The sequence below is a fragment of the Nicotiana tabacum genome, chromosome 15, assembly GCF_000715075.1.
Source record: "Nicotiana tabacum cultivar K326 chromosome 15, ASM71507v2, whole genome shotgun sequence".
NCBI classification, from domain to species: Eukaryota; Viridiplantae; Streptophyta; class Magnoliopsida; order Solanales; family Solanaceae; genus Nicotiana; species Nicotiana tabacum.
In genome coordinates, this window is record NC_134094.1 from 91112227 (window position 1) to 91184315 (window position 72089).

At 37.2% G+C, this 72089-nt stretch overlaps 2 protein-coding genes and 1 pseudogene across 2 annotated transcripts; 1 reads left to right on the forward strand and 2 right to left on the reverse strand.

Annotated features, from left to right (window-relative positions):
- Nucleotides 1–11366: 11366 nt before the first annotated feature.
- On the forward strand, nucleotides 11367–15832 carry LOC107785067 (eukaryotic initiation factor 4A-11). The gene is given in 5 exon segments (NM_001325394.1): nucleotides 11367–11385; nucleotides 12968–13037; nucleotides 13199–13305; nucleotides 13395–13825; nucleotides 14891–15832. Coding segments are annotated over 4 exon segments (1242 nt in total). The 5' UTR covers nucleotides 11367–11385; nucleotides 12968–12969; the 3' UTR covers nucleotides 15527–15832.
- Nucleotides 15833–18475: 2643 nt separating this feature from the next.
- LOC107785066 (NDR1/HIN1-like protein 6) lies at nucleotides 18476–19517 on the reverse strand. Its single transcript, XM_016606291.2, has one exon. The coding sequence runs from the start codon at nucleotides 19426–19428 to the stop codon at nucleotides 18613–18615; it is 816 nt and encodes a 271-aa protein (XP_016461777.1). The 5' UTR covers nucleotides 19429–19517; the 3' UTR covers nucleotides 18476–18612.
- Nucleotides 19518–21672: 2155 nt separating this feature from the next.
- LOC107829949 (calcineurin B-like protein 10) lies at nucleotides 21673–30077 on the reverse strand (annotated as a pseudogene).
- Between the last annotated feature and the right edge of the window lie 42012 nt (nucleotides 30078–72089).

Below are 72089 nucleotides of genomic sequence, written 5' to 3' on the forward strand. Positions count from 1 at the left end.
AGAAAAAATAAGGAAAGATATTAAATACTAGAACTGCCTTTTTCAGCAGCTTCATTCTTGCCGATTTGAATTGAATCAAATATGCTATATGTATAAATATTTTACTGCCATATTTATTAATCATTAATTAATGCTAATCGTTTGTATTATATTTTTAATAGTTTGATATTAATGAAAGTAGCCCTTTAATGATTGCCTTTAAATAAAAAGGTTGATTTATTCAAATTACTCTTTTTGGGCCAATGTTTATTGATTCTAGTTTAAAGCACATTCATCTGCTCCCTCTCTTTAATACTATTGTTATTATAATTATTTTACTTTTTTAGATTTATTATTATTATTTTTTTTTACTTTGGTTATTTTTACTATTTCGCTGTCAAACCCTTGTATTTTTTCGATCGGTTTTGAAATTATTTTTCTTGAGCCGAGAGTCTATTGAAATAAATCGCTTTATCTCTCACAAGGTAGGGGTAAAGTCTGTGTACACCTCACCTTCCCCAAATCCCACTTGTGATAACATTCGTTTGTCCTGTTTTAAAAAAGTTTAGCAAACATAGCAGCACATACCCTATACAACCGGAAGAATGAGGATTGCCCATGAAATTGTGTGAACCTTAGAGATAACTTCGGATTAAAGTTGGATCACAAAATTTTCAGTTTCTTTTGCAACTTTAGATTGTGGTATGAAGTTTCCAAATTTGTGTAAATTCAACTTTACAATTAATTTTCACACATTTGAGAGTGATGTTAATACCAAAAGCAGACTTAAGTGCATGATAGGAAAAAAGACTAGAATTGAAATATACACGTAAAATGCTACTCTAAGTAGAGACATATTCGAAAGAAATTGTGAAGTAAAATCATAATATTCCACGATTCTGCAGTACCGAATAAGAGCCAAAAGATACCAATAGAATATCCAAATCATCACTGTAAAGGAGAGCAGAAAATTGTAAAGGGAAAAAAAAAAGAATAAGGAGGAATAAGAAGAAAGAAGGGACATGAGGAGGAGGAATATACATAGCTAAGGCAATCTAACAAATAGGTAGACTTGAACCTTATTCCTACGTGATTTGATTAATTCGAGCACAGAGCACTCATGACGGATGTCTAGGACACAGACCAAAACTAGGCCCATTAAGGCCCAACGGTGAGACTATCCCAAAATGATCTTCAAAGTGGAAAAAGAAATATTAAAGTCTGATTGTCTATTTCTGCTTTTTCTTTTTGTTATAAAACAATAAAAGAAGAAGAAGAGTATTGCAGAGAAAAGTAGAGAGAAGATTCTTATTGATCAGGGATGAATTACAATGGAATAAAATCCCTTATTTTATAAGGAAAAAGTGACTTAGCCACCAAATAATAAACTCTAAAATCTCTCTAAAATATAGACATTCACCTTAAATACAATTCTATTTATAATACTCTCTCTTGAATGTCTATTCAACATATAATGTGCCTCGTTAAAACCTTAACTAAAATAAAACCCAGTGGAAAAACATTTTAGAGAAGGAAAAAGAGTACACATGTTTAGAAATACGCCTTTTGGTTGCCTCGTTAAAACTTTGCAAGGAAAATTTAGTGGGACCAAATCTTATAAGGGCAAAAGAGTACAACGCGTATTAACTCCCTCTGATGAGATAATTAATTCACATCTTTGAGTCTTCACATTCCAATATTGTGCACCATCTTCAAAAGATTGTTGGTAGAGATTTGATAAACAAATCAGACATATTAACTTGAATGAATATGTTGCACTTTGAAATCATTATTCCTGATAGAGATGTATTGTCTTCATATGATCTTGTTGGAATCGTCATCTTAATTCCATCACATAGGGGCAAAAACTATTGTTATCATATTATCATGCGTATTAGTTATAGCAAGATATATATGTGCACAAATTACACTTAGAATGCGGTACTTCAGGACCAAGAATTATATATGTTTTAAGCGATTTAAATACTTCAGAGATTGTCATATAAGCTAAGTCATACAAGCCATACAAATCGACTTTAGATGCATATCAAGTTTTCATGCCATGATAGATATAAGATAGATAAAAGCGATTGAAGGGTCATATCTAAAACTATATGTCTTTTTATATGAAATCAATTCTATTCGAATTGTGTATCTTCCATTTGGCCAATATTTCTGTATTCGACAGATTTAAGATCCTTATCTATACTCAGCGCTATGATAGATGTCTTCGACGAATATTTTATATCGGTTCCAATATTTTTCATAAAGACATAACATAGAGATCTCTTCATTCATATTTTCAGATACGTGAACCTCTCCTGAGATTTTATGAAGTGTTATGTCATGTGATCTTCTAGATCACTTGCCTCCTTATTGTGATCGTTTTGATCATTTGCTCATCTTCTTTATCAAGAAGTTTATTTGAAACTGATTTATGTATACGCTTTAGGCGTACCATAGATTTTGTCCTTCTAGGACTTAATCTAATATGAGCATTTACAGTGAGAATATAATTACTTTCTTTGGGTGAGCAAATGCATCTGACATATTTTGCAATATATTGCAGATGAATTATCTTTTTATGAACTTCAAGTTCATATTATCTTATTCGAGTATTGAGATGTACAAATGATAATTCATTCCACGTAAATTTTTCTCAATTATTTATTCTGTCTCCCCCTCGTGTTAGAAAAAACTAACTTACTTCCTCAACTTTGAAAATCTACATTTGTGCGTTATGGTGTTAATCAAAATATACACCGCACATCAATAATAATAAGATGGAATTATTTGGTTCCTGGCCCTGAACCACATGTGAGGGGAGAATGTAATATACTTTCGTATATAATGTATATCAAACTGATATAGATAACTTTGTTCTCACAAGAAATAGTTTAGCTATTAAGTGGAGGCACTCAATAGATCATTTTGCAAAACTAACAGTGGTGTAAACCAGCTTATCAAGATGAACTGTCTTGAATAGAAAATCTGAAAATTATGCTCTAAATTAAATTATTGAGCAAGTTACCACGCAAAATACCAGGTTGCGAGTTAATAATAATCGTACATGTAATCATCCCATAGATGCATCTTATATGATACACACGGCAGGTGAATGAGCCCATATTCACCTTTGAAATTTCCAGCATTCATACGATTCAATCCCAATTTTAGTTGGTCTATTAATTAATGAGAACAAACAACATAAGAGAATTCATACAGAACTTTCTAGTTCTTTAATATTTACCCATGTAAATTCTCTTTTATTTTTGCACATCATACTTAAATTAACATGGCTAAACCAATTATGCTAACTAAATAAATTATCAATATTGATAAACTTCAGGTTTACACCATGACATGTGCAATTATCAATAAACTCCAAGTTTATTATGATATGAGTTTTTATATCAATAAACTTTTACTTTATTGTGGTATTTTTTTATTATGTAGTACAAACTGGAGAATAAAGCGGGTAGCTTTTCACATACATATTACCCCGCTACAAGTTGTAGTAATAGAAGATATTAAATCTTTCATTTATTTATAGTTTCAATATAACCAACCGCTTTCGCGAATATTTTAAAAACTCAATAAGTTTCTTTGAGACTTACTACGACACAATACTTTATTAATAATCGATTTTATTTCTCCAAAATAATATAATTGGTTTTCTAAGAGCTCTCAATTAATTTTAGTTCTTTTCACGTAGGGTAGAACTTCTTACGTCTAAATTTTGCATCTTTTCATTGCGCTTTCTCTCGTTAGTGTCTCGAATTTCAAATTCCTTGGTTAAAAAATGTGCCACCTTTAATTTCAGATATTCTTTTATTAAATTTCAACCATATGTCCAAAGTCCAAACGCATAAGAGTGGGATGCAGATCATTGGTATACAGGTATTTACGTACTGACTACTTGCAAGTGGTATGTATTTTAAAATCAATCATGATATTTTTACATGCTTGCTCCCTTTTTAAAAATTATTCTCATAAATGATAGTAGGTTTTGTTTATTCCAAAAAGGTTACATTTATTTTAAAACTATTTTAGCACTTTCATGTTGATAACTCCATTAACTAAGGATTCCTCTACATTAATACACTTTTTACTATATTTCCTTTTCCCTCACTCTTCCATAATTTTTTTTTTCTCTTCCATAAATAACACTTACCCAAATATATCAAAGATTCTGAAAGAAGAACATCTCAAAAATAATTCCCTCTCCACAATGAGAAATTTAGTTTTTTTTTTTTTTTGTGTTGAGTTTTTAACTTTTTTCTGTATAATTACATTTTAACTCAAAATATACCTTTAATATATTTCAAGTATATTATATTGTGATAATTTACAATGTAATATTCCATCAATATGTCATATATATTTATATCTATATATATATATATATATATATATATATATATATATATATATATATATATATATATATATATATATAGAGAGAGAGAGAGAGAGAGAGAGAGAGAGAGAGAGAGAGAGAGAGAGAGAGAGAGAGAGAGAGAGAGAGAGAGAGAGAGAGAGAGAGAGAGAGAGCTTACATAAAATTTAATCTAAAATATTAACATGCCACTAATAACTATATAGAAGAAGAAAAAATATGTCACATATACTGTTTATATACAGATAATTTATACAAATATGCACGTTATATTAGTGCAAAATATAAATGGTATATTAATAATATCTATTTAAATATAAATAAGTGTATAAATAACATATGCATATATACATGATTTTTCCTTAAAAAATACATGATTTATAATATACCACAAACATACATTATATTGTTTTCACGAAATATATGTATTTTATTTCTATAGAATATACAGATATATAATTTTGCTAGGATTAAGTTGAATAAAAAGGTCCATGTATAAAAAGAAAAAATATCTGTTATGGAATGGATCGATGATATATATTTAAATATAAAGAACTGTATAAACAACATATGCATATATACATAAATTTTCCTAAAAATACATGATTTATAATATATATATATATGCCACAAACATACATTATATTTTTTTCATAAAATATATGTATTTTATTTCATCAGAATATAAAGGTATATAATTTCACTACATTACATTGTATAAAAAGGTCCATGTATGGAAAGAAAAAATTCTATTATGGAATGGATTGGTTTCCAACGAAAACATAAAACATGTTATGGAATGGAGAGAAAAAATAAGGAAAGATATTAAATACTAGGACTGCCTTTTTCAGCAGCTTCATTCTTGCCGATTTGAATTGAATAAAATATGCTATATGTATAAATATTTTACTGCCATATTTGTTAATCATTAATTAATGCTAATCGTTTGTATTATGTTTTTAATAGTTTGCTATTAATGAAAGTAGCCCTTTAATGATTGCCTTTAAATAGAAAGGTTGATTTATTCAAATTACTCTTTTTGGGCCAATGTTTATTGATTCTAGTTTAAAGCACATTCATCTGCTCCCTCTCTTTAATACTATTGTTATTATAATTATTTTACTTTTTTAGATTTATTATTATTATTTTTTTTTACTTTGGTTATTTTTACTATTTCGCTGTCAAACCCTTGTATTTTTTCGATCGGTTTTGAAATTATTTTTCTTGAGCCGAGAGTCTATTGAAATAAATCTCTCTATCTCTCACAAGGTAGGGGTAAAGTCTGTGTACACCTCACTTTCCCCAAATTCCACTTGTGATAACATTCGTTTGTCCTGTATTAAAAAAGTTTAGCAAACATAGCAGCACATACCCTATACAACCGGAAGAATGAGGACTGCCCATGAAATTGTGTGAACCTTAGAGACAACTTCGGATTAAAGTTGGATCACAAAATTTTCAGTTTCTTTTGCAACTTTAGATTGTGGTATGAAGTTTCCAAATTTGTGTAAATTCAACTTTACAAATAATTTTCACCCATTTGAGAGCGATGTTAATACCAAAAGCAGACTTTAAGTGCATGATAGGAAAAAAAAACTAGAATTGAAATATACACGTAAAATGCTACTCTAAGTAGAGACGTATTCGAAAGAAATTGTGAAGTAAAATCATATTAGTCCACGATTCTACAGTACCGAATAAGAGCCAAAAGATACAGGAACAATAGAATATCCAAATAATCATTCCTGGACCAGAAGCTTATTCAATAATTAAAACGAGAGCAGAAAATTGTAAAGGAAAAAAAAAGAATAAGAAGGAATAGAGGCTAATTCAGGATTTAATGTTTATGGGTTCCTACAAAAATCTCGAGTAAATTTTCAATAGTAATTGGGTTCACATTCAAATATTTATAGATATTTAGTGAATTATTCGAACATAATTATACTATTTGAACAAAAACTATCGGATTCACGTGAATACGTAGGTCGCAAGATGGATCTGCCCGGGAAGAATAAGAAGAAAGAAGCAGGTGATCCATGAGGATTGAGGAGGAGCAAGAAGCAGGTGATCCATCTAGCATAAAAAAAAACAATTGGTGCCATTTACTAAACACCGTGCCCAAAAAGGGTGAAATTTATAAAATATATAAAAAGCGTTTGGTAGCACGATCGAGACAACCACGGGTTCTATGCTATTAGGAGTAGGGCTGTGTATTGATCGGATCGGATTTAGCATATTTTGGATTCGAATTTCGAATTTCGGATTCTATAAAATGCAATTCGAATTTGATCCGAATTATTATCGTATTGGATCGGATTTTAAAATTTGGATCGGATCGGATTTTCGGATCATATTATTATGCCTCAAAGTTGCAAACTCATATGTATATTTTCTTTGTAAAAGAGGCAATACATTAAGAAAAAATCATGTTTATGCAATTATGAGAGTACTATGATGCAAATATAGCTAATTTCAACAATTGTAAATGTAATAACTTGGAGGAAGATGTAAAGGAAGTACTGACTATCCGAAATTAAAGTTTAATATTTATAAATGCCCTAATAATGTCGGATTTTCGGATCGGATTACAATTATACCAATCCGAATCCGATCCGAATATCCGAAATTTTAATAAACACCATTCGAAATCCGATTCAAATATTCAAAATTCAAAATTGAGCGAATCGGTTCGGATTTCGGATATCCGATCCAAATAAACAGCCCTAATTAGGAGATGAAGCTAACAGAAATAAATCATTTATCATTATGATAGGTGTCAATTAAAAGCATAGTAATATACATAGCTTAGGCAATCTAACCAATCGGTAGACTTGAACCTTATTCCTACGTGATTTGATCAATTCGAGCACATAGCACTCGTGACGGATGTCTAGGACACAGACCAAAACTAGGCCCATTAGGGGCCAACGGTGACTCTATCCCAAAATGATCTTCAAAGTGGAAAAAGAAATATTAAAGTCTGATTGTCTATTTCTGCTTTTTTTTTTTTGTTATAAAACAGTAAAAGACGAAGAGTATTGCAGAAAAAAGTAGAGAGAGAATTCTTGTTGATCAGTGATGAATTACAATGGAATAGAACCCCTCTTTTTATAGGAAAAAAGTAATTTAGCCACCTAGTAATAAACCCTAAAATCTCTCTAAAATATAGACATTTACCTTAAATATAATTCTATTTATAACACTCATCTTGAATGTCTATTCAACATATAATGTTCCTCGTTAAAACCTTAACTAAAATAAAATTCAGTGGGAAAAAAATTCTAGAGAAGAAAAAAGAGTACACATGTTTAGAAATATGCCTTTTGGTTGCCTCGTTAAAAACCTTGCAAGGAAAATTCAGTGGGACCAAACCTTATAAGAGCAAAAGAGTACAACGCGGAATAACTCCCCCTGATGAGACAATTAATTCACATCTTTGAACCATCACATTCCATTCTTGTGCACCATTTTCAAAAGATTGTTGGTAGAGATTTGATAAGCAAATCAGACATATTAACTTGAATTAATATGTTGCACTTTAAAATCATCATTCATGATAGAGATTTATTGCCTTCATATGATCTTGTTGGAATTGTCATTTCAATATCATCACATAGGGGCAAAAACTATTGCTATCATATTATCATGAGTATAGTTATAGCAAGATATATATGTGCACAAATTACACTTAAAATGTGGTACTTCAGGACCAAGAATTATATATGCTTTAAACGATTTAAATCCTTCAGAGATTGTCATATAAGCTAAGTCATACAAGCCATACAAATCGACTTTAGATTCATGTCAAGTTTTCATGCCATGCTAGACATAAGATAGATAGAAGTGATTGCAGGGTCATATCTAAAACTATATGTCTTTTATATGAAACTAATTCTATTTGAATTGTGTATCTTCCATTTGGCCAATATTTCTGTATTCGACAGACTTAAGATCCTCATTTATACTCAGCGCTATGATAGATGTCGTTGACGACTATTTTATATTGGTTCCAATATTTTTTCATAAAGACATAACATAGAGATCTCTCCATTCATATTTTCAGATACGTGAACCTCTCCTGAGATTTTATGAAGTGTTATGTTATGTGATCTTCTAGATCACTTGCCTCCTTATTGTGATCGTTTTGATCATTTGCTCATCTTCTCTATCAAGAAGTTTATTTGAAACTGATTTATCTATAAGCTTTGGGCGTACCATAGATTTTGTCCTTCTAGGACTTAATCTAATAGGAGCATTTACAATGAGGATATAATTATTTTCTTTGGGTGAGCAAATGCATCTGACATATTTTGCAATATATTACAGATGAATTATCTTTTTATGAACTTCAAGTTCATATTATCTTATTCGAGTATTGAGATGTACAAATGATAATTCATTCCACGTAAATTTTTCTCAATTGTTTATTCTGTCTTCCCCTCATGTTAAAAAAAACTAACTTGCTTCCTCAACTTTGAAAATCCACCTTTGTGCGTTATGGTGTTATCAAAATATACATTGCACATCAATAATAATAAGATGAAATTATTTGGTTCCTGACCCTGAACCACATGTGAGGGGAGAATGTAATATACTTTCGTATATAATGTATATAAAACTGATATAGATAACTTTGTTCTCACAAGAAATAGTTTAGCTATTAAGTGAAGGCACTCAACAGATCATTTTGCTAAACTAACAGTGGTGTAAACCAGCTTATCAAGATGAACTGTCCTGAATAGAAAATCTGAAAATTATGCTCTAAATTAAATTATTGAGCAAGTTACCACGTAAAATACTAGGTTGCGGGTTAATAATAATCGTACATGTAATTATCCCATAGATGCATCTTATATGATACACATGGCAGGTGAATGAGCCCATATTCACCTTTGAAATTTCCAGCATTCATGGGATTCAATCTCAATTTTAGTTGGTCTATTAATTAATGAGAACAAACAACATAAGAGAATTCATACAGAACTTTCTAGTTCTTTAATATTTACCCATGTAAATTCTCTTTTATTTTTGCACATCATACTTAAATTAACATGGCTAAACCAATTATGCTAACTAAATAAATTATCAATATTGATAAACTTCAGTTTTACACCATGACATGTGCAATTATCAATAAACTCCAAGTTTATTATGATATGGGTTTTTAAATCAATAAACTTCTACTTTATTGTGGTATTTTTTTTATTTGTGTAATATAAACTGGAGAATAAAGTGGGTAGCTTTTCACATACATATTACCCCGCCACAAGTTGTAGTAATAGAAGATATTAAATCTTTTATTTATTTATAGTCTCAATATAACCAACCGTTTTCGCGAATACTTTAGAAACTCAATAAGTTTCTTTGAGACTTACTACAACACAATACCTTATTGATAATCGATTTTATTTCTCCAAAAGAGTATAGTTAGTTTTCTAAGAGCTCTCAATTAATTTTGTACTACCACATATTTATTAACATCTATATGGTGAATATCTCTTTCAAGGAGAAAGTTATATCATTACGGTCATGGTTAAAATCTTTATAGGCAAGATATGCTGCTTCTATTACTTTTGCCCTGTAATAATCACATTCCCTTAATATTTTGGCATAATCATAATAGGTACGTGATCAATGATTATTCATGCCATAATAATGAAATTAGTTTCTTATTTCATCTCAAACCTCCTTTTAGAGGTGAGTGTGATATATTCACTACCACTAGCACGTTCATATTCTTCCAAGAATGAATATATATTCATGAATCACATGTTATCACATTCATATCATGAATGGACCATAACCATCTATATGTGTTTTACAAAATCTCATGTCAAATCGATGACATATATTACATTCACAGAGTGAAGAATTATTTTAAGAATCCTTATTATTCTCATTACTACAATGATGACGATTATAATTTCGGCTATTTCTACATCCACAATCATTGATACCTTCACGGTAATAATTTTGTCTTCTTTCAGACTTATTACAATTGCTACCACATTCTCTTGAGGGAACGAGACTAAAGCAAATTCAATGGGACGAGTTTCCACTTCTTGTGAATTTGATAATGGCAAGACATAGAAAAATTTTACCACTTCTGGTGGTTATAATTTCTTACAAACTCATGGAACAATTGACAATCATTATGCTCAATATTATGTATATGTTAAGCACCATGCACATATCCCAAAGCCTCTACTCAATTGGTTGACGTATCGTGCTGATAACATGTTATAAAACAATAAAAAAAGAAGAATAGTATTGTAGAAAAAAATAGAAAGAGAATTCTTATTGATCATAGATGAATTACAATGGAATAGAACTCCTCTATTTATTTATAGGGGAAACGTAACTTAGCCACCAAATAATAAACTCTAAAATTTATATAAAATATAGACATTCACCTTAAATATAATTTTATTTATAACACTTTTCTTGTTTTCCTTTCTTTTTTCTTGATAAAGTATCTCTTTTTCTTTTTCTGTTCAATTTGTGGAATCCACGTCGGTGATTGTGAATACTAACCAAATTGGCAATGCAAAGTTGGAATATATCACCAGTGACTACAAGCCCAATTGAAGCGGTCCAAGACCCCCAAAATACACAACCTGTTTTTTCTTTAAATGTTTTTCCCCAAAACAGGTTAGATTATAAGTAAATTTAACTTTGATATTATACTATCATAATATTTACATATAATTTTGTACAAAAAATAATTTAATAATATTAAAGTAATAAATTACCTGGTGTAACAGGTAAAAGCAAAATATTTTACAAATTCGTGTATATAAGGTAAAAAACTTATTTGGAAAACATAAAAAAGACAAGAGTGACTTAAAACTCTTTTCTCTCTCACAGATAGTGTTTCCTGAACTCCGCGGCGTAGATCCGAGGAGTTTTTGGAAAAAAAGAAGCAGCAGTCTTTGAAAAACCCTAATCCTCAATAATCCCTCTCAAATCTTCAGATCTTCCTTTAACACACTTCATATCTTTATCAGGTAACTCTATTCTTCCTTTTTCTTGTTTGTTTGTTGATATTACATGTATTTCCTAGGGTTTCGTATCGCTAATTTTTGGTTTAATTAAAAGTTTGAGTTTTGATGATTCGTCGGTGTTGAGTAATGCTTTTCTGCAACTGGGTCTTGTTGTTTTTGACGTTTTTGCTCTTCTCTAATTTGGGTTTAATTTTGATTTGTGACTTAATTTATTGGAAAACGAGCGATCTATTGATTCTTCTTTTAATTTTGTGTTTGGGAGTAGTGTGCAAAATTATTGAGTATTGGAATGAAACAGGTCCAATAAAGCGAAATGGATATTGAGGATTCATAATTTTTTATGACAATTGAGGATTCATAATTTTTTATGACAATTGAGGATTCATAAAGCTGGCCCCAACTAGCTTGGGGTTGAGAATTCATATAACTAGTAGTCCGTTCCATTTTATGTGTACCTTTTTGCCTTTCAAACTATGTAAACTTTGACCAATACTCTGAAATGAATTTTTTCATCACATTGACTTGAGAAGAATCGCAACTTATTATAATTTTATTGATTTTGAGTATCTAAATTTTATCTTTAAGATATTGAGTTAATCTTATCTAATTTAGCTTCAAAGGTTAGTTAAATTTACTCTCCAAAAGCGAAAAAGTTCACATAAACAGGAATGGTGGAAGTAGTTGAGTGGCCTACAAAAGGGGTTAGCTTTGCAAATATTAGAAGTGGGGTAGTTTGGGAAGCACATGCAAGGAGAATATAATGTCTAGATGTGCCATGTGTTCTTTATATATATGCCTTGTAAAACTTAACATTCTTGCCGTTGTGCAAACCCACACCAGCCACTGAATGTAGGACGAATTGCTTTCCATCCGTTCTAGCCACTAGGCCTTAAAAGCGCCGAGTTTTCCTTCTTTTTTGAGCTCTCAGCTTGAGCTGATCTTATTCAACAGATTGTGATTTTCTTACTTGAGCTTTCTGTCAAAATTCCATTGATGGACTGGTGGACTCATTAGACTCTTCTATCTAAGCTTGAGACTATATCCTCTCGACGACTGATGTGTCATGTGTGTCTGACTTGGAATCCCTTCTGCACTTGTTGATACTTTATTGAACCAGCAGTGAGTACCCATTGTTTGTTTAGGGCCACCGCACCTCCTCCAACACTTCCTCATTCCCCTTCCTTTTTAGCTTGACCAAGTGTCATAGCTATATATATTGGTTCTGCTGTCTAGCTAGTTTCAAACAGTTATTTCTATCTGTATTCAGCTCTTTTTACTTTGACTCGTGTGCTTGCGTTTTAATAAATGAAGGAAGAACAGATAATATTATTGATACTCTGTGAATAAAATTTTATTTGTGATTTTGTTGAAGTGTTTTAGGTCTACAGCTACCTTACATATTATTTTATATGTCATGGGTTAAGCTTCGACCTTTCCTTTTTATCATCTATAAGATGTTCAATGAACGGCCATGTGACTGATAAGATTTTTTGTTCTTTAATTAAAAAGTAGTTTTGGGAATGGCATCAAAAAAATTGCTGATACCACTAATTGATTGATTTATTTGTTGTTTTATTTCCTGCAGTTATGGCAGGCTTGGCACCAGAGGGTTCTCAATTTGATGCTCGTCAGTATGACGCCAAAATGACAGAGCTGTAAGTTATCTCTTCTCTGTCCTATATTGTAGTCATCGTAATCTGGTTGCAGAAAACCTTCCTGCTCTTTTTCTTAATAGTTCTTTGATTATCTCTTTATACTTTTATTTTGCCATTGCTCATTGAGACTTCTGTGGTTGTTGTGATATGCCAAAAAAAAGGCTTGGTACTGAACAGCAAGAATTCTTCACATCATACGATGAGGTTTACGAAAGTTTTGATGCCATGGGTTTGCAAGAAAACCTTCTGAGGGGCATTTATGCCTATGGTAAATTCACATCTCCTGATAATTCTGGTGTTCTTTTCTCCCTTCCCAGCTTTAGCATGGCACTGAACATTGTTTTGAATTTCTTGAAGGTTTTGAGAAGCCATCTGCTATTCAGCAAAGGGGCATTGTTCCCTTTTGCAAGGGCCTTGACGTTATCCAGCAGGCACAATCTGGAACTGGAAAGACGGCAACTTTCTGCTCTGGAATTCTCCAGCAGCTTGATTATAGTTTAGTTGAATGTCAGGCTCTGGTTCTTGCACCAACCCGTGAGCTAGCTCAACAGATTGAGAAGGTTATGCGGGCACTTGGTGACTATCTGGGTGTGAAGGTTCATGCTTGTGTTGGGGGTACCAGTGTCCGTGAGGATCAGCGTATCCTTCAGAGCGGTGTTCATGTCGTGGTTGGTACTCCAGGCCGTGTCTTTGACATGCTGCGCAGGCAGTCTCTTCGCCCTGACAACATCAAGATGTTTGTTTTGGATGAAGCCGATGAAATGCTCTCTAGAGGTTTCAAGGATCAGGTTGCCCTTTTGCTTTAATTTTTGCTGTTTTATTTTTTTCTAGTTGTAGGATTTACCTTTTTACTTGTTACTCAGTGATGTTTCTGGGTTTGAAGGTTAACTAACAAATTAGAAGTCGATTATTGCCCGTTCTTCTTTACTATCAAAGTAGAATTCACCTTTTCTTTTTGTGATAAAGTAAAGTGGAATTCACTTCTTAACTGTGGTTACTTATTTGATAGTGAACTAATTAGTCTTCCATGATATTTTAGGTCTACCTTATTCCCTCTTTCCATCTTCAATTATCATAGTCTTGTGCCTGTGAACCAGAACATTTGAAGGTCTGCATTAGACATGAGAAACCTTCTCTGGCGATTTTTTATGAAGTTATCTTATATATGTGCTATTTATATTCTCCGTCATATGTAATCATGTGTAATCTTGATTCTTGTCAATTTGAAGGTCTGCATTAGACATGAGAAACCTTCTCTGGCGATTTTTTTATGAAGTTATCTTATATATGTGCTATTTATATTCTCCGTCATATGTAATCATGTGTAATCTTGATTCTTGTCAATTAATATATGAGTGCACATCTGATAACCTTTGGATCTCCGCGACACTCATTTTGTGGATATGTTTGGTCTTAGAGGTCCAACATTCATTCTGAGAACCTTTGGATCTCCACGACACTCATTTTGTGGATATGTTTGGTCTTAGAGGTCCAACATTCATTCTGATAACCTTTGGATCTCCACGACACTCATTTTGTGGATATGTTCGGTCTTAGAGGCCCAACATGCATTCTCATGGCCAAGTCTGCATTGATTTCAAGAGGTTGTGTAGGCCTCACTCTTTCTTTCATTAAGTTTGATTTGCTTGGAAGTATGTACTACTATACGTTATGGATCAGTTTATTGGTGAATCTTCTTCTCCTCCTCTCTTTGCAGCCTTGTTGTGCTCTAACTTCTTTTAAGAATTGCTGCCGGATTTTGCTGGTCTTTCCCTTCTTTGGTTTGATGATTTAGCTTGTCCTTTGACACACAAATAGTATCTTATGTGTAAGTTACTTTTTATTTTTTCCAGATTTATGATATATTCCAACTTTTGCCACCAAAAATCCAAGTGGGTGTTTTCTCTGCCACTATGCCACCAGAGGCCCTTGAGATTACTAGAAAGTTCATGAACAAGCCCGTTAGGATTCTTGTGAAGCGTGATGAGCTCACTCTTGAAGGTATTAAGCAATTTTATGTCAATGTTGACAAGGAAGAGTGGAAGCTTGAAACACTCTGTGATCTTTACGAGACCTTGGCCATCACCCAGAGTGTCATCTTTGTTAACACTAGGCGAAAGGTTGATTGGCTCACTGATAAAATGCGTGGCCGTGATCATACAGTATCTGCAACTCATGGAGACATGGATCAGAACACAAGAGATATCATTATGAGGGAGTTCCGATCTGGCTCATCTCGTGTGCTTATCACTACTGATCTCCTTGCTCGTGGTATTGATGTCCAGCAAGTCTCCCTTGTTATTAATTACGATCTGCCGACTCAACCAGAAAACTACCTGCATCGTATTGGTCGTAGTGGCCGATTTGGAAGGAAGGGTGTTTCTATCAACTTTGTCACCAAGGATGATGAAAGGATGCTTTTTGACATACAAAAGTTTTATAATGTCGTGATTGAGGAGCTGCCAGCTAATGTTGCTGATCTCCTTTGATGCGATTTTGGTTATGGTGCGGGGAATTTTTCCTTACATGAAGTAGTTTAATATATTTATTCTTAGGCTTAGTTTCACTTTGCGCTGGACTTGGAATTGGGAAATGCTGGATCCTTGATTTTGCCAAAGCACCAGCTGCTGTCCCAATTTAGTAGAACTTTGAGTCGACTATTGCAAATTTTGTTTGGTTTTGTCAGTTTGTATGTTTAAGCGTCTAATGACTTAAAATTTTGTTGCTGTCTGAATTGACTATATTGAGTTTAGCAGAGCTATTTTTCTCTGGAAGGGAAAGCTTTTTGCTGGTGATTTCTTGGCTCATTTTGATGCTATATTCGTACTCCAGTTTTTTTATGTAGTTTGCTTTTGATGTTAGTGTCCTCCCTATTCCCGCAGAACAATATTATATAAATGGTCACAGGAGATCATTTCCTGGATTTTTCGATTTCTTGAGACAACTTTAGAGTGCATTTTCTAAACCATTTCAAACAATCGGAATTACTAACAAGTTACAAAGTAGTAGTTGTAGTAAATTTGCACGTCACTGATAGCTATATGCTTGCCTCACGTCACCGACGATTCTACGTTAAACAGAGTTTTTTTTCTACAACTCAGCACTTCACACAGACACACTTAGATAACAGATTCCCATTTGGAAAAAGAAAGGAAAAAAAGAATATTCGGTAGCGCATCTTAAATCCCTGCATATCCCCACAAATATATTATCACATGACAAAGAGAAGCATATTACATCTTTTTTCACACTAATAAATCTTGAATCTTTTTTCATGTTGAAACAGAGAGAACATAGAAAACTGAAAAGGGTCTTCATAGATCTATGGTAGAAGAAACCAGGAAGTACATTACAACTGATGAGCTCAAGAACCACACAAACTAGGAGATTTGTAGATATCCATTCAGGGTTAAGTGTATGATGTAACAAATTGGGTAAAAAAACATCCTGGTGGTGAATTCCCACTGTTGAATCTTGCACGCCAAGATGTTACTGATGCCTTTATTGCATACCATCCAGCTACTGCTTGGCACTATCTTAACAAGTTCTCTAATGGATATTACCTTAAACATTACTCTGTTTCTGAGTTCTCGAAATTGAAGTTGGGTTTGTTTGAAAAGAAAGGCCATGGTGTTTTATGGCAATGTTGTTTGCTGTGAGTGTATATGGTTGTTTTGTTTGCACCATCATTCATAATTTCATATTGTTGTTGTCCAAGAAAAACGTACCTACTCGAATTCAGGAGCTTCTCGGGCTGCTTGTTTTTCGGATTTCGTATCCACTGTGTGGATTGCAGTTTCAAGTTGAACATCATTTGTTTCCAAGATTACCAACTTAGAAAAATCTCTCCCTTTGTGAAGGAACTCTGCAAAAAACATGGTTTACCTTGTGCACCATTCTTGACATTCGAGAACTGCAGCTTTGCAAGCGCGGGATTTAATACTCATGGTTGAGTGTTAGTTATGATATTGTTCATCTGTTCTAATCAATGATTAGTTTGATCTTAGTTTTGCTGGGGATCCATTGTAATGTCAAGAAAAGAAAATTCGTATTTATGTCGTTCTTTTTAAGGCTTTATTACTTGTATGTGATCCAGATGCTGGTGAGAACAAATTATTTAGTTGCTTGGTTTCAAGTTAATACATTTCACCTCTATATTAGCCCTGCACATTGCAGATTCTTTCATTGTTTTCTGCCCTAGCTGATGCATCGTTTTTGCACTTCGTCTCCTTTGTTTCTGGTTAGGTGGATGCATTTTTTGCCTAGGCAATGAATTAGCACAAGATACTCGTAAATTTATATCACAGTACACATGTTTTATTTTCATTTATAAAAAATCGAGAAATCCTGAGGGCTAGATGGTGCATGGTTCGAAATTCAATGGATAACATGTCTTTTTAACATTCTCTACTTAAATACTAGACTTTGACCTGTTCTAGGATTCAAACTCGTGACATGCACTAGTGCACCTAACATGTGTTGTGCTTTTATCTCTAGATCGAAGCCCAAAGGAAAATAATGTGTTTGATATGTTGTGACTATGTGAAATGCTTAATTTTTTCATAAAAGTGATAAGGACAACACTATCTTGTACAACACGCGATAGCAAAGTGCTCCCTGCTTCTACCAAATTACTAATATTACATTCCAAGACCTGTTGAGGGGAAAAAAAAAAGTGCCCAGCAAAGAAAACCTTAGAGATGTAGTAACACAACACTGTACTGCACAGTACGCGATAGTATAAATCACAATAATCAATAATTCATAATATATAAAAGGTATGAAAAAATCTCGATCAAAGAATAACATGTTTGACTTTTAAAATTCGAATATTTTCACATAAATTAGGAGGGAAAGAACAACTAATAAGTAACATGATTATGACATACAAGAAATTACACCGTTTTCGCAGCAAGGGCAAACCATTATCAGTGATTCCTCAATAACTTCAAGTTACTCCAAAAGGGTTAAAGGCTAAAAATGTTAGATCTACCAATTACGAGATCCTAGAAGCGAGGCAGCTAGCAAAACCAAAAAAGGAAATAGAACTGAAACATTAGCAGTATATCTTAAGTTCCATTTTCCAGGGCCCATTTCTGGTTACTTTATCCAGCTTTTCTTCAGTGTAATTTATTTGAATTGCAATGAAAAAAGTAATAGTAATAAATAGAAAGAGTTAATACTAGTGTAGTAGTATATAGTATAAGGAAAAAATGTGAAAGGAAATAATTATTCCATGATTGAGATCCACAATATAGTGGCGGATGTAGGATACTAACTTTTACCGTATTTCTAACACAAAACATAAATATATATATGTAAACCAACTGAATTAATTCCCTGATCCACATTGAATTTAAGTATGACTATAATAAGTCACTTAAAAGAAGAATTATAGTAACATGAAAATTTGAGGAGCAAAAGAAAATCAAAACTTGCAAAAATATCAAACTCCCTGTTTCTTCACAATTATAGATAAATAATTTTCTCCATCCAAATTTTCCCTCTTTAATATACAAAATGTAATAGCCAGAAAAAAAATGAAGTAGATTGTCCAAAACAAAATGAGAAGAAATCAAAAGTACCATTTGAAGATCTTCATTCTAAGATCAGCTTTACATTTAGCATTCGTAATTGAAGCCACCGCCGGAGCTTTTCCCTTTGGAATTACTCCATGAATGCCTTCACAAGTAACTCTGATCCCAACTTTTTTGCTTTTCAACTTATCCATTTTCGCTACCACCGTTGTATCCAAAAATATCTTCAACGGTAATCCATGTTTTCTCTTCAGATCTGATTTTAAAGACGTAACAGAGTCCGCATCGAGGATTTCAGACGCCATTGACAAAGTCGAGTGAATAATAGTAACATTATTCGGACCATTACTAAATCCGTGGAATGATCCGTTCGAAATTACGACGTTATTTGACTGTAGAGTCATGGAAATATCGTCGTAGTTGTAAATAAGCTTCTTATTAGGGTTTTTCGCGGAGAGCGTGAGGTTGAGTTTTGTACTGAGGCGCGTGGCATCGTCGGAGCTGGTTATGAGTTTGAATTGCGTGATTTTGAGGGAGGAGACAGAGAATGTTGGAGGTTTAGGGCGGAAGAGGAAGTAGAAGGCGGCGCCGGCGATGGCAGCGAGGAGGAGGAGAGTGCAGATGACGAGGAGTGACCAGAAACAACTAAGGCAGAAGCAGCGGCGGCAGCTGCAGCGGCGACGGTTGTGTCGGTGGTAGGCGGTTGGAGTTGGTCTGTAAGGAATGCGATTTGGGTTGTACATTTGGTTTTTGACCGGAGGGAATTGAGGTGGTTTTGCTGTGGTAGCAGTGGGATTGGTGGTGGCAGTGGTAGTGCCATTCGATTTGGCTGAAGGATGAACTCTGTCAGTCATTTTACAGAGTGGAATGAGCTTAGATTTAGCACAAGAAAAATAGAATTTATACTGCCTTTCGTTTTCATTTTTATACTAGCTTGTTTGGATGGTTGTCTTCTTACCTCATCCAGTAAAAAATAAACTTGTAATATTATTAAAAAAATAGAATATCAATCAGAAATATTATATAAAAAATAGAATAAAAGATAAATTATAATTATTTAATAATAAGGAAGGATAAAACGAGAAAAAAAAATAAGGTAACGATGCTATTACACCAAATATGTCGTTATATAAAGTGACACTTTTTGTCGTTACGTAACAATAGATTTAACGATACGATATAATAAAATTTAAGTAACAATATTATCTTGTATTTAAAATAATAATAATAGGTAACAACCATCCAAACAAGTTGTAAGGTGTTTGACTGAACATTGAGGGATGTGGTGCATTAGATAGGTAGGATCTATTCATTTTAATTTTTTTAGTCTCTTCCAGCTATGAGAAAAACGAAATTCTTAATAAGGAGTTTTTCGTATGAGTTTTATGTCACACAAATCTGGATTAGTTAGGTACTGCACAATAAAAAGTGTTAAATTAGTTAGGTAAGAAATTTATGAAAGAAAAAACTTAAAACTCGTCGTCTTAAATATGTTATGATATTTTGATAGCTATAAAAATAATTTTTTAAAGGTAAAATATGAAGTTTAAAGTTAAATTATTTCTAAATAAAAAAATATTATTTTTATAAAAGGTTAAAAAGGAAAATAAGTTACATAAAATAAAGACAAAACTAATTGAATAATAACTTGGTTGATACAAAAGGAGGATGTAATGTAGAAAGGGGTTTTAGAAGCTTAGGTTGTTTCGCACAGTATATATATATATATATATATATATATATATATATATATATATATATATATATATATATTAACTTATCATGATTAAGTGATAAATTAAGATAAAAATATATAATATTAACTGTAATTTAATGATTACCATACTAAATAAATATTATCATATATTTATTGATTTAGTATAAGCAAATAACAGAAATAAGTTTTTAGCATAAGAGGATGGTGAAAGAGTTATTTAATGTAACCATAAAGGAAATTGATACTTACACCTTCACAAGTTACCAAAAAGTTGGGAATCTCTTGGCTAGCTTGGCTTCGGTTGCTTTGCCTTATTCTTTCTCTTTTCACTTCTTTTCCTTAGCGTTCATTCTATTTTCTCTCTGCTTTCCCCTTTTGGTTTTATCAAAGTTAATTTATTTGAAAAACTTTTAAAGCGAATTATACACTTTTAGCGGTGTGAAATACACGTGTTGTGTGAAGTCTAGACTGATAAAATTGAACTGAGTGATTCAAAAATAATACAATAGTATCGTTTAATTTTATTTGATAAGCATTAGTTGTTAACATAAAATAAATTACAAATACAAAATGCATTTGTGCATAGGGGACCTGGATCCTATTATCTACACATTGATGCCGAAAAATTATTTACACGATCAACCATTTAAAATTTAATTATAGGTAACTCTACTAAAGTAAATGATAAATAACCTACTAAATATGTTAGATTACAATGGTTACATAAAAAAATTATTTTTCATAACATAAATACTTCTAGTCACACACACTTAGAGACTTGGGATACTTCTTGACTCCAACTCCCGAAAATCTCATATTAATTACCCATTGTTTATCTAATGTTCACCTACGTTTTGTGTGCTTTTTATTACACCCATTTATGATGGAAGATGTTGAGAAATCCTAATAACTACGCAAAAGTTCTCCTTGTACGAAAAATATGGTTGCATTTCTCCTACCAAATGTAATAAATGTACATGAATTGAATTACATATACCTAAACTTTGAATAACATATTTAACTACTAATTTTTTTTAGGTGAAATTGAGTGTTTATTTAAAATTTATCTCGAGAAATAGGATTAAAGCAATATTGTATTCTCTTTCTATGTTTTGGAGATATTTTGACTCAGGTGATTTTGATATTATATAAATAACCTTCCCTCTAAATCTTTCTTATATATGAATTTAAAACTTATTAGCACACTATACTACTTGCAGTGGCAGATCCAAAATTTGAACTTGATAATTTTAATTCCTAACCTATATTCTATTCTTTTCTTCCAACTATAGGTAATAGTCTGCTATGTTCTTTACTTGTATTCTCCTTGTATCATATGCGTCGTAAGTTTGAAGACAAAAAACAAAGAGCATGTTTGAAGTGCAAGAAATATCTATGCATGTCAATAAAATAGAAAAGAAAAGTGAGCATTACACAGTAAAACTAAAGAAGCCTAAAATTGGAACATAAAACACATATCTACAAGGCTAATTTTACTAGACACTATTACTATCTTTGGGCAGATATTGAGGTTTCCCAATATCAATCTTTCTAAAGACCATAATACCAAAAGAGGGTTCAGATTGTTGTTGAAAAATGAAGAAATGCCTACAACTTATTAAACTCTTATCACAAGAACTGAAGGAGGCTGCTGTGGTTCTCAGCAAATATTGAAAGCATTTACCTGAAGAATGGAACTTTTAAGTACAGAAAAACTTCAAGAAGAAATGGCTTTTATCGTAGTCCTCAACTTGTGTAAAGGGCAGCCCTATGCACAAAGTGTCTCCCGTTCACGCAGGGTCCCGGGAAGGGCCGTACTCCAAGGGGTGTGATGTAGACAACCTAACCTAATGCAAGCATTAGTGGCTACCCTAACCCTAGTCCTCAACCTGTGTATTGAAAACAAAACTTGGGAATGCAGCAGTGACGTCCCTGTAAGATGATGGATCACACACAATAAATCAATTCTATGTGAAGGTTTTCACTGATCAAGAAGATGCAAAGCTTGGTAGGAAAACTATTTTCCTTTTAACCTTTATTTCTTCTGTCCCAAAACCAAATAGAGAAGATTTTTCTTTTTGTGGTTTTTAGTTTATCCTTCATTACCGATCCTTTAATTTTCACTTCCTTCCCCCTCACGTTCTTCCTTAATCAACAAACCAAGGTTGAGGCGGAGAAAAATGGAAAGAATAAAGAAGGGAAAGCTGAAAAGGAAGACTATATTCAGTATTCAGAACTAATATGTGGGAGCCTGCAGTTGGTAGAATTAGCAAAGTAAATAAAAGAGAAGGAAAATACAAGTGGCATACTTCAAATAAGGAAGTGTCATGTTCTTCAGCAGTGATGGGTGTCTAATTGCGAAGTCTTTCCAGTCTTTTTTATTGATCTTACCATCCCTATCGGCATCAGCATCAACAAATGTCTGTCAAAAGAATGGGGACACAAAAGTTATAATATGCAGACATGGCTTTAACAAAATGACCTTCAGTTGGACAAACTCATATTCTATCAATAATTTCCTCCAGTGGTTCTTCCGACAGCTTAATACCAGATTCCTTCAAAATTGCAATCAGCATTTGCTTAAGCTAGATAAGAAGTTGTTCCAGTAAGTTCTTCGATATAAGGAATAACAATGCAGATACAATTTTCGTAAACAGAACAGATCAAAGAGATTACAAGGATAGGCTGAGCTATATTGGTCAAATTGAATGAGTAAAAAAATGAATAATTCTGCGTAATCAGGCCTAAGGAAGATAAAATGCCCAGTCTGTTCAATCACCATAAACCTGAAGGCTAAGGACTTATTGCAAAAAAATTAATGTGTTCAGTAAAGAAGCAGATGTTACCGAAACGCAAGGATTCAACAAGTTATCACCGTACCAAATAGGGATTTGATCACATCAAAAGGGAGTTTAACAGGTCCAAACAAACTTTTAAAATAAACTAGAGTATATGTCATGCAATCGAGAAGTTGTCTTCATGACTTCTTATTTGTTGTTATATAATTCTCCATTTGAAGTCTCATCCTTTACATGTATCAGCTCTAAAAAAAAATTAAATTAGTTGAGTTTGATGAATTACGGGAGATGATTTTTTCTTATCCTTTGTTGGGGCTCTCTCCGCCTAAGTTGCTGGGACTCGGGTGCGGGTGTCCGATACGGGTGCGGATTTAGAGGTCAGATCCTTCATAATTTAAAATTTAAGATTCGGGGGTACGGATCCAAGTATGGATACGGATGCGGGGATTCGGCTAAAAATAATTGAAAAATCTAAAAATAGAGTTATACAAATATATCTAAATTATGAGACATTACGTGAAAAACTTACAAGGTATTTTAAGAAGGAAAAATTATATTGATCAAGAGGAGAATCGGAGAAGGAGATAAACGGAAAAAGACTAACATAGAAATTTCTATATACAAGATATTCCATTTTCTTTAATTTTACCCTAACTTTTGTTTTGATTTCAAAAATCATTATATCGATCCTAACTTTTTCTGACGATTTTGGTCAAAATACCCAAAATCGGTTGACCCGATCCGGTACGGATCCCACATCCACACCCATACTCACGTCGTGTTGACATGGGTGCGGCATCGAAAATGAAGAGTCCAAGCAACTTCCGCTTCTTTCCCTCTTTGCTTCCTTCTTTCTAGGGGTGGCAAATGGGATGTTTGGACTGTATTTGGGCTGATCAAGATGGACGGACTCATTAAATGGGTCATTGCCCAATCCTGCCGAAAGTTCACTTGGGTTAAGATGGACTGGGTCAAGATGGGCTAAACAATGGGTTGTAACACAACCCGCCCAAATTGATACAATAAAATAAGTACTTTCTTTTTATGAGGTAGAAAAAGTATTTTCTTTTTCACAAAATAAGTACTTTCTTTTTATGTTATAGAAAAAGTATTTCTTTTGTTTCATTAAAAAGAGTATTTTCTTTTCATGATGTAGAAAAGACATTTTCTTTTTCATAAAATGAGTACTTTCTTTTCCTTCTGTAGAAAAGTATTTTCTTTTAATGTTGTAGATAGAGTATTTTCTTTTTCATTCCAACAAAATGAAAATTTTCTTTTTATGATATAGAAAAAGTATTTTCTTTCATTTCAATAAAATAAGCACTTTCTTTTCATGATGTAAAAAACGTATTTTCTTTTTCATAAAATGAGTACTTTGTTTTCATGTTGTAAAAAAAGTATTTTTTTTTGTTTCAACAAAAAGAGTACTTTCTTTTCATGATATAGAAAAAATTAAAAAATATTTTTCAGAACATGGGTCAAGGTAGAGCTCTAAGATTGAGAGTTTCCATGAGTCAATGTTGGGCATCATCATGAGTCCATTTGGGCTGATGATTTTTGATGGGTTAACTTGGGCTAGCCCAAAACAACCCATTTTCAAAATCCTTCTAGCCCAAACCCATTAAAACTTGGCCGGGTTGGACGGGTCAAATGAGTTTGGGTTAGTTTTGCCACCCCTACTTCTTTCCAATAACTAAGCGCACAGAATAGTCTCTGGGATAATTGTGATAAAAAGAAGTTCAAAAAAATAGTTTCTGGGACATATTCACATCCGTCTCCAAGTCCTAACTGTATCTCGGGAGAACTTCTTCCTAAATCTTGGTTCTGCATCACCTAAGTCAATGTACTATTATCACATTATTGACAAAAAATAAGTAAAAAGTTAAGTTAACATACAAAGTGTGTTAGTTATCAGTTAGTGATAGGGGAAAATACATAAGTTGCTCCCTGAACTTGTAAAGAAAAGTGAGCTTTCATCTCAACCTTTACGGGTGTCGTTTTTCCATCCTATACTTGTTCATACTGAATTTAATTCCTCCTCAAATATATATAACCAATCTTGTGGAGAGTAGTGTTTTACACGCTCTGCCACGCCAAAACTATGTCAGAGTATTTTTCCTTTTTAATGTCCCCCTCCCCAGAGGCGTACCCGGGATTTGAGCATTACGGGGGCACTATTATATTAAGCGTACCAAATTACTGGCCAATGGCGGATCTATAATTTTCGTTAAGGGGTTTCCAAATATATAAAAGTAAACATATCAGAAAATTAATGGGAGTCAATACATAGTATAAATACATATAATTATGATAAATTATCAGCAAAATACAAACTTTAATTTTATTAAATATCATTACTTATATACGTAAATACCATATTGTTACCAAGTGGACAACAAAGTTATCCCATGACCAAAATCCATTTGTAAGAAATGAATATTATTATACTACACACTTTATTAATAAAAACAGTTCCAATGTTCAAGTTATAATAAGATTTTAATGCTTACTACTTTGTTAATAAAAACAGTTCCAATGTTCAAGTTATAATAAGATTTTAAGGCTTACTACTTAACCTAACTACTATGGGAACAAGTATTAATTAAATTAAACAAGTTTAAAATTTCACCCTAGTCCTATAAAAGATATCCTAATTCGAAGTTCTGCTTTTATACTAATTTCCAAACACAATTTTGTTTGAAGACAAACACTTCACTGAAAGAATATTTCAAATTAACATTAGCACTCAATTTTCAAATGCCTACTAGCTACGACATTAATTTGGCGTTCTCTTTTAACTCCGCTCTTTGCAGAAAGCAAAAGTTCGATAGCAGATTATTTTGCTAAGTTAATATCTTCAAAAGAAAAAAAAACTTATTAAGGGTATGTTTCAGCTGAAGAAGAGTCTCAAACTGAGTCACCGTCGCTGATTCGCATAGTCAGAGTTCAGCAAATGCAGAAAAAGGTTAAAACAATTAATTGAAAAAGAATATTTGTTTTTAAGCAGAAGGGGTGAGCGAGGGGTTTTTAAAAAGGTTAAAAATTTAGGTTGAGTATTGGTACAAGCATTAAAGAAATCAGAAAAGATAAAATAAAAAAGTAGTAGATTAGTACTAAGTAAACAATCGTTGAATTAAAAAAGATAAAGGGAAGGAGTGAAGAAGGGGTGAGCGAGGGATTTTTAAAAAGGTTAAAAATTTAGGTTGAGTATTGGTACACGCATTAAAGAAATCAGAAAAGATAAAATAAAAAAAATAGTAGATTAGTATACTAAGTAACAATCGTTGAATTAAAAAGATAAAGGGAAGGAGTGAAGTTTTGAACCTGGATCCATCAACTAACTGAAGCACTTGAGCAGGCTACAAAACCAGCGCTTCTGTCAGGCTTTTATTACTTAAGGGGGCCAAATAAATTATTTGAGGGGTCCCCAGTGTATATACAAATGTGCATAATATATTTTTTCAGTATTTTTGCCGAGGCTAACGGGTTCCGGTGACCCCCCTACCTCCAAGGTAGGTCCGCCTCTGCCCCTCCCCCCCCCTTTTAAACAAATTGTTCTCTCCCCCTACCCTACGACACATATAGTCGCGGTTGCTGCCATCTCCATTTTTCCCAGCAAGCCAAGAAGAAAAACCTATAAAATGATCAAATAGTGTTGTTATTTGAGTTTGAATTGAAGTATAGTTAATTAAATTGTTGGACCACCATAGCAGGCCCCAAAATTCCTTTCCACCAACAAAACACAACTTCCACCATAGACAGACCCAGCAAAAGGACCCAACAGAACAACGCTCATTTTTATTCCTTTTTTCTCCCTGTTATGGTTAATATTCAGTAGCAGTATGAATTAAGAAAATATTTTTTATAGAGTCGATTAGCTTTTGATTTTATAGAAAAGACATTAAAGAGGGTCACTTGGTGATAGAAGAAGAAATGATGGAGAGAGTGACAGGAGAAATTTGGAGAAGAAGCAAAGTAAAAGAAGAAGAGTACTAAAAAGTTACCAAAAAGAGAGAGGAGGGAGCCAAGAAAGTCTGACAAATTGGACAATTAAGCTTGTTTTAAGGCTTTTTGTCATTTTACGCGCTTTGAATAGAGTAACTTCACTTGATGTACCACATCATCATTTAAGTGGGAATTAAATTCAATATGAACAAGTATAGTATGGAAAAACGACACCCGTAAAGGTTTAGATGGAAACTCACTTTTCGGGACAAGTTTAGGGAGACAACTTAAGTATTTTCCCTTACTGATAGAGTAGAAATATAAGAGTAAGGTTGTTAAGAAGGCATATGGTAGCATTCTGTCTTTGGAGTTATAAGATTTTACTCACTTCTTCTCGCTCTATGAAACCGGTTTGTCGTAGATCATACAGTTTAAAAGCATCTGCAAAAGAAACACTTGAGTAGCGAGGTACACACATCAATTGACCTGAAATTTCTGAATCCAAAGAATGCCTTTGACCCCCTTACAGTCTATTTTGTCTTCAATTGGAGCATATGGATGGAAGACATCAAGTGCATGGATTAATTCCTCAAACTCAATCACTCCATTTTTCTTTTCATCGAAAAGATAAAAAATCTGCAGAAAGTAGAAAAAAAGGAATTTTATCATTAGATAAACTGAAGAGGATTCTAGACAATGGAATATGCTCTTATTTTCTGGTAAATAGCATATGGCAAAGTTGACACTAGCCAGATTCTTTTGACAACTTCTTTCCTCATTTTAAACTTTGTTCAATTTATTCTTCAACCATAACAAGAAGAGTGTTTTTAGCATTGCATCATAAGATGCAACAAATAAAAGAACCACTAAGAAAAACAACAAGATATAAATTGATTAACTTTCCTTTAAGTATTTGCAGTGTGATGAACTTGGAGAAAAACAAATGAAATTACTAGGTTGATAAGAGTACCTATTTAGATACAGATTTAGGAACTGGTTCTAGTTCCATACAAGGGAAAACAGAAGGATCATGAGAAGCCATTTTTCTCATTCTGCAACATTTTTATATGACTTAAGGTGCTTTTTCCTGCTGAAGCATAAAGTACAAATGCAATGGCATATAGGAAATTTAACTCCATCGAAAAACCAGTTATGTTATATGCGATCATTGTTATTAGCTAACAGAGACATAGATGACTATTTCTTTGTTTTCTACTTCAATGTTTGCTAATCAGTAATCAGTATACTTTTCAAGACATAATATGAGATGAAGTAAGAAATATAAAATGTTAGAGCACTTACCCTGTCCAAGAAAAGGTCTCCCCATGTGGAGTTTGGAATAATGCCAGCTGAAGCTCTTCCTACCATTTAAAGAAAAAATTGTTATAATCACATCTTCGAATTACTTCACGCAGAACAGCTAAAATCGAAGAGAAAAAAAAAAAGGCACTCCAAGATTTTACAATTTGCAATATCTATATTTTCATCTGATAAAGGGGATAGAAATTCCCAATTATAGTACAAATCTGAAGATTGATGTCCCCAACTTACACATAAAATGAAAAACAAAACAAAGAGAGGAAAGTTGGAGCACAAATAGCCCGGACACTACCATTGTAAAAAATAAATTGGAGAGCAAATGGTGTCACTATTATCTTTGGTCCAGCTAATGTGAAACTAAAAGGGTAAGAGACTATACATGGAAAATGAAGTTAAAGGTTGAGAAAGATGTGGTTGAAAGTACTTCAGAAACATAAATGGCACAGCACGTATTTCTCTTCTTCTTCCCTTTTCTGCTTTTGATATGCCCCTAGACAACAAACTCAAACCCCTAATTGACAACTTCTCTAATTCTAAAAGTTCCTCCTGGTAGACCTACTCGTCGAAATCGAAAGGTTTGCCCAGCAACAAAATAGAGGTTGAATAATATCAATTATAAGCTGTCAACTACTGATTATAAGAGCACAACCGAAAAATACTGCTTACCTTATGTATTAAATCATCATCAATGATTGAACTACTCAACTTCTTAAACATTTCATACAATGCTTCCACTTCATTTACTGTAACTGGAAATCAAAATTCATAAAATTTCAAACTTTCACTTTCCAAAACAGTATCGAATTATGTAACTACATCACCCATAAATAGTTGCATAGCCCTTTAGCCACCTAATTTAGCATGATATGAGATGTCTTAGAAGTTCTCGATATTTTCTAGAGAAATGTATATATATATGTGTGTGTGTGTGTGTTATACAAAACATATGGAGTACATATTTTTATACACTTTTTGGCTAGTGAATGCAATTAGTTTCCGTCAACCTGCCAATTTTGTATTTTGCCCTATTTTCTAGTGTCATAAAAACCTAGTAAGCTAAAAGACTCCTAGAAAGCAGTATGACAGTAAATTAAACAAAATCGTCAGTTAACCCTACAAAAAAAAAAAAAAATTGTCCATGTTCTAACAATTTAATTCTTTTTTAAATGAATTGGCCACAGAATTTAACAGAAATAATAAAGTTGGAGATAAGTAAATGTGAATAAATTTACATCGAGATCCGTTAGCAAGTCGAGCGAAGTCCCTGTAATCATACCGCAACCTCTTGGGACGGTGCAAGTGCTGCTGACATCCGAAGCAACCAGATGAAGCATAGATTAAAGCTTCAATAATTGCAATTATGGGGGAAAATGCTGCACAGATTTTCTCCGAAAATGTCAACGAGCTCGAACTCTGCATACCCACCAAAATTGTATAAAAAATATTGAAGACACAGTAGATTAATACCAGAATCAGTGAAAATTTCGTGGATTACTAGAGAGTCCATTATTATGTATTGCAATATTCCTGCAGAAGTTGCTCCACCAGATGAGCTGAACCTTCAGCTATTTTTATGTAAAGAGAAAAACAGAGGGGTGTTCGGAATGCTTACCAAGTACTTTCCATCTTTTCTTACCGGTCACCATACGAGCATTTGCAATTACAGGTTTGAAGTTTGAACAATACTTGAATGAAATTGGAAAAAACAAAATGAGTATTTAAAGTTGATGTTGAAACTTTTGAGTATTTGGATATAAATTTGTAAACAAAAGCCTTATTTAACTTGAAATACTGTTCAAATTTAAAATTACAAATAAGCACTTTTAAACTTTAGAAAACTTTAAAATTACAAATAAGCACTTTTAAACTTTAGAAAACTTAAAATTCCTTGTCTTATTAATCATAATTCACTCCGGTCTACTTTAATTGATTTTTTGACCTTTTTTTTGTGGTCCATAATATTTAATTTTTTCAAATATTAAGAAAGAGTTAACTTCTTTTTTTTCAAAGTAGAAATTAACTTCTTTTTTTTTAAATTACCATTGGAATAAAGAGCCTAAGAGTATTTGTTATATTTTCAGTGAACAAATTAAAATTAATATGATCATTTTTATTATTAATTAATTATAAAAGATGGATTTATTAATATATATAAAATAATCAAAAAATTAATTAAAATGAACGGAAGATAGTGATTAACTACATTAAATAGTCAATTATTGATGCTTAAGAATCTTCTATCAACAATGATTGGCCAATTCCACGACAAATAAGTTAAGTGGCGTTTACCATCCTCTTAGTACACTAAAGTGTGTGAACTTAAAATGTTAAATGCATGTCATATTTTGACACTTTAAATGTGTAAAGTCGTATACATTTGTTGTAGTATATTATGATATTCTTTAATTAATTTTAGGTAAAGAACCATGTCATACCCCTATGACATGAGAATTGTCATAGGAATTTATTATGATGCTAGTGATACTAGTGCATTTATTCGAGCTTCATTATTTAACCCCCAAAAATAATTTTTAAAGTCAAAGCAATTAAATAAAATAATTCAGGTTTCTAACAACCGATTTACTTCACGTTTTCAAATATATTGATGCGAAAAAGGAATAATAATAATAAAGAAATAAATTGAGAGAATAAAGGAAATAAAATATTATTGATTATTGCAGCCTTTTTCCAGAAGGAAAGAGATAATCTTCTGATAACAAAGAATAATACGAGAATTCTATGATTGACAATATGACTTAGTGAAATTTCCGATGGGGATATAAGTTATGGAAGAGGGGTTTAAATGGTACTATTACTCGTAGCTGTTTGCCTTGTTTAGCGCCTGCATGTTACTATCATTTATTGTATTAATTAACGGTTGGGATAATAATAGCAAATTGCGTGTAATCAGGGATTGATTGTTCCTTTTTATATTCGTAGCTGTTAATGACTTTAATCATTAGCCCATGACTATTCTTTTATGTTTAATCTCGAAGCTAACATGCATGGTGCATACGCAAGCAACCCCGAGGGTGTTGTTTATACCCTCTGAACACGTCATTCTTCTTTGTCGTAATAATTTCCATGACACCTGTCGTCATGATATAAATCCAGGTGGCATGTTTATTTTCCACTAATGCATAGTTTATGTAATAGTATTTCCTTTTTTCAGTCATTGAACAAAATGACATTCTATATTTGGAAGCATTATGACGTGATGCAAAAGTGAAGAGACATGCACTCCTTTCATTTAATACTTGAGACACGTGTCTTGTTGGTTCAGAAGTTTGCAGCGGCTTTTCAAGCACAGACATCTCTGTCAATTTGAGATGACAGTTTCATAATGACGGTCTATGATGGCGTATCTTTTCCTTATAAATATAAAACTTTACATTCTCAAAATTCTCCTTCTTCTTTCTTTCGCCTTCGTCGTCTTCCTCAAACCTTTTCTATAATTCTTCACTCTTGCTTTCAACCTCTCTTTCTTGTTTTCAATGGCTTCCAAATCTTCAACCTCTACTGCTTCTCCTCTTCATGCTAGATGATCTTCCCTCTATGATGGCTCCGATTAGGAATAGAAGAGGTAGTGGAATTCTTTGTAGCCTTGGCTCTATATCAAACATAAATACTTCCTCTTCTACCCGGGGATGTTCTTTAAAATCAACTTTTTCTTCTAGAACTAAGGCAATTACTACTCCTAGATCTTCTTCTAAAGACAAAGACAAAGGCATATGTGAACCTTTGGCAGATTCTCTAGTTTCTAAGATTGTTCCTCAAGAGTTTTTTTTTGCTAATTCTGTTGTACGGAACAATGACGTGAACAAGAGAGAAGGTCGTAATGAATATGTTAATCTTTTGTACATCTCTTATCAAACCTGGTCGTGTTCCTCTTATTCACAGAGAATGTCAATGGAGATCTGATCTACCCATTGTGACTCCTGGGGAAAACGATCGAATAACCACCTACCATGAAAGTTATTCTTTCGTTTACACTTATTCTTTTACCCTTAGATTTGAGCCAGCAATATACCTGCTGATCATTGAATTTTGCCGATACTTCAATGTATGCCTTGGCCAAATATGCCCGATAGTTTGGAGTGAAGTGGCGTGTTTATGCTACTTGTCAAATTTAATTTTTGCTCATTTTACTTTTCAATACCTTCTTCACTTATATTCTCCCAAGCTCTTTTGCGTCGGTATATTTACCATCGCGGCAAGGAGTAAAAGAGTTGTTGTTGGTCCCGAGGATGTTACGACCCAATTCTCACCATAAGTTGTGATGGCGCCCAACACTGCCGTTAGTCAAGCCAACAATGAACCACTGACATAGTTATCCATTCTTAAAACTTTTAACATGAAAATTTCATTAAGTAAGTGGAATTAAATTTAAAAACCATGGAAACATACTTTCATTCTTACTAAGTCACAAAGTATGAATAAAACATAAAGCGAAATGGTGATAATATTAGGTACAACCATGAACATCTACTAGAAATTCCCAAAATATAGTGTGACAAGTGCATGAGCATCTAGTAGAATATACAAAAGCACTATAACTACTGTCTAGAATGAAAATAGATAGAACAATTTAAATATAGGGGAAAAGAGACTCCATGTGCTGCGGATCAAAGCATGGAAAGAAGCTCACCACTAAGTCTCTGGTAGTGTGTGTACGCGCCCGAGTGACCACCTAAAGTACCTGCCTCATTACCTACACAATTAGTGCAGAAGTATAATATGAGTACATAAATCAACGCATACTCAATAAGTATCTAGTCTAACCTCGAAGAAGTAGTGACGAGGGATTGACATCGATACTTACTATCGGTCCAATAACAAGTATATAAAAGTAGACAGTTATGAAGCCCAACAAGTAGCAACAAAATAGATAAATATAAATAACATGATTTTCAACATAAAGATAGTTATGAAATCATAAAATATCATATGCTATCTCGAACGAATAAAGACAATCAAGACAATGTCAAATATCAAGTCAGGAAAAACTCATGTGTACTCTGACTCCCATCGAATATTACGCATGAATTCTGCCAAGGTCGTATGACCCGATCTATAATAATAATTTATACCGTTGAGATCGTATGACCCGATCCATAGATGAATAGATAAACTTTCTCCCCCGCGAAAATATATGTGGGTCAAGGAGACACAGAACTACCGATCACATAAACACAACGCGAGGATAGGAATATAAGAAAAAGCATAATAGTTACCGACAATTAAATATCCCGCCAAAACTCAAGGTAAAGAGGCTCAATCAAAACATAAATTCTAGTCTAAGTCTCAGTTTAATTTCAAGTAATCACCAAGCAAGTTCAATTCAAGTAGTACGGTTAAGGCATGATGTAGGTCTAAGTCTACCCGAACATAAACATAAATATAGCTTACGCACGGACGCTCGTCACCTTATACGTACATAGCACCCATAATACGTAGCACATAGCAAATAGAATACCTACGAGGATAATTCTCTCTTATAAGATTAGGCAAGAGACTTACCTTGCTTCCAAGACCACTAATTGGCTCCCACACCTCTCTTATATTCTAGTCTCCCTGGCGACCACGGATGACAATACCCATAATTATGTCTTCCTGTTCTTGGAGGAGGGCCCGTTTCCTGCCTTCCAAGACGCTAATGCGGTTAGTCACTTCAAATTGATATCGAGCAACTCGAAACTAGCCAAGGGACATACAAACCAATCAATGTATGCTAAAAAACTCATAATTTAATTATTAGAGTCAATTCCCAACCCCATTCGGAAAGTTAACAAAAAGTCAACCCCGGGCCCACATGCCCGAATTACAGAAATATTTGAAGATAAATGTTACTCATGGTATTACGAACTCAAATATATAACTTATACCCAATTCCATAATCAATTTCGTGGTCAAATTCTATTTTTACTAAATTTTAGATTTTTCAACAAAATCCTAAAATTCTACTAATTTCCATGTTAAAATCTATACCTAATCCATGTATTTAACTCATAATAAGTGGAAATCACTTACTTTATGATGCTTGACGAAAATCTCCCTTCAAAGAGCTCCCAAATCGCTCAAGCTAAGAGAAAAATGGGTGAAATGAACCTAAGTCCCGTATTAAAACTTGTATTCTACCCAGGTGTTACCCTTCGTGATCGCGAGATCTACATCTCATGCCCAGCTGCTGTCTCCTCTACGTGAATACGAGTGCCCAGTAATGAATGCGATGCTTACCTACATGAACGTAGTAGAACACTCGCGAACGCGATGGCCAAAGGTATGCCATCCCCTAGCCGACCTTCCTCTACGCGAACGCTACTCCCTGGTCGCGAATGTGAGAGCCACTACCCCCAAAGCTCCGCAAACATGACTCCCAACTGCTAACATAAAGAGCAACCATCACCTGCCTCCAAAACACACTCTGCGATCACGATAGCCCTTCCGCGATCTCGATGAACACAGCACACCAGAAAACCAGCAACTCCAAATATGAAGAAAATGGTCTAAAACCACCCCGAAACACACCCGAGCCCCCCGGGACCCCGTCCAATCACACCAACCAATCCTAAAATATAACACGGACCTACTCAAGGCCTCAAATCCCACAAAATAATATCTAAACCATGAATCGCACCTCAATTCAATATTAATGAACTACGCCGAACATGCCTAAATAACTCAGAATGACCTTGCATTTTATACACAAGTCTGATATGATAATACGAACCTATTCCTAGGCTCAGAATACCAAACGGGATCTGATATTACCAAAGTCTACTTCAAGTCAAATTTAGAAAACTCTAAAACCATTAAAATGCCAACTTCCAACAATACGCGCTAAAATGCTCCCGGTCTACCCGAAACTCGATCCGAACATATGGTCTAGTCCAAAATCACCATACAAACCTATTGGAACCTTTAAATTCCAATCCAGATATCGTTTACTCAAAGTATTGGCTCAAGTCAAACTTGGCCACCTTAGGCCACTATTATGGAACTAGGTGTTCCGAATTCAACCTGGACCCTTACAACACCAGACCAATCGACCCCGCAAGTCATAAAACAGGAAAAACACATACGAGAAGTCTTGAATAGGGTAACGGGGATTTTGAAAGCAAAACGTTGGGTCGGATCATTACATTCTCCATCTCTTAAATAAACGTTCTTCCTCGAACGAGTTTAGAATCACACCTGAAGTGCCGAATAAGTGTAGATATCTGCTTCGCATGTCCTCCTAGGCCTCCCAAGTCACCTCCTCGAATGTCTGACCCCTCCACTGAACCTTCACATCTAAAATATCCTTAGACGTCAACGTGTGAACCTGCCTTTCAACAATGGAAATTGGCTCCTCCTCGTAACCCAAGCTCTCATCCAACTGAATTGTGTTGTAATCCAACACATGGGACCTGTCATCATGGTACATCTGAAGCATAGAAATGTGGAATACCAGATGAACTCCTGATAGGCTAGGAGGCAAAGGAAGCCTGTGTGCAACCTCACCAACTTGCTCTAAAACTTCAAATGGACCGATGAACCTCGGACTCAACTTTCCTCTTCTTCCAAACCTCATGATACCCTTCATCGGTAAGACCTTCAAAAGTACCTTCTCGCCCACCATAAATGATAAATCACGTGCTTTCTGATCCATGTAACTCTTTTGCCTGGACCGTGCTGTGCAAAGCCTCTCATGAATCAACTTTATCTTATCCAAGGCATCCTTTACCAAATCAGTATCATATAACCTAGCCTCGTGATGTCGTCCAAGTCACACCTGTATTCGAGATTGTGAAATGGTTGATTGCAATAATAATACCCAACAAGGAGTCGGGATTGAATCCATAGTGAGCTTAGATGGGATAACTCGTATATATTTGGATAAAGCACGTGAAGTATCTTGGTTGCACTTCCACAAATAAGGTTTTGTTTTTACTTCTAAAATTACGTTAAGGATTACAATTCTAAAGATATAAAACTAGATAATATTATTTTTTGGATGGTTTTCAAATATATAAAAAGTCCTAGGGGTATGACCTTCACCTAGGTGTTTGCCTAACGAGTTGTAAATTTTAAAGCTTTTTTTGTTGGTTGGGGTATATTATAGCAATCAACACTCAAATACCCACTCAATACCTCTCGGTAAGAGAGTGATTTTGCCCAATATGGCTTTCTCAAGTCCAAATGGGTATTGAACAAAATAGTTGATAAAATGCTCAAGTCGGGTTTTACTATCTCTAGGTTCAACCCTTTAATTGGGACTATCAATCCCTTGATTTTATCCCAAATTCTTGTTAGCCAAGTTTTCCTAGACTAAGTCTCTCTTTCTCAAGTAGAGACCACGTCAAATAGGCATAAAATAATATTTGCAACCATTAATTCTTCAATTAAAGGCAAGAACAAGGCTAAATATAAACATCCAACCATAAACAAGCCATAAATCAAACACCCATTAGGTTCACACACTAGGGTTGGGTCATAACCCTAGATAAAAATCTAGCTACTCATAATGGGTATAGAGGAAAATAGAGAAGAAAAGAAGATAAAACTCATATTGCAAGATTAAAAGATAAAAATCCAATGTTAAATCACTAAAGTAAGCTAAAGTTGCCTAAAAGGGTAAAGAAAAACGGCTACAGGACTTTCAATATTCAAAACTTGACCTAATTTTGTGAAAGTAGTCTATTTATACAAAGCTGGAATTTTCAGACAAAGTTACCCTTTCGGAGGTTCTGCGGCCGCACAATTATATGTGCGGTCCACACTTCTCTTCAGATCTTGACAGGAGTTGATTTTGCAGCCGCACAATTCTGGATTGTGGCTGCATCTCTCATGTTCTGCGGTCCGCACAATTCTGGGTGTGGCCGCACTGGGCTCTTCTGCGGACCGCACATTTCCTGAGTGCGGTCGCATAGCTATTTCTGCTGCCGCACAATTGTTGTACGGTCCTCATTTCTTCTTGAGCTCGAAATGAAACTCTCTGAACTTTGGCTCTTACGTAGCTTCTGTGGCCGTACAATAATTGTGCGGTCCGCACTTTGCACTGGGGATCTGTTGATTTACCTTCATGTTCTGCGGCCGCAGATAGAAATGTGCGGTCCGCACTTGAGCTTCTGTGCCTGATATTTGTCCTTGTTCAGATTACTCCTCCTAGAGTTGGATTTCATTGTAGTGACTCATTTTCCAATACTCTTGCAGGTGAGCATATTTCATCAATTTTTGGGAACTTGGACTTGTAACGTTCGGGGCAAGTTCTAGACCATTCGCACGGGTACTTGGACTTGCAACAAAATATCTCACCTCTCACACAACTAGATTGTTCAAGAGGATAGAGTCGAGGGCCCACAACAACTATATTCGAGATTGAAAATCACTAATGGTTCAACTAAACCACTCGATGATTGCTTAAGTCAACACAAGAGTCAAAAGGTCACTAACTAGACCTATTTCTCTCTAAGAACTTGTTTTTAATCATAAGCATGTAGTTAAGTGTATTGGTACCAAGCGAGGCATGCTTGACTCTTCTAGTTTGACTCAATTAGGTACTCTTATTCATTATTACTACTATTCTTACCTAAATATCAAAAACAGAATCAATCCCTTAAGAAGGTTATCTCGCCATCCATCATTGGGAAGAGTCACCCGGTTCACACAAAAACTACCTTTGGAAAGAACCGTGGCTTTAAAAAACCAAAGGTTTATTGATCACTTAAACATGAAAAGAAACTACTAAATTAAAAAGAATCTATTAAAGTAAATAAGAAGCTATTAGGCTAAATATTGACTATTGAGAAAACAAAATAAAGAAGCTATGAAGTAAACTGCTGAAAGCATAAATGAATATACAAACTGAGAAAGGGAAAGAGAATATATACATCAATAGAGAGAGAAGAATATGTACATAATGAAAGTAAAAATAAAAAGAGAATGTTATCAGTTATTACATGCCAACGTCAAATGTCAAATCAAAATAGACTCCACCCTCTGAATAAAAATAAGCATTGCCCTCAATGCTTAACAAAATAAAAACAAGGAAGGAAAAGAGTAGAGAGGACTCCCTATGTGGTCTCAGTGTCCATAGTAGCATCACCTCCCTCAGGCTCCTCCAACTGGATCTCATCATCCCCTGCTCGGGGAGTAGCTGGGTTGGTGAACATCTGTATCACCGCCTCAGCAATGTGGGTAGCAAGGTCTGGCTCCTTAGACTGGCCTGCTGGTGCCACTGGTGCTGCTGGGTCTACTGGTACTGATGGATCTATCTCCATCAGTAAGTCAAGTGGAAGATCTCTAGCAGCTGCTATCTTGGTCACCTCTCGTCTCAATTTGTCAACTGATTTCCTCGAAGCCTGAGATTTCCTCATCTTCTTCACCTGCTTCCCAAGCTCCTCAATTTCTTCCCCATGTGCCACCAAGGTGTCCAGGATGGTCTTCTGATTCTCCAATATTTTCTTCAAAGTTTTCTCCACTGACGGAGGAATCTGGGGTGCTGGGGTAGAAGTCTGAGCTGCAACAACACTGGATAGGTCAGACAACTTTGCAGTAGCTGTCTGCATCCAGTTGTTGAGACTCGCCAGTGTTTGGGAGACTTGCAACGCAGAGAGTGGATAAGTAGAGGAGGAAGGCACTGATACTGATAGTCTTGAAGGTGGAGGTGGAGGTATGGCAGCTGTATCGGTAGAAGGCACGACTGCTGTGGAAGGCATGGCAGCTGAATCTGCAACTACCACCGACGTCTCATCAGACTAGCCTACGGTAGTAGTTGACTTACCCTTGTTCTTTGGGTTCCTTGGGTCCTTTAGAGAGTACCAGGAAAAGGGCTGATTAGCCCTAACTTTCGTATCAAAGTTCTTGGGCTCCACCCCCGCATCTGTGAGATACTCTGTGATAGTGTCGGGATATAGATAGGAGCTTTCACCCTACCTGACAACCAGAGACATGTTGGCCGACATGATGGCACCCACATTGATTGGGTACCCGGCCATGATGGAAGCAACTAGGACTGACCGAGGGATTGGGAGATTGTTTTCATTCCGACTTGGGTCTATGCGACTGCACACGAATGTTTGCCACCCTTTTGCTTTAAAGTTGAGGGTGTTCCGTAGAATGGGAACCCCTGCTGTGATCCATGGTGGTGGTGGTCTTGGAGCTGCTAGTATCTCAGCTAGACAAGGGCCAGCTACATCACCCAGTGCGAACTTCTCTAAATACTACACCGACTCCATATCCTCAAACCCCAAATAAGTGTTCAGGGTGGTCTAATCAAATCGTACTTTCAAGTTCCTCACCTTAGTCACTTTATTCCCCTTCATGATGTGCGCCACATTGGCGTAGAACTCCTAGACTAAGTGCTCCTTGGCATCCGATACACTTTTCGTGAACCATTTCCACCTTTTTCTTTCCCGAAATTATCTTAACACATTTGGGTTGTATCTATCCAAATCTTTCAACACAAACTGCCACTCAAGGGCCGGAAGGTTGCCACGAGTAAGTAAGTTTGGGGGACCGAAGGCAGTTCTCCGTGCACCGGACATGAGCGATCTCTGCGGCCACCACTCTCGGAACCTGTTGAATGCAGTCAGGCTCACAAACCTATCTTCCCAAACTTCCTTCTTCTTTGACCTCTCCAAGGCTACAACTCTGGTATCACCCCCTCGACTATCATCCGAAATATCATCATCAACTGTGACTGGTGCGGCGGGGGCATGAGTAGATGAGGGTTTTGAAGCCTGATTGTTCCCTTCCGACCCCTCAAAAGTACTCTCAGAAGAGGTAGGCTCATCTCTCAGTCGGTATTTGTCCTGGGGCAGCTGTGGTTGTGATATCACAATAGGCTGCCTTTGCACTGAGTCGCCCTCCGATGCTTCCCTAGACGAGGCATATGAACTTGATTCGGAGGGCTCCGACTGTCTACCTCAGCCTATTATTGCCTTCTTACTGATCACTTTTTGCATGGAGAGTGGTATGGTACCCCTGCCTCGGCTTCGGGAGGGTTCACCTCTCCCCTTGGATGTATCACCTCATCCCCATGATCTAACCATTGTCTGCAATACATAGCAACATGAATCAGTTATAGTTAAGTGCAGGTATGCATAAAATTTGTAGAACAAAACATGTTGCAGATTGGGGAAGTGTGGACCGCACATTTTTGAGTGCGGCTGCAGATGGGGTTGTGCGGATCGTACAATTTGAAAGTGCGGTCGCAGTGATGATTCTGTGGTCCGCACAATTTTAAGTCCGGTCGCACATCTGAAGTGCGGTCCACACAATTTTGGGTGCGGCCGCACATTGAAACTTAAAAAATGACAACTCTCTGAAGACAGAGAATTGCTTGATCTGCGGCCGCACACACTTTTCTGTGGCCGTTATTGAATTTTTGCGGACCACACAATTTCAAGTGCGGTCCGCACAATAATTCTACACCAAATGCCCTAGCCTACTGATCTGCGGACCGCACAATTTCTTGTGCGGCTGCACAATTCAAAAATTTATCAGGCAGATTCTTAGGGTTTCTAATTCACGCACAATTTAGACATGGTAGTAGCAATTTAGACATGATACATAGTTTACCCATCCCCAAATAGAAAATAGGAAGTTACCCACACAAATATAAGCTCACATGATGATGAATTTGACATTAGGCCTAAAAATAACTAAATTAATTATTAACAAAACTAAGAAGATTGAAAAATTTAAAGATGAATTGAACATACCAGTAATGTAGTGATGCTAAGGAAGAATCAAAGATGATGAAATGCGTGTGGATGTATGAATCAATTGATTGCACTGTGTTTGCCTTTGTGTTAATTGTTCAGAGTTCATAAAGTCTCAACAGTAGTGAGAAGGCTACTATTTATACTTGACCAGTTAGGGAAAAAGTTTAAGAGATGAGTGCGGCCGCACAATTTTGTGTGCGGCCCGCACTCCTTTACCTGTGACAATTTACCCTTTTGATGATCTGCGGTCCGCACATTTTTGAGTGCGGCCGCAGAATTTTGTGCGGACCGCACATTTCCTTGTGCGGACGTACTTTGGCCATTTCTCTGATATGCACAACTTCAGAGAGTTTACAATTTCTTATCTCCAGTTGTGCGGCCACAACAAGAATTGTGCGACCGCAGATCCCTTTCTGCTGTGGCCTTCAAAATTGTGCGGTCCGCACAATAAATGTGTGGTCCGCACTTTTTTCACACTTAGCCACTTTTTCTGAGCACAGTTCCTGCAAAGCACACTCATTCATACAACACACTTCAAAACCAGTTAGCATAAAACAAGACCTATCTAAAGAAGAAGAAAAAGGAAAAGAAAAAGAAACATGGGTTGCCTCCCAAGAAGCGCCTGATTTAATGTCGCGGCATGACGCAGATTACCATCAATCACTTGAAATGAATCACTGCCACTACGTGGCCATCACCAACTTTTCCGAGATAGTGCTTCACCCGGTGGCCATTGACTATAAACACTTCATCATTTTTATTCTTCAAGTCCAATGCACCAAAGGGTGTCACACTCACAACTTCAAATAGGACACTCCATTTAGACTTCAACTTTCCCGAAAATATCCGTAACCGAGAATTTAACAATAACACAAGATCATCTTCTTTAAACTCTTTGTTCCGAATGTACTTGTCATGGAGGTATTTCATCTTCTCCTTGTATAAGGATGAACTTGTATCGAAATTCATCTAGCTCATTCAATTGTCCCACCCTTAAGTTGGAGGCGACATCCCACTCAAGATTTAGCTTCTTCAAAGCCCACATGGCCTTGTGCTCAAGTTCCACCGGAAGGTGACAAGCTTTCCCAAACACTAATCGGTATGGAGACATCCCAATTAGTGTTTTGTAAGCCGTCCTATAAGACCATAAAACATCATCAAGTTTCTTTGACCAATTTGTCCTGTTGGAATTCATTGTTTTTGACAAAATACTCTTGATCTCCCGGTTGGAGACTTTCACTTGTCCGCTTGCTTGAGGGTGATAGGGGGTTGTGACTTTGTGAGTGACACCATACTTGCTAAGCAAGGTATCAAAAGCTTTGTTGCAAAAATGCGACCCCCCATCGCTTATAATGGCCCGCGGAGTACCAAACCTTGTGAAGATGTTCTTTTTCAAAAATGCCACCACACTTCTAGCTTTGTTGTTGGGTAGAGCAACGACATCAACCCATTTTGACACATAATCTACAACTACCAAAATGTAGGTGTTCTACAAGAGCTTACAAACGGTCCCATGAAATCAATACCCCACACATCAAAAATATCAATTTCCAAGATGGTGGTGGGGGGCATCTCATTTTTCTTTGAAATCCCACCGGCCCTTTGACATTCATCACAACGCTTGACTAGATCACTTGCGTCCTTGTAGAGAGTTGGCCAATAGAATCCACAACTCAACACTTTGGCCGCCGTTCTTGCTCCACCATGGTGACCACCATATGTTGAAGAATGACAAGCCCCAAGAATTTCAACTTGTTCCTCCTCCAGCACACATCTTCTAATCACTCCATCGGTACAAATCCGGAAGAGGTACGGCTCATCCCAATAATAGTCTTGACAATCCCGTTTGAGCTTCTTCCTTTGATTTGAAGAGAACTCATCCGGGATGATACCACTCACAAGAAAATTTACTAGATCCGCGAACTATGGAATCTCGGTCATTGAAATGGCTAGAAGTTGCTCATCATGGAAGGAGTCATTGATTTCAAGGCCGTCATATGGCCTCCCTTCCTCCTCCAAGCGAGACAAGTGGTCCGCCACTTGGTTTTCACTGCCTTTGCAGTCTTGGATGTCTAGATCGAACTCTTGTAATAAAAGCACCCATTTCATTAACCGAGCCTTTGAATCTTTCTTGCTCATAAGGTACCGAAGTACCGCATGATCCGTGTGGATAATCACCTTTGTACCCATCAAGTACGGGCATAACTTCTCCATAGCAAAAACAATAGCAAGGAGCTCTTTTTCGGTCACAGTGTAATTGAATTGGGCATCATTCATAGTCTTACTAGCATAGTAGACTGGATGAAAGATCTTGTTGACACGTTGCCCCAAAATTGCTCCGACTGCCACATCACTAGCGTCACATATGAGCTCAAAAAGGCAAGCTCCAATTCAGGGCATTGTCAATTTGAACTTGATCAATTCAAATGCCTTCATGCAATCCTCATTGAAATGGAATTTGGCATCTTTCTCCAAAAGCTTACACAAGGGGTTCACCATTTTGGAGAAATCCTTGATGAAATGCCGGTAGAACCCCGCATGACCAAAGAAACTCCTCACTCCCTTCATGGATGTTTGAGGTGTAAGTATAGAAATTACCTATATTTTTGCCTTGTCGACCTCAATGACATTCTTTGAAATTTTGTGGCCAAGGACAATGCCTTCCTCAACCATGAAATAACATTTCTCCCAATTCAACACCAAGTTTGTCTCTTCATATCTTGCCAAGATCTTATCCAATATTTTCAAGAAATCATCAAAAGAATTCCCGACCACCGATAAGTCATCCATGAAGACTTCAAGGAAATCCTCCACCATGTCCGTAAAGATAGCCATTATACACCTTTGAAAAGTCGCCAGTGCATTGCATAACCCAAATGGCATCCGCAATAATGCGAAAGTACCATAAGGATATATGAAAGTAGTCTTCTCTTGATCCTACGGAGCAATAAGAATTTGATTGTAGCCAAAATACCCATCAAGGAAACAATAGAAAGCACGGCCGGCCAACCTATCAAGCATTTGATCTAGGAAGGGAAGTGGGAAATGATCCTTCCTTGTGACTTTGTTGAGCTTGCGATAGTTTATACACACTCTCCACCCGGTCACCGTTCTTGTAGGAATCAACTCGTTCTTGTCATTGGTAGCCACCGTCATGCCCCCTTTCTTTGGGACACATTGCACTGGAGAGGTCCACAAACTATCGAAAATGGGGTAAATAACCCCTGTATCTAACCACTTGATGATCTCCTTTTTGACCACCTCTTGCATTGCTTCATTTAGCCTCCTTTGATGTTCTATGGAGGGTTTGGAATCTTCCTCCAAATTAATCTTGTGCATGCAAAATGCGGGGCTTATTCCCCAAATATCTGCCAATATCCATCCAATAGCTTTCTTCCTCTTTTGTAGCACCGCCAATGTGGAGTCTACCTGCACGTTAGACAAAGAAGAGGAAAGAATAACCGGTAAAATAGAACAAGGGCCAAGGAATTCATACCTGAGATGCAGAGGCAATGGCTTTAACTCCAAAGTGGGAGGCTCCTCGATTGAGGGCTTTGTTGTAGGAGTCTTCCAATTTTCAAGATCCAAGGACAATTTGCGGGGTCCATAAGTGTACGACCCCATTCCTTGAAATGCGTTCACACATTTCACATAGCCACACGTCTCGTCATCATCAAGGTTAAGCAAAATAGCCTCCAAAGTATCATCAACATTCATCATGGCACTAGTATCATCAATAATCACATCGGTCATCAAGTCCACAAACGAACACATTTCATTTCTGTTCGGTTGCCTCATAGATTTGCACACATGGAAAGCCACCTTTTCATCACCCACCTGGAAAGTGAGTTCACCGGCTTCCACATCAACAAGAGCCTTCCCCGTAGCAAGAAAAGGTCTACCCAGAATAATCGGCACCTCATAGTCCACTTCACAATCAAGAATCACAAAATCCGCCGGGAGAATGAATTTATCAACACGAACTAACACATAATCAATTATAACCAACGGTCTCTTCATGGTACGATCCACCATTTGTAATCTCATAGATGTGGGTCTTGGTTTCCCAATTCCCAAAGTCTTGAAAACCAAATAAGGCATCAAATTGATACTTGCCCCAAGATCACAAAGAGCTTTAGCAAAGTCAGCACTTCCAATGGTACAAGGGATTGTGAAAGCGCCAGGATATTCCAATTTAGGAGCCATTGAGTGCACAATAACACTCACTTAATGAGTCATCTTTATAGTTTCACAATTCATCGACCGCTTCTTTGTCACCAAGTCCTTCATGAACTTTGCATAACCGGCCATTTTCTCCAAAGCCTCAACCAATGGTACATTAATAGATAGACTCTTCATCATGTCAATAAACTTTTTGAATTGATTCTCATAATTTTGCTTGGCAAGCCTTTGAGGGTATGGAGGAGGAGGCCTTAACATTGGTGCCTTAGACTTTGGAACTACCGATTCCGGTATGTCAACAATGTGTTCCCTAGACGGGTTCACTTCCTCTTGAGTCTCCTCCACATTGTCATCAATATCAATTCTTACTTCATCATTTTATTGCACCACATTGTTCGGGATCTCATATTTTTGTACCACTTGCTCATCATCCATAATTTTCCTTTGACTTGAGGTGGGTGCATCCCCACCTTTTCCACTCTTTGTAGTCACGTCCATGGTGTGTCCCGTGTTGTTCCCACCCTTTAGGTTCACCACCGTGTCACTTGGGAGGGCCCCCTTAGGATGATTGTTTAAAGCTTGCGAAATTTGACCCAATTGAACTTCCAAATTGCGAATTGAAGTGTTGTGAGAGGTTAGTTGAGCATCAGAGTCGGCATTCTTCTCCATCATTTGTTTGAACATGTTCTCAATTCGTCCCATCTCACTGTTGGAAGAGCTTGGACCATGGGAAGGATAATGAGGTGGTTGCTCGGTTATTGATATACCAGGGGCCTTTGAAAGCCCGACCCCCGATTTTCTTGGTTATTGTTCCATCCCCCTTGGTTGTTGCCTCCCCAATATCCTTGACTATTGCCACTCCAATTGCCTTGGTTATTTTGACCATTCCAATTCCCTTAGTTGTTTTGATTGTTCCAATTCCCTTGATTACCATGAGGTCGCCATTGTTGTTGATTCGGGCCTTGAGAGTTGTTTCTTTGCCCTTGGAAGTTGTTCATATATTGTACTTCCTCCTCTTGGTCATTGTAAGATTCATCTTGATCAAACCCACTATCTTCTTGCACATAATGTTCCACACGATTTTGCATTTGAGGACCCTTTTGCCTTCTCTTGTTTACCATCATATTAACTCCCTCCATTGCATTTACTTGCTTAGGACCTTGCACTTGTTGAAGTTGAGCCTTGGCTAATTGATTCATTGTGGTGGTCAACTCGGCAATTGCTTGCCCATGATCATACAATTCTTTATGTAGGTGAATCGCGTTTGGATCAACTTGAGGAACATTTGCTCTACTTTTCCATGCCGATGAAGTATCTGCCATTTTATCTAAGATCTCACAAGCTTCTGCATATGGTGTTGTCATGAAATTTCCACCGGCAAGTTGGTTGACCATGCATTGATTGGTAGTATTGATCCCCCTATAGAAAGTTTGTTGAATCATAGCCTCTGTCATGTCATTGTTTGGGCACTCTTTCACCATAGTTCGGTACCTCTCCCGTATCTCATGCAAAGGGTCATAGGGTTTTTGTTTGAATGCTAGAATCTCGTCTTTGAGAGTAGCCATAGGCCCGGGAGAAAAGAGCTTGGAAATAAATTTCTTCGCCAATTCATTCCATGTATGTATGGAATGGTTTGGAAACCTTTCTAACCAATCTAAGGCTTTCCCCCATAGATAGAAAAGAAATAGCCTCAACCTTAAAGCATCCTCGAAGACGTTTGTTTGTTTACTCCCCCAGCAAGTGTCCACAAACCCTTTTAAGTATTTATACGCATTTTGATTCGGAGCCTCGATGAAGAATCCCCGTTGCTCTAGCAATGTGAGCATAACATTTGTGATTTGAAAGTTACCCGCCCTAATGCGGGGCAGGACTATGACACTTGCATACCCTTCATTCGGCAACACCGGGTGTGGAGCCACTCTTGGTGGAGGTGAGGGTGGAACGGGAACATTGTCTTGAGGAGGTTGGCCTCGTCTATTTGCTTGAGGTTCAAGAGGAACCTCTTCAACTTGGTCATCTTCCACGTCTACATCTACCAAAGGCATGTTTCCGAGAGGATCATTGTTGTTGAGAGCCATTGTTTCACCTACAATTGTTTAACCAAAAAGATTAGTAATACAAAAGGAAAAGAAGACAATTCACACACAAAACCAAATATATAGCTAAATCCGTTTTTATGCTCCCCGACAACGGTGCCAAAAATTGATCTCGTCCAAGTCACACCTCTATTCGGGGTTGTGAAACGGTCGATTGCAATAATAATACCCAACAAGGAGTCGGGATAGAATCCACATGGAGCTTAGATGGGATTAGTGGTATATATTTGGATAAAGCACGTGAAGTATCTTGGTTGAACTTCCACAAATAGGGTTTTGTTTTTACTTATAAAATTACGTTAAGGATTACAATTCTAAAGATATAAAACTAGAGAATATTATTATTTCAATGGTTTTCAAATATATAAAAAGTCCTAGGGGTATGACCTTCACCTAGGTGTTTGCCTAACGGGTTGTAAACTTTAAAGCTTGTTTTGTTGGTCGGGGTGTATTATAGCAATCAACACTTAAATACCCACTCAATACCTCTTGGTAAGAGATTGATTTCGCCCAATATGGCTTTCTCAAGTCCAAATGGGTATTGAACAAAACAATTGATAAAATGCTCAAGTCGGGTTTTACTATCTCTAGGTTCAACCCTTTAATTGGGACTATTAATCTCTTGGTTTTATCCCAAATTCTTGTTAGCTAAGTTTTCCTAAACTAAGTCTCTCTTTCTCAAGTAGAGACCAAGTCAAATAGGCATAAACTAAAGTTTACAACCATTAATTCTACAATTAAAGGCAAGAACAAGGATAAATAATAAACATCCAACCATAAACGAGCCATAAATCAAACACCCATTATGTTCACACACTAGGGTTGGGTCACAACCCTAGATAAAAATCTAGCCACTCATAATGGGTATAGAAGAAAATAGAGAAGAAAAGATGATAAAACTCATATTGCAAGATTAAAAGATAAAAATCCAATGTTAAATCACCAAAGTAAGTTGAAGTTGCCTAAAGGGGTAAAGAAAAACTGCTACAGGACTTTCAATATTCAAAAATTGACCTAATTTCATGAAAGTAGTCTATTTATACAAAGCTGGAAGTTTCGGACAAAGTTTCCCTTTCAGAGGTTCTGCGGCCGCACAATTATATGTGCGGTCCGCACTTCTCTTCAGATCTTGACATGAGTTGATTTTGCGGCCGCACAATTCTTGATTGCGGCCGTATCTCTCATGTTCTGCGATCCGCACAGTTCTCGATGCGGCTGCACTGGGCTCTTCTGCGGACCGCACATTTTCTGAGTGCGGTCGCATAGTTGTTTCTGCGGCCGCACAATTATTGTGCGGTTCGCATTTCTTCTTGAGCTCGAAATGAAACTCTTTGAACCTTGGCTCTTACTTAGCTTCTGCGGCCGCACAATAATTGTGCGGTCTGCACTTTAGACTGGGGCTCTATTGATTTTCTTCACATTCTGCGGCCGCAGATAGAAATCTACGGTCCGCACTTGAGCTTCTGTGCCTGATTTTTGTCCTTGTTCAGATTACTCCTCCTTGAGTTGGATTTCATCGTAGTGGCTCATTTTCCAATACTCCTGCAGGTGAGCATATTTCATCAGTTTTTTGGAATACAATTAAACACTTTTGGACTAAAACAAAAGCTAAAAGGCACTAATAAGTAGTCAAAATTCCCACTTATCACCTCGCCGGGCTCAAACCAACCGAGAAGGGAACTACATCGTCGACTATACATGGACTCAAATGGAGCCATATCGATGCTGGACTGATAGCTGTTGTCATAGGCAAACTCGACCAAAGGTAAGAATCGATCCCACTACCCTCCGAAGTCAATCACGCATGCTATGAGCTTATCTTCCAGAATCAGTACTATCCGCTCCGGCTGCCCGTCGATCTGCAAATGAAAGGTCGTGCTGAGCTCTACTCGGGTACCCAAGTCATTCTGTACTGCTTTCCAGAAATACAAAGTAAACTGAGTACCTTGGTCTGAAATAATGGAAATAGGCATGCCATGCAACCATACAATCTCCAGGATATAAATCTGGGCCAACCTCTCCAAAATATATGTAGTCATCACCGGAATAATGAGCGCAGACTTGGTCAGTCTGTCGAAAATGACCCAAATGACATCAAATTTCCTCAACCTTTGCGGCAAACCAACCACGAAATCCATAGTGATGCACTCCTATGTCCACTCCGGTATAACCATCTGATGAAGTAAGCCACTTGGCTTGTGGTATTCATACTTAACCTGCTAGCAATTCAAACATCTTGCCACATACTCCACTATGTTCTTCTTCATCCGTCACCACCAGTAATGTTGCCTCAGGTCACGATACATCATCGTGGCACCTAGATGAATGGTATAACACAAACTGTGTGCCTCTTCAAGTATCGACTTCCTCAGGCCATCAACATTAGGAACACATAAGCGGCCGTGGAGTCACAGAACACCATCATCCCCAATAGTAACCTCCTTGGCATCACCTCGTAGTACCATCTCTTTAAGAACCAGCAAGTATGGATCATCAAACTGACAAGCCTTAATCTGCTCGAATAAAGAAGACTGATCCACCACACATGCAAGAACTCGACTAGGCTCAGAAATATCCAATCTCACAAGTCGGTTAGCTAATGTCCAAAGCCAATGGCCCCTCCTCTACTAAAATAAATGCCAAACTACCCATACTCTCGGCCTTTCTGCTCAAGACATCCGCGACCATATTCGCATTGCCTAGATGATAAAGGATGGTAATATCATAGTCCTTCAGTAACTCAAATCACATGCGTTACCTCATATTAAGATCCCCCTGCTTAACCAAATATTGTAAAATACGGTGATCGGTGTAAACCTTACAGGACACTCCATAAAGATAATGCCTCCAGATCTTGAGAGCATGAACTATCACAACCAACTCCAAATAGTGCACATGGTAATTCTTCTCATGGGTTTAGTTGACATAAAGCATATGTAATTACGCGCCCCTTCTGCATCAATACACAACCCAACCCAACACGTGAAGCATCGCAATACACAGTGTACATCTCTAAACCGAAAGGAAAAACCAATACTGGTGTTGTAGTCAATGAGGTCTTGAGCTTCTGAATGCTCGCCATACAATCATCGAATCATCTGAAATGAGCACCCATCTGGGTCAATCTCATCAAAGGAGCTGCAATAGACGAGAAACCCTCCACAAACCGATGATAATAACCTACTAGCCCTAAGAAACATCTGATCTCAGAAGCTGTGGTAGGATGAGGCCAACTCTGGACTGCCTCGATCTTCTTGAGATCCACCTTAATACCCTCACTTGGAACAACACGGCCCAAGAAAGCCATAGAATCTAACCAAAATTCGCACGTGGATAACTTAGCATATAACTTTTGTTCTCTCAAATCCTGAAACACTATCCTCAAATACTGCTCGTGCTCCTCCATGCTACGCGAGTAGATCAATATATCATCAATAAAGATAATGACAAACGCGTCATGATATGGCTTGAACACCCGATTCATCAAATCCATAAAGCTGTAGGGGCATTAGTCAAGTCGAAGGACATCACTAGAAACTCGTAGTGACCATATCTAGTCCAAAAATCCATCTTCGGATTATTAGAAGCACGAATCCTCAACTAATGATACCAGATCTCAAGTCGATCTTCGATAACACTCTAGCACCCTAAAACTGATCAAATAAATCATCAATGTGCAACAACAAATACTTGTTCTTAATGGTAACCTTATTCAGCTGGCGATAATCAATGCACATCCGTATACTCCCATCCTTCTTCTTCACAAATAATACTGGTGCACCCTAAGGCGACACACTCGGCCTGATAAATCCTTTCTCGAGAAACTCCTAAAGCTGCTCCTTCAACTCTCTCAACTCCGCTGGAGCCATACGATAAGGAGAAAGAGAGATAGTCTAGGTGTCTGGTGCCAAACCAATGTTGAAAGCAATATCACGATCCGGTGGCATGCCTGGTAAATCAATAAGAAATACGTCGAAAAACTCACTCAGGTACAGAATCATGGAAGTCTCCATAGCAGTATCTCGGACAAAGTCCAGATAGGCAAAACAACATTTCTCTACCAAATGTTAAGCCTTCAAGAAAGAAATAACCTGATTGGATGCACTATAGATGAACCTCTCCACTCTAGCCTAGGAAACTCTAGCATCGCCAATGTAATCGTCTCGGCATGGCAATCGAGAATGGTATGGTACGGAGATAACCAGTCCAGGATAACCTCAAAGTTAATCATACCGAGTAATAGAAGATCCTCTATGGTCTCATACCCACAGAAAGTCACTACATAAGATCGGTAAACCCTATCCACAACAACAAAATCACCCACCTGCATAGACACATATACAAGAACACCCAAGGACTCACGAGATACACCTAGATAAGGAGAAAAGAGAGAATAGACATAGGAATAGGTATACCCTAGATCAAATAGTACCCAAGCATCTTTATGGCAGACAAAAATAATACTTTTGACCACGGCGTCAGAGGCTACTATCTCAGGTCTGCCTGGAAAGGCATAGAATCTAGTTGGAGTGCCACCTGACCAGCCTCCACCTTTAGGGAAAAATAGTGGGCTGATGGCTCTATTGCACTGCCTTGCCCCGAATTCTGGGACAAAACCTCCTCACATGACCAAGCTCCCCGCACTCGAAGAAACTTCTCGTTGTGAAAAACTACTGATCCTAGGTCTGGCTTGGATAGCTGAGTGCCCATTGGAGGAACCCTGAATAACTGGTAGATGGTAGGTGCTCTTTGGAATAGCACTGAAGTAAGGCTGCGCTGGTGCACCTCGAATAGGCTGTGGTGCTGAATACATGGGCATGGTAGGATGGCCCTTCATGAACTGTCTCTGCCCGTAGATGGGGCACCACTGAATCAACTAGAATGCTGAGGCCGCTTATCCCTCGACCTGAACTCTCTGCCCTGGTTGTAGATACACTCGATCCTCCAAGCTATCTCTGAAACCTGATAGAAAGGAGTCTTCATTGCTGCCTCTCGAGCCATAGAAACCTGAATCCCATAGTGCAAGTCCGCAATGAACCTCCACACACACTTTGCATCTGCAGGGAGTATGATAGATGCATGACGATACAACTTAGTGAATCTCACCTCATAGTCAGTCATAGACATCTGACCATGCTAGAGCCGCTCGAATTGAGCTCCTCCCACTGAGAAGCTTGAATATACTTCTCCAAGAAGAGGTGTATGAACTGATCCCAAGTCAAGGTAGGTGAACTTGCTGGTCTGCTCAGGAGATAAGACTGCAACCATCTACGGTCCTTCCATTCTATCTAAAATATGGTCAAGTCCACCACGTTGCACTCTACTAGTCCCAAACCATGCAGCCTCTCCCTGCAACGGTCAATGAAATTATGTGGGTCCTCTAATTGCTCACCGCCAAAGATGGGAGGATGAAACCTAGTAAATCTGTCCAGCCGCTTCTGCTCCTCAACGGTCACGACCAGTCTGGTCTCTTCCTTAGCAGCTGTAACTGGCTGAGCCCCACCAGCAGATACTGCACCTAGGGTTTGATAAATAGCGCTAGCATACCCCGGCGCATAGGTGGTCGGGGTCTGTGCCTCCCTTTTTGCCTGAGATGTGGCCGGGTCTGCTAGAAATAGTCTAGCCTGAGGCGTAGAATCTATAAACCGTAGCATACGGCCCATGACCTCCTGAAAGTCTGGTGCTATCATAAAATGTTTTGGGGCCTGCTCGGCTGCAGGTACCTCATCCTACTCCTCCATAACAGGATCCTCCACCGGATCCACTGGCGGTACCTTTGGGCAACTCTAGGATGCCCTCGCCCTCGAACTGGAGCTCTGACCGTCCCTCGGCCTCTACCTCCACCTCTGACGACCGGGGGAGCATCCCCTCTACAACTATGTAATGTCGTCATGCAGGTTCTCACCATCTATTAGAGAATCATACTTAGCGCAACATCAGATGTACAATAGGATATGAAGAAAGAGAAGTTTCCTAACACCCTATGCCTTTTTAAGGATAAGTACAGACGACTCCGCACTGATTCTCAAGTCTCTACTAGGTATGCTCATGACTCATGAAACCTATGTGAACCTATTGCTCCGATACCAAGCTATCATGATCCAATTCACCATAGGCCGTGATGGCGCCCAACGCTGTTGTTAGGCAAACCAACAATGAACTACCAACATAGTTATCCATTATTAAACTTTTAACATCAAGAATTTCATTAAGTAAGTGCAATTAAATTTTAAAACCATAGAAACATACTTTCATTCTTACTAAGTCACAAAGTATGAATAAAACATAAAGCGAAATGATGATAATATTAGGTATAACCATGAACGTCTACTAGAAATTCCCAAAATCCGGTGTCACAAGTGCATGAGCATATAGTAGAATATACAAAACCACTATAACTACTATCTAGAATGAAAATAGAAAGTACAAAATAAACATGGGGAAAAGAGACGCCGGGTGCTGCGGATCGAAGCATGAAAAATAGCTCACCACTAAGTCTCCGATAGTGCATCTACATGCCCGAGTGACCACCTAAAGTACCTACCTCAGTACCTGCACAATTAGTGTAGAAGTATAGTATGAGTATGTAAATCAATGCGTACCGAGTAAGTGTCTAGTCTAACCTCGAAGAAGTAGTGACGAGGGGTCGACATTGACACTTACTAGAGGTCCAATAACAAGTATATGAAAGTACACATGTATGAAGCCTAACAAGTAGCAACGAAATAGATAAATATAAATAACATGATTTTCAACATAAAGATAGTTATGAAAGCATCAAATATCATATGCTATCTTGAAAGAACAAAGATAATCAAGACAATGTCAAATCAAGTCAAGAAAAAATCATGTGTATTCTGACTCTTATCGAATATTACGTACGAATTCTGCCAAGGTCATACATCCCGATCCATAATAATAGCGTACATTGCTGAGGTCAGGTGGCCCGATCTGTGGACGCATCTCATAATACTGTCGAGGTCGTACGACCCGATCCATAATGCTATTTCATACCACTGCCAAGGCATACGACCCGATACATATAAATAGATAAAATTTCTCCCCCGTGAATATACATGCGGGTCAAGGAGACAAAGAACTACCAATCACATAAACACAACGCGAGGATAGGAATACAAGAGAAAGCATAATGGTTACTGACAATTAAATATCCTGCCAAAACTCAAGGTAAAGAGGCTCGGAATGACCCTAAATTTCACACATAAGTCTGATATGACAATACGAACCTACTCCCATGCTCGGAATACCAGCCAAGATCCGATATCACCAAAGTCTACTTCAAGTCAAACATAGAAAACTCTAAAACCTTCAAAATGCCAACTTCCGATAATAAGCGCCGAAACGTTTGTTGACACCCAATTTTGCCCTCGTATTTTATAAAATAGTATATATACTTTCAGAATATCATTTTGTATTATTACCCAATTTACTAGAGTTGTATAAGTATTTTCTATAATTTTCCATAATTTTTAAAACTTTAAAATTGATTTTCTTACATTTAAATTGTTCAAATATTTATTAATTATTCTTTCAAATTATTTTGTGATGACTTGATCATCCAAATTTATTATTTACACCCACGAGTATGTTTTAAAATATTTTACTTCATTTCATATAATTACATTTGTATTCTTGAGCTATTTACATAATTTTTGCAATTATAGCCTATATTCTATATATAATTATATTTATTACATTACTTATGCTAAAATAGCATTTTATATTTTTATAATATTAAGCTATTATTTTTAAGTATTTTAATGCATAAATAATATTTTATTATTTATTAATTACTTTTTAATAAATTATTTTTAGTAACTTTTTCACGTATTTAAACTATGGCCCAATCTTTGAGTTAAATTCGGACCCAATACACTAGCCCAGACCCCCAAAACCTAGCCCAATAGACCCAACACCAAACTAGAAAACCCTTTTAATGAGCTCGATCGACACCCATTTAAATGACCCACCCCACTCTTTTGCTCTATCTCAGCCTTTGATCTTAGAGATCAACGACCGACAAACCATCTCCCATCTTTAATTAACCCACCCCAAACCCTAACGCCTGTTTTACCTGAGACGCCACCTCCAAACACTCCTTATCCTCTTCTCCTCCTCTCAAACCCTAGCAGCCGCCTAGGGTTTACCCGATTTTTATCCTAAATTGATTCTGGATTGATTTTGCATGCTTTTATTTCCTTGTTTGCATTGATTCACTATGTTTCCCTGTTTGTTCGTTTAACTTTTACTATTATATAAACCCCCCTTTTCCGTTCCCCTTTAAAAGTCTCAACGACTATTTACTTCACTACTGTTATTACCACAATTCTCTCACTCTCACCTATTTTATATTCCGAGACTTCGATTTTGGCCGGCTGAAAGCCAAGGCCACCAAAATTTATTCATTAGCCTCCTCCAGTGCAAGCACTGCTCGTATCCCACTTCGAGGCTCTTGTGAACTCTTAAGCGCTGGAGATTTGGGGTTTCATTGCTCTCCTGCAATTACTGCTATTCCTAAGATTTTGAGTTTCTCATTCTTTGTTCGCTTTGTTTGCAACTGGTTAGTACTTTATACTCTCGCAATTCTATTCCATTTGTTTGTGTTTATGCTATGTGCACTAGTGCTACTTCGATTTTCTTGAGTTAATTTCGATATTATACCACTTCGTATACAATTCTGCTTGTTTAGTACTACTCTGTAATTCCACTAGCATCAATTATATTCAAGTCATGATTTTAACTCATGTATGGCTAGCTAAGTTGATTCATGATGCCTACTTGACTTGTAATTAAAACCTGATTGATATCGATTGCACCTTGTCTTGATTTCTGGTATTGAAATTAGTAGGAAATTAGGTTCTTGCTCAAAATTGCCTAAATGTCTCCCTATTGATTCTTTTATGCATAGTTTGTTGTTTCTCTATAAATCATGTGATGACATTGTCTAAATACTTAGCCTAATATGCTTTCCTGACATTACTAGCCTTAATGCATGCCCATTATATGTGTCTAACCTGATTGATTGCTCACCTTCATGTTTAAGTATAACTGGTTACTTAAGGTCTGTTGCTTATCATGAATCTATGACTTAGATTCTCCTAGAGAATTAATGCATGCCCATAATTTATTTAAATGTGTTTTTGCTAAGTCTTTCATGTACAACCTGCTACTTCCCTGAAATCAACCTGTGATTATATGCCAATATTGTTACAATTTCGAGGCATACTTGTTTCTCTGCTTTGATGCTGTATGCTCACTGATTTCTTGAGACTCCTAGGGTGAAATTCCAATATATGTCTAGTCTATTCTCCCTATGTCAACTGGAATAAGTCTTGGCCCTCTTCATGTGATTCCTGTTTGCCTTATTAATATGGAAGTTAGCTTATTCTCATTTTCCATGAATGCATACCTATTGGATTTAGAACCTTTGTGTTGTGACTAATATTTGCCTGAACATTTCACATGTTATGTTCTGCAAGTTTGTTGTGATCATTAGACTCTCTTGCCAAAGTTTTCTTGTGAAACTGTTTCACTATTTGATTGTTCTGATTATGGCACTTTTGGGCTTCCAAGTCAAGACTCCTATGTCTAAAGTCCTACTGAGATTAGTTTGGAATCATGCCTACTTTGAACTTCTGCGTTTGTTGTCCTATGATGTTCAAGCCTGTTATTGGGAACCTGTTTCTGTCTATGCCATATGTGCCTGTAAGGGATTTTGCGTAACCTTATTTGTGTGTCTTTGTCTAGAAATCCCTGCTCTTTGTTAGTTATGGTGTTAAGGGATAAAATGCCTAAGTCTTGAAGTTTGTTTGGCTGGCTTAGTACCTAGCTTGTCACTTGTGTCGTTATGGCTATTTAGTATTTCCTGGGTAAGCAAGGCAACTATCTTATGGTTTGGACCTAGCCGTTGGGCCAGTTTGGTACTCAGAACTGAACCATATTAATAGCCACCTGGAGTGTGAGACCATTCATCACCTAAAGTTCCAGGCTTAGTTGAAGGCCCAAAAGCGGCCCTGGGTATCCTGTATTTGGGCCTGTAGTCACCTATTAAGTATGTAATTATTTTATTATCCCATTTGGGCCTGTAATAATTTGTAATAATGAATGATGAGGAAATTAGTGAAAACAGGGTTGGGTATCCTAATTCTTGCATAAACGGGTAGACAACCTGTCTATAGGATTTAATTGACTTGCTTGCTGTTCGCTTGACGTCTTACACATAGAAATCATGCCTATAGGAAATCTCACACTTCACTTAACTTGTCTAATACCTGTACACTATCCAAAGCATGTTAGTTTGAGTAAATGTTGTACATGTTTCCATGTCTACTACTATGCACCAATAGACAACATGCCTATAGGAATTAAACGCCGATAACTACTTGTTTAATTATTAGACAACATGCCTATAGGATGTAATAATACATGCCTTCACTAATGCTCATTTAGATATCATGACTATAGGGTTTTAATTAATTAATTGACTGCTTCTGTTACTTTCATTATACTGCCCACTTAGATGACGTGCATATAGGGACAAACGTGATAAATTCAAAGTTCAAACACCAACTATTAGAAATCCTGCCTATAGGATACTGTCACTCGCCTAGAAAGCATGTCTATAAAATCAACGCTGATAATTTTGAGTTTTTCGACCTGTTTTACTGCCTCATTGCGCAAATAATTTAGAGATCATGCCTATAGGGTTTCTAATACCTTTAATCTACAAATTCATTAGCCTAAAGCTGCGGTACTGCCTGTACGATACTGGAAATCAGAATCACATAGAAGCCATGCCTATAGGACTTAACGACTCTAATGCATCTTAATTTTAAAGCTGTTGACTGCCTAATATAAAAATCTATCCGCGTGCATTTGTTGCTTATGTGTGGAGGCTAATTTGGGCCATTTATTGTCTTTATGTGTAGTCCTATATGTTTTGAATGTGTGCTTAGTTTTGTCATTTTTTAGCATCCTAAGTAAAGTCTAGAAACACCGAAATAGTAGGTCCAAAGCCTCCTAGACCATAGGCATGGGACGGGTAGTGCACACATAGGACACGATCTAGAATTGAAGGTAAACAACTTTAACATAGTAATCGGGTAGCGGGAGGTAATACTCTGTGCCCGCTAAATAATATGAGCAACCCCTACCTCAACGGAGTTTCGAAGTATTATTTATGTTGCACGGGTTGATCCTTTAGGCTAAAAAACTTAGGACCCCCCCCTTTCTTTATATATTTATTGTTCGCACTTCATGTTTTGAATCTAGAGCAATTAAGTTATATCCTATAACCTCCAAATACTTATACTGATTAGTTTTATAGTTTAATTCTTGTGCGATTTTCTTTACACTTGTTTACATCATAGTAGAACCTTTAAATTCATTGTATTTCCTTACTTATATGATCACATAGGACAATTATAATCCGATAATCCCACATAGCGTAAACTGTGGTCGGGACTCACAGTTGTGGACCTCGAAGAGTGCTTAACACCTTTTCTATGAGGTAATTTGTGCCCTTACCCGATCTTTGGTGATGTAGACTATTTAAGCCGAGTTATTTGCAAATAGGTACCCTAACACACCTTAAAAATTATTAGGAGGCGACTTTTCTCTTTTAACACCCACTTAAAAGAGTTGTCACATGTCGAAACCCGCTTTCGAGGGAAAAAGGGGCGCGACAACATGGCGACTCTACTGGGGATATACTTAGACTATTACCATAATGAAGTCGACTTATGTGGATTAACGGATTATTTGATAACATGTACATCCCTTCCCTTAGTTTCCTTTATTTGCTTAAATTGCTATGACATATACATCCCCTCCCTATTTCCCTTACTTGCTTAAACTGCCATGCCATGTACATCCTCTCTCTATTTCCTTCATTTGCTTAAACGGCTATGACATGTACATCCCTTCTCCATTTCCTTCGTTTGCTTAAAATGCTATGACATGTCTCTCCCGTCCCTATCCCTTTGTTTGCTTCATTTAATTACGTTCTCCCACATTTTCATGAGTTAAAACTGACTTCTCTCTTTTGTCTTTCCTTTTTTTTTTCTCCTGTTCATATTATTTACTATTTTTACGCACTTTCATCATGCAAAAATCTGGCAATGTGTTACTATTTTTGCATAAAGCATGCTTTCCACATCATACTCCACTCGTGCTTATTATCAACATAGCGATACTTGATGAGTGTCCGCGCTTTCCTAAAAAACACCCTTTTAAATTGGAAAGGCTTATTAGCGGCGGATTAGTCGATCATCCGTGCAGTCGATGATCCCGTGCCTTTCCCTCTCAAGTTGTCCACTTGAGAGTACCGGTCTAGACCCTTCTAGAAACCACACTCTGATTTGAAATAAACATGCATCATGCTAAACCGAGTATGGATTGAGATGTCATTGACGCATCAACCCGCTTAGATGAACCTTGTCCAAAGTTGTAAGGTTCGTAAAGGAATTTAAGGTTTCGTGGTGCCGAAGTAGTCTTACGTGTTTGAGGATTTTAGAAATTTTTCTTGGACTTTTTGGGTTGAACAATGCCCTAGGGAGTAAAGGAAAAATTTTGGCAGAAAAAGACATTTTTGCGGCCCACTATGCGGCCGCAGAATCACTCCGCGGACCGAAGAATGGCCGCAGAGTGAAGCAATGCTGGGCAAGTATGGAGGAAGGTATATGGTACATTATGCGATCGCAGACTAGGTCTGTGGTGCATTATACGACTGCAGAATAAGTCTACGGACCGCATAACGGCCGCAGACTGAAGCAGTGTTGCCCAGTTTCGGAGGGCCTTTTCGTGACACATTATACAGGCCGCATACTGATTGTGCGGTACGGTCTGCGATCGCAGACCCGATTTCGGCAAGTTTAAATTTTGGAAATTTTACATGATCCCATTTTTATAAAAAGGCATTGGGGTCATTTTTAAGGGTTTCATCTGATATTTTTAGAGAGAAGTAAGAGTATCTTAGAGAGAGAAAGAGAAGACCTAGTCATTTGTTCATCAATTCTTGCTCAAGGCTTGAAGATTTCACAAGGATCTTGCTAGGGCTTCAAAGAGGTAAGAATGTTTTCCCCCAATTCTTCAATTTCGAGTTTGGGATAAAAAATGGGTGATTGGGATGATATATGTTCAATATGTATACTAAATGCTTTTATCATGTTATGTTATCATTTGAGAATGTGTTCCAAGTATGGGTTGTGCATTAAAGATCTTTCAACTTCAAGTCAAGTTCAAACGAAGGCTATTATGCCAAAATTTGTGAAACATCTCTATGTGTCTAAGATTCTTAAGTGTTCACATTTGTACTAGAAACCTTGATTTGTAATGCTTTGTTGTTGTTGATGATGATGATGTTTGAAAGTGAAAAAGGTGAGCATGAAATACTAAATACGGTCGACGTGCCAAGAATGATTTTATAATTATGGCCACCAGTGCTAATAAAATGAAAAGACGTGAAAGAAGTATGAATTGAGATGATTGGTATAAAAGGACTATGTCTCGAATGAGACAGCCTAGCCGATCGGGTCATGATCGGACGCCATGCCGCACATATAGTGGTGATTGTTCTAGAAATTGTAATTGAAATTGTGATTGTGGTTGATGTCTCGAATGAGACGGCCTAGCCGATCGGATCGTGATCAGACTCCGTGCTAAAAGTACGGCGTATTGGTATTATGAACGGTGGCATATTGGTACTAAAGATCTCCCAACTTAAGATATGTAAATTTATTTGAACACTGTCTTCATCCTAATTTGTGGTTTGATGTTGTTGTGGCTTCCAGTGATATTATGATTATTCTTACTTGTATTGTTTATCATTCTATTGAGAGGGTGTTTTGTCATTCATAGTAGTACTATTTCATATGTACTAACGTCCCTTTTGCCCGGGGCACTGCATCTTCAATGGATGCAGGTGGTTCCACGACAGGAGAAATTGATCAATGATAGCGGTACACCCTCTTCCCAGCTGACTTGGTGAGACCACTTCATTTCGGGGTCATGTATCATTTGTTTCTTGTGTATTGTGTTTGAGGTATAGCCGGGGTCTTGTTGCCGGCGTTATCATAATACTCTTCTGTATCTATTAGAGGCTCCGTAGACATAGTGTGGGTTGTATATTGGTGTTGGGAAAGTCAAACAATGTTATGTTATGTTTGAATTACTTGTTCCATTTCAGACGATGAAAAATGTGTGTGAAATTTGAGACTTTAAAATGAAGTAACTAATGGTAATAATTTGATATTGTATATATGATCTCTTTATTGTCTAATCAACGAAAATATGTATTCTCTTTATTCATAAGTGAGTTTGGGTAGAAAGTATCTGACAAGCTTGCTTGACCGGGTTCACTGGTTGAGCGCCGGTCGCGGATCCCGAGTTCGGGCATGACAAATTTTGTATCAGAGCCTATGGTTTTAAAGTGTCCTAGGATGTCTCGGAGCCGTGTCTAGTAGAGTCCTTCTTATCGGTGTGTTGTCGACCACATCTATAATTTGGATGCTATTTGGGCATTTAGGAATAATACCCTTCTTTCATGTGCTCGATCGTGCGATAAAGCTGATTGTAAGATTGTTCCTTCTTTAACTCGTGCGTTGCTCTAATTTTCAGTACATGGCACCTAAGAAGAAGGAAAGAACTGGCCAGAGAGCCAATGTTACCCTAGGAGTGGCAGTTGATTCTATATTTGATAATGCGGGTGAGCACCCAAGGAGTGACGATATTCCCCCAATTACTGCACTGTCTGATTCTACTACAACTGATCAGACCGCACCTGCCCCTACACCTACTGAGGGTGCAACAGTTCCTTCAACTGATATTCCAGTTCCACCTCTAGCTCTAGCTTCCGATTCCGGTGTTTCTGATGGGGATCTTAGGGGAGCCATACAGATGTTGGCTCAGATAGTGGCTTCCCCCAGGCCTAGAGATCAAATGTTGCACCCATTCCTTCCAGTCAACCAGGGGATTCTGCTAGTTCCAGGGTGAACAGGTTTCTCCAGTTCGATCCTCCAGTGTTCACGGGTACTAACCAAGAGGAGGACCCCCCGGGACTTCATTGATGAGATGCACAAGACTCTCCGAGTTATGCGTGCTACTGAGATAGAGGCAATGGAATTGGCCTCTTACCACCTGAAAGAGGTGGCATATTCTTGGTTTGAGCTGTAGGAGGAGTCCCGTGAGGAGGGGAGCCCTTCGGCGAGGTGGGGTGAGTTTGCCGATGCCTTTATTGATCATTTCTTACCTGCTGAGACTAAGGCAACCCGTGCTGTTGAGTTTGAGAGACTGAGGCAAGGTAGCCTGAGTGTGTGGAAGTACCATATGAGTTTCGCACACCTACCCAAGTATGCTATTTACATGTTGCCCACTATAGAGGCTAGAGTGTGCCGGTTAGTGTAGGGACTTAGTCCCTTGATAATTAATGATGCCGCTACAGCTGCCTTGAATTCTGATATGAACTAAGGGAAGATGGTGTCATTCTCTCAAGCCACAGAAACCCGTAAATTGAAGAACAGAGTGGAGCGAGAGGGTAGCAATAAGGCCCAATCTGTGGGCTACTTTGGTGGTTCTTCTGGTGGCGGCCGGTCAACATTCAGGGGAGGATCGTCAGGGCCATCTCATTATACATTCTCCAAGAACTAGTAGTGCATATCATGAGCTACTAAGAATAGAGTATACAAAGCTGGTATGAAGTAATACATCATCTGTTTGAAAAGTACATAAACAGAGTTTTTATGAATCTAAGGCTACCATGAACAAGAGGCAGCTACAACCGGAACACAAGCACATCTTCGGATCCATCTCCCAACAAACACAACAACATCAACAGCCAACATCTACACGCAAGGTGCAGAAGTATAGTATGAGTACAATCGACCCCATGTACTCAATAAGTAACAAACCTAACCTTAAGTTGAAAGTAGTGACGAGCTTATACCAAGGTTGGGTCCCAACTTCAATAACCAACAATAGTTCATAACAACATAAAACAAGTAATACCAGAAGTAACTCAACAATCAAATGCTCAACAAAAACATGATTTCTAAAAATAGTTCTGCCTTTCAAGTACATCAATGAAAACCCAAATCGTTTACCGGAGATGCCAAAAATATGAATAAGTTTGAAAACAATAATTTTCCCAAAATCCTTTTAATAATAAATAAGATATTTCATTTTCTTTCCAGATAACCAGTGTAAAACAAATGCATCACTATGCCCATCTGTCAACATGTGTGCGAAATTAAGAATGATGTGATACTGTACAACATGAGGAAAATACATCTCTATGCCTGTATGTCATGTGTGCATGTCAATGCAATGTATCTCAGAGATGAACTCATGTACACACACTGTCAGAGTACTAAATCTCACTTACTCACACATTCCACTCATCATACCTAATCACTCGATACTGTATATGGCCAATCCGGCCCAGGGAAGATCCATCCCGGAATATACACAACAACTGATTATCAGTCACTCAGTACCGAGTAGGGCCAATCCAGCACGTGGAGAAGATCCATCTCCAGGTATATAATACTTTGGACAAGATCCATGTCTAGGGAAGATCCACCCCTCAATAATATCAACCGCGCTCACTGGGGGTGTATAGACTCCGGAGGGGCTCCTTCAGCCCAAGCGCTATAAACCGCACAGACAACTCACGTGCTGCACGGAAAACTCACGTGCTATAGTAAAGCCTATAAGTCCTGCTGCAGGCGGGCAGCCCCGATCCACATAATAATCCTCACATATATAAAGCCAATATGGCCTGCTGCAGGTGGGCAGCCCCGATCCACATAATAACATCCTCACAGTCAGGCCCTCGCCCTCCCTCAGTCATCAATCTCTCCAGTCTCTCTCTCATGGGCTCACAATGTCATGAAAATAGCCCGAAAATGATGATATGATGTATCAATAAATAACAAAGTCTGAGATATGATATGCAATGAAATGAATATGACTGAGTATGAAATTTCATTTTGAACAAATAATTCACAGCAATATGACCTCTGTGGGTCTCAATAATACTGACACATAGCCTCACATGATTTTTAATATGATTCTTAGCTCAATTTCTTTAACACATAAAACTGCATGGAAAATGCCAAGATTATTTGACTACAAAATTTCACGGAATAATTACGTCACAATTTCTATGGTGCATGCCTACACGCCTGTCACCTAACATGTGCGTCACCTCCAAACAGTTCACATAATACGTATATTCAGAGTTCATACCCTCACCTCCAAGATAAGAAGAGTTACTTACCTCGAACAAGCTAATACCAATGCCGAGCAAGCTAAACAATGCTCCAGAAATTCAATTCTGCATGTATAAACTTCCGAACGGCTCGAATCTAGTCACAATAAATTTGATTCAGTCCACACAATTATAGGAATTAATTCCATATCAAAATTCTAATGTTTTCCTACAAAATCCGAAATTACACTCCAAAAATTAACTGTGGGGCCCATGTCTCGGAATCCGACGAAACTCACAAAATCTGACGACCCATCTAATTATAAGTTCAACCATACTAATTTCACTCAATTTCGACTAAGAATCGATGTTCAAAACTCAAAAATTCGTTTTATGAAATTATAGGAATTTCCTTCGATTTCTCTTGAAGATTGGATAATCATACACCAAAAATGAAGATTAATTCATGAAATATAATCACAAGGGAATCACGAACACTTACCCCAAGTTGTGTGAAAAAATTCCTCTCCAAAATTACCCAAACCGTGCTCCAAAATTCGAAAATGAGTGAAAATATCGAAACCTCGAACTTAAAGGGTTCTGCCTAGGCTTTTCGCACCTGCGGAGCCTGGGCTCATACCTGTGCACCAGCTTCTGTGGAAAAATGTCGCACCTGCGCTGCCCGGCTTCCTCACCATTTTCTGCTTCTGTGAATCCGTACCAGCATTTGCGCAATCGCAGGTGAGGAAATCCCATTGCACCTGCGACCTCTGCTGACACCCTCCAACTCTGCACCTGCGCTCGAGCTGCCGCACCTGCGGCCAAGACCCTCGCAGTTGCGATCATACCAGAAGGGCTACAACTTCAGCAACCTCACAACTTCAGTTTTTGATCCGTTAATCATTCGAAACTTGCCCGAGGCCCCCGGGACCTCAACCAAATATACCAACAAGTCCTAAAACATACCACGGACCTACTCGAGGCCTCAAATTACATCAAACAACATCAAAATGACGAATCATACCCCAATTCAAAATCTATGAACTTTGAACTTCCAGTTCCTACAAACGATGCTGGAACCTATCAAATCACGTCCGATTGAACTCAAATTTTGCACACAAGTCATAAATGACATAACAAAGATATTCAAATTTTCAGAATCTGATTCCGACCCTGATATCAAAAAGTCAATCTCCCGGTCAAACTTCCTAAAAATTCGACTTTCGCCATTTCAAGCCTAATTCCACTACGGACCTCCAAATAATTTTCCGGAAGCGCTCCTAAGTCCAAAAGCACCATACGGAGCTATTGGAATCATTAGAATTCAAATCCGAGGTCGTTGACACATAAGTCGACATCCGGTCGACTTTTCCAACTTGAGCTTTTCATTACGAGACTAGGTGTCTCACTTCATTCCGAAATCTCTCCGAACCTAAACTAACTAATCCGATAGGTCATAATATAGCTATAAAGCACAAATGGAGCATTAAATAGGGGAACGGGGATATAATACTCAAAACGACCGGCCGGGTCGTTACATTCTCCCTCACTTAAACATACGTTCGTCCTCGAACGTGCCAAGAGTTGTTTCCAAGCCACCAAATCACTATTCCAACTTACCACGCACGAACCTGGGGGTGATCCCACGTCACACTATTCTATATAGGCCTGACAACAAAATACAACTCAAAATCATTAATTTAACCTTAGCCCATAAACTTAAAACCCAAATTTCCCACATCCAGAATTCTTTTCAAGACACGAATCTCATATCTACAAATTGTATAAGTCTGAACAAGTTGTATCAAGCCATAACCATAACAACATATACAATCACAAAACATACTACGCCACTTGGATGTTCGTAGCGCAATTCCCGATCACTGTAACTACTCTAAAACCAACCCGGTACTGATATTAACCCCATATTAAACAAAACCTCATTCCAAAACCTTCGTACACAACATACGTGGAATCTCATAACCCTTTTATCAGATCACCAAGTCATGTAGCTCTCTCGCCCCAACCAGAACTATAATCACTTTCTAAGCCTAATTTCAATATTATCCTCTCAAATATACCGTTTCAAACCTGATAGTACTTATTCTAGGTCCGATGGCCATATATTATTAAACACAACTATCCCATAGACATGCCACATCAATATAACTCAGAGCCACAACTCGTGACATTCGTGCCCAATACGCAACAATTCAAATGTACTCAGTCATGGAAAAATGACTCAAATAAGAGAATTGCCCCGCAAGATTAACAAGTACCGCCACAAAGAATTGCTGAAAATTCATCACACACCGTAGAACCATTACACGATTCTAACACAAGGTTCATACCTTAACATAACTCTGCTGCAATGTGTGACCCCATCCTAACGCTGGTCCATATTATATATCCCGAGCCATCCTGCTCAAAAATCAATAACCCCAAAGTGGAAAATGACACAATGCCACACAAAACCTAAAAGAACATAACCAATACGCAATCAATCATGCAATACCCAAATACTCATTCAAATTCCGCCATAAGGCCCCCAATAGAACCGCACTACTTGTGCATATACAATGAATCACAACTCCTCGTAGCAAAAAAAAAGGAGTACCTCACAGATCATTTCAGAACACGAATAAGCTCAACATCAACTGAATGGCACATCCCTCAATAATAGCAGTATGGAGCCAACCAATCCGACCTGGTGTAGAATACTCATCCTAATTGGGCCTACCAATAGACCCACAAATCAACTCTGGTCACCCACAAATAGATAAATAACCCTCCAAAAATCCACAACGGCTGATTCATAATACATACTATTATCTGGCTAGCTTCGGCCACGACTTCACACTCTACAACCATGAAACAATCTGCTCCTGAAAACTCCAAATTTCCAAATTTATAGGACACATGAATCATCATAACTTATCCAATCTCCACCGCCCAAATGACTATCACATCCTTCATGCACGATCATCCCACTCAGAATATTTCCATAATTATTTCGTGCCATATAGAAATAATTTGAATATCAGCAGTCGATCAACCAGGAGAGTGCCGCAAACCTATGACATATCCATAATTCAAAACATAGTGCGCCTTCTGAAATGTACACTCTACTCACGCAATACCAAATAATTATAGCATTCATCTAAACATCGAAAACCGTTCATGCCATCTAAGAATTTATGACCTCCCCTTCAAAAATAAATTGTGACCTTGCACACGCAAATCTTAATCCCACATAACACACCACATCTATCATGCCATCATATGAAACATACGAGAACCCCATAATCATTTTGGAGTCACAAGTAGAATATATATTCGATCAGCCAGAAGCCTTCTATTTGATCCCATCCAGTAGAAAATCACAATACTCAACATATTACCTCACACCGGTAGAAAATATCCATCTCAAACCGTGGTAGAAATCCTCGAGAATGCCTTGGAATCCATTTTCACATAATCAAGCCATCAGATTTAAATCTCTCTAACTCAACCAAGCCACGCAGGTCGCCAAACCCAAGAGTATTGCCACAAAGCACTTGTAGAAAACCTCCACATCATAAGCACCCAAAGAACCGATCATATCCATTCCATACTGATCTAACCTACTACCAAGCTGTCCTATTTCTCTGAGTCACTTCCGAATTTGTCTTCAAATTGATACTTCTCCTTGCTAAAACGCCACGATCTTTAACCACAACTCACCCCACAAACCTTAGCATAGAACCACACCGCCCTACGAGCCATAAGCAACTGTATTCTTCTTAAGCACCTTCATAAAAACCACAACTGTAACACTCACTCTGAAAATACCTTATGTGAATTTGAAATTGTTCTTCTTACCTTCCTTATACAAAAATATAGAATCCATAGTCATACGGAATTTTCGCAAGTCCAGGCACCATCAAATGCAAGTCTCAAATTTTTATCCATACACAAGTCCGGAGAAATTCTCAATTGCTATATATAAACCTCGAACCTATTGGAACTTTCTCGAGAGTCTCCCCCCTTTGTTCAAATCCAAATTACACCGTCCAAATGGGCCAAAAGACACGTGCTCCATTAGCACAATAACACTCAAAGAAGTAACACTACTTTAATACCACCTATCAAATGCATACTCCGTGCACACTACATCATTTACAAATAACAACTCACTCATCCCACAATTTTCATATACTCATAAAGTGCAATATAACTCGTATCCAGAAATTTCCTTACTCGAGTCATTCTCGAACTCCACCTCTGCAAGTCATAACTAACCCACATGTATGCCTCAGCCTAAAACTAAACCTTACATATAACCATGAAATTGAATTGCCAATAGCAGGCTTCCCCACTTGGCTCAAAGCCATAGATTAAAACACTCGATAAATCACAACACCCATACTCTATTACTGCCTTAATACCGCAATCAGTTCAATGAATATTTTTCTCAAGCTCATACCACGCCAACCATAAAAAATACCTCAATCGTCCACTAAGATCGCATCCATTCCCTTAACACTCAAGTCAACTTTCTCTACCAAGATTCAAATTCAAGTTTCAACACATATGCCCCGCTGGCACAAAAGAAACTCTCTATTCACATCATAAGGAACACACCTACATAGATTACTCCGTAGGAGATAACCCACCTGCTTAGTCTCAAATTGGTATCTTGTTATACCCTTTTTGCAGCCACAATTACTATGAAATCACTTAATCTTTCTGAGTCCAAACTCATTAACTAGACACGAGAACTTAATTTTCCCCAAAATTTAACAACGTGAAAGATCTTTCAAAACATTCACACTCGAGACTGTACGTCACATCAAAACGAAAATCAAGCACCCAATGGCCTTCCTTTACACTTCAAGGAAACACTTCTCGCCATATTTAAATAATCTTAACACATCCCGCAGTTACATCATACTCATCACCACGCCATTTCACCCTTCATCGATCAACAAATTTCCACTCGTAGGGACGTTACCAGATATATGAGTCCACATGTACAAGTTACAACTGAAGCTACCGAGCTTAAACTGCGGTCTAACCATGGCCTCAAGTCCTCCAGATTGGCACATCACCAAAAAACAGAATACACATCTCGAACTTAGTTCATAGAATCACAAGCCGGCGATGCACAACTGATACCGAGCGCTCCTGTGCACATACGAATGCGTGGAAGGAATTCAAAGAGTTATGCTTCAAGCTGAATAAATTCCGCACGATAAGGAAAGAAAGATGGGAAGTATATATCATAAATGCCCTGTAGCCTCTCGAAGATAAGTATGGACGTTATCATACCGATCCGCAAGACTCTACTAGATACTTGCTCATGATTCGTAGAACCTATGAACCTAGAGCTTTGAACCACCTTGTCACGACCCAAAATCCAACTAGTCATGATGGCACCTAACTCAACCCGCTAGGTAAGCCAATTATCAACTATCCAATTCCAATAACAATTATTAAAGCTATTTAAGAAAAGAAAAATCTTAATCTTATACATTCCCCAAGAACTGGTAGTACAAATCATGAGCTTCTAAGAATAGGGTATACAAAGCTGGTATGAAGTAATACATCATCTGTTTGAAAAGTACATAAACAAAGTTTTATGAATCTAAGGCTACCATGAACAAGAGGTAGCTACAACTGGAACACAGGTACATCTTCGGATCCAGCTCCCAACGAACACATCAACATTAGCAGCCAACATCTACATGCAAGGTGCAGAAGTGTAGTATGAGTACAACCGACCCTATGTACTCAATAAGTAACAAACCTAACCTTAGGTTGAAAGTAGTGACAAACTTGTACCAAGGTCGGGTCCCAACTTCAATAACCAACAATAGTTCATAACAAGATAAAACAAGTAGTACAAGAAGTAACTCAACAATGAAATGCTCAACATAAATATGATTTCTGAAAATAGTTCTGCCTTTCAGGTACATCAACGAAAATCCAAATCGTTTACCGGAGTTGCCAAAAATATGAATAAGTTTGAAAACAATAATTTTTCCAAAATCCTTTCAATAATAAATAAGATGTTTCATTTTCTTTCCAGATAACCAGTGTAAAACAAATGCATCACTATGCCCATCTGTCAACATGTGTGAGAAATCATGAATGATGTGATACTGTACAACATGAGGAAAATACATCTCTATGCCTGTATGTCATGTGTGCATGTCAATGCAATGTATCTTAGAGATGAACTCATGTACTCACACTCTCAGAGTACTAAATCTCACTTTCTCGCACATTCCACTCATCATGCCCAATCACTCGGTACTGTATATGGTCAATCCGGCCCAGGGAAGATCCATCCCGGAATATACACATCAACTGATCATGAGTCACTCAGTACCGAGTAGGGCCAATCCAGCCCGTAGAGAAGATCCATCTCTTGGTATATAATACTTCGGACAAGATCCATGTCCAAGGAAGATCCATCCCTCAATAATATCAACCACGCTCACTGGGCGTGTACAGACTCTAGAGGGGCTCCTTCAGCCCAAGCGCTATAAACCGCACAGACAACTCACAGTTGCACAGATAACTCACGTGCTATAGTAAAGCCTATAAGGCCTGCTGCAGGCGGGCAGCCCCGATCCACATAATAATATCCTCACAGTCATGCTCTCGGCCACCCCCAGTCATCAATCTCTCCAGTCTCTCTCTCATAGGCTCACAATGTCATGAAAATAGCCCAAAAATGATGATATGATGTAACAATAAATAACAGAGACTGAGATATGATATGTAATGAAATGAATATTACTGAGTATGAAATTTTATTTTGAACAAATAATTCACAGCAATATGACCTCTGTGGGTCTCAATAATACTGGCACATAGGCTCACATGATTTTTAATATGATTCTCAGCTTAATTTCTTTAACACATAAAACTGCATGGAAAATACCAAGATTATTTGACTACAAAATTCTACGGAACAATTACGTCACAATTTCTATGGTGCACGCCCGTCACCTAACATGTGCGTCATCTCCAAACAATACACAAAATATGTATATTCAGGATTCATACCCTCAGCTCTAAGATTAGAAGAGTTACTTACCTCGAACAAGCTAATACCAATGCCGAGCAAGCTAAACAATGCTCCAGAAATTCAATTCTGCGCGTATCAACTTCCGAACGACTCGAATCTAGTCACAATAAATTTGATTCAGTCCACACAATTATAGAAATTAATTCCATATCAAAATTCTAATGTTTTCCCACAAAATCCGAAATTACACTCCAAAAATTAACCGTGGGGCCCATGTCTTGGAATCCGACGAAACTCACAAAATCTGACGACCCATCTAATTATAAGTTCAACCATACTAATTTCACTCAATTCCGACTCCGAATCGATGTTTTAAACTCATAAATTCGTTTTATGAAATTATAGGAATTTCCTTCGATTTCTCTTGAAGATTCGATAATCATACTCAAAAAATGAATATTAATTCATGAAATATAATCACAAGGGATTCAAGAACACTTAC

Bases quoted from the DNA above. Each gene is read 5' to 3' on its own strand.
- LOC107785066 (XM_016606291.2), bottom strand. From the start codon at position 19,428: ATGACTGACAGAGTTCATCCTTCAGCCAAATCGAATGGCACTACCACT.